This window comes from Pinus tabuliformis, chromosome 6 (assembly GCF_031772625.1).
Source record: "Pinus tabuliformis cultivar Carrire ecotype Pingquan chromosome 6, CPIR1, whole genome shotgun sequence".
Lineage (NCBI taxonomy): Eukaryota > Viridiplantae > Streptophyta > Pinopsida > Pinales > Pinaceae > Pinus > Pinus tabuliformis.
The window spans coordinates 353,206,767-353,278,855 of record NC_142292.1 but is presented as its reverse complement, the minus strand read 5'-3'; positions in this window follow the sequence as shown (position 1 = coordinate 353,278,855).

Here is a 72,089-nt window from a genome sequence, read left to right as displayed (position 1 = left end):
GCCTAATTAATTATGCTACCTCTACTATAGCGAGCTTTGCTTCTGGATCAATGGCATCTGGAACTAGGAAAAGGGAGGGGATATGAAACTGGATCCGTGCTTGGGGACTTCACTATAGGAAGATCTGCTGCTGGTAGGACTGTAACTCCTCTCCCACAATGATATTTTCCTTTGTTTTCCATGTTGTGCCTCTACTAATGAAATTGAACCACTCATCACCTAGGTAAAATGCCTATGCCTATTATGCCCATGCTACCTTGGCTACTACTAACTATGACTTTTATTCTCGCACATGATTGAGCACTTGTATGCATCAGGCAAGGAATAATTGCTTTCCTAACAACCCCCTGTCCCATTAATTAAACCAAGGCAAGGAGTGCGAAACTTGATGACGAGGCTCTACTTCGTATAATTTTTTGCACCTTTTTTGGAAAAATAATAAATATGCTCAGTTTGCACCATCCACCCAGTTCACAAGAAGAATTGTTTCATGAGTTTACAAAGATTGGTTTTGCATAATTCAAATTTCACCTTCTATTTAGTGTGCCCAAGCTAGGTTTGTACCTCTAATTTCCAGATAATTTTTATACCGCGTTTATAGTTATCGCTTTATGTGAAACTAGTAAAATTGTAACAATATTCTCCCATGCCCCCATTTTTCTACTTAACTATGATAAGAAACTGAACCACACTTCTTGTTCCAATTTTTACTTAGCAGTAACTAAAAAATGAACCACACTTCTTGTTCCAACTTCAATTGAATGCAAATACTTAACACCAATAAATACGCACTAAGGTTAAGACTTCCAAATCTACCACTCTTGACCTTCAATTATCGGAAACGAATTTGTCGAAAAGGTGATGTTTTCCACGCTCTGCACAACGACACTTACGAATATTGTAGGATGCATTGTTATTGTTGCAGGGCAGATCAAAAGGTGCGAGGATTCACGGGGCGAGCTAATTAAGAAAATAATTGGTGACTCGTTGTGAGCAGGTGGATTTGAGGACGAAGATAAGCTTGAGCTTTTGCAACTTCGTCTGATCGTTGTTTGGCCCATTCCCTCACTCATTCTCTTGCTATTGCTCGAGAACCGGTTGCCCTCACTCCTGGTTTGAAACTAACCTCATTTTCCAACGCTATTTTCTGCTCTGCTTGATCTTTAATACCTCCATCCTCAACTTTGGGTAGCTGATTTGGAAAATTTAGGGTCGATCAGGGTGGAAGCTGGGTGAGTTCGTCAATGGTGGTCTTGGTTTTCTTGATAAGCCAATCCACGACTTTGCTAGATCGTAATAGATAGATGTACGAGAAAACCTTTGTACAAGGAAGGTCATGATTTTTGTGTGGAGCTTCAAATTAATTTGTTCAGCGTTTTATTTATGTAAAAGACTTGCAATCACGTTAATTCTTGCATTATTGGGGTAGAGCAGTAGCATGATAGTGTCAATGCACATAATGACAGAGTGACCATTCATATATATATATTTGAAATGAATTGTTAGCACTAACAAATACAAAAAATAAAAGGCCCCCCACTAAGGGAATTATGTTATGATTTAAAACGAATTGGTAGCACTAAGAAATACCAAAAATAAAAGGCCCTCCACAAACGGAATTATGTTATGATCTATCAGGAGAATTATGCTACATCATAGCTCGTTTAACAAATGGAAAACTAGAAATAAGATTTCTAGAATTAAAAAAACTATTTTGAATTTACAAAAAAATAAGAATATTCAACGTTTTCCCGAAATTTTGATTAAATTGCAAAAACACAACAAAATAATACAAAATCAACCCACTTTGACAATAAAAAAAATGTTATAATCCTTAACAAGACAAAGACAAAGACTAATAATAAAAATAAAAAAATATATACACATACTTATCCATATATAAATATACATATACATATATACATTACAAATATAAAAAAAATAACATAATAATGTATTTTTTTCCAATAAAAATAATAAAAAATAAAATATATTAAAATATTAATTTTTATCATGACAATCATATAAATAAAAAAAATTGATATTAACATTAGTTTATTTGAAACCTCTACAACTTTCCTATTATTATTATTTTTAAAACTTGTATAAAGTGTATTTTCATTCCCACCATTTACTTTTTAAAACACTTACATCTTTACCTCCACCACCCACTACCATTACTTCAAAAATAAATATATTTTCCCATTATTATTATTTTTAAAACTTATAAAAGTGTAATTTCATCCCCACCATTTACTTTTTAAAACACTCAAATCCTTACCTCCACCACCCACTACCCATTACTTCAAAAATAAATATATTTTCCCATTATTATTTTTTTATTATTTTTAAAACTTTTAAAATGTCTATTTTCATTCCCCACCATTTACTTTTTAAAACACTTACATCCTTACCTCCACTACCCATTACTTCAAGAATAAATATATATACCCAACCCATTTAGATGAGGACAAATATGTTTGTGTTACATCCTTACCTCCACTACCCATTACTTTAAGAATAAATATATATACCCGTTTAGATGAGGACAAATGTGTTTGTGTTACATCCTCACCCTCCACTGCCTAATATATATATGTAGACTCATCCCTATTACATACACATAACTCTTTATAACAATTCTAAATTTTTACGTTGGCCTTATATGTACTAAATATAATTTTATATTTTCACCTCTATCATCTATTTTCTTAGTTATTTTTTTCCCGTTTATAATTTTAAACCATAAATTACATAATTTTTTAAACCATTAAAATTTTATTATAAAAAATATAAAATAAGTTCATTTCTCTCGTGTGTACAATTTTTTTTTTTCATTTACACATTATTGACATGTTTTAATTAAAATATCTTTAATCAAAAATCCATCCTAAATTTGTATAGGTATAATTTTTCATAAGTTTTGCTCTCTAAAAAATATTGCATCTCAAAGAATTTAAGCTCTTTAGACACAGTGGATTTAGAGTTAGGTTAGATCTATTTCGATTCTTATATAGATAAAGAAAAATGCCACATGTTAACTCCATGTTAAGTAAGTGGGGAATTGCACATCTTCCTAAAATACATGCCATTAAAATGTTTTAACAATAAGAAATTGCTCTATAATGATTTTTTTTCTTTGTTATTAATGCATTTTAAATGTTACATATTAATTGTATGCTTAGCATAAAAAAAATTACATATCTCCTTCACACACACACACACACATATATAAGACATCTCCCAATCACCTGAAATAAATCCCATTAACTCTAAGAAGAACATTAAAATATTTTATAATATTTTCTTAAATATCATGTGTCAACTCCATGTTGAGAATCAATAATATATATATATATAGATATATATATATATATATATATATATATATATATATATATATATATATATATATATATATATATATATATATATATATATATATATATATTTATTTTCCCCGAGAAGAAAAATTGTATCTTTGTCAACTCCATATGAAGCACCATTGATGAAATTACACATCACCCCCATATTTAGATGCACAAAGCGTGCGCACACACACATATATTACTTTCCTTTTATACACACACTCAAGTAGATGTTTAAATATTTTTTTATGATCAACATTGTAATAATATTTGTTTTCCTAGGATTAGCTGAATTGGGAAGTGCCAACTGCCACCTTATGCAATGAATGTACGAGATGTGCCACCCCACTGAGATTAAATGTAGTTAAGTGTACTCATCCTGATATTTGTGCCACCCAACTGAGATTAAATGTAGTTAAGTGTACTCATCCTGAAATTTATGACATGCATTGGGTTGAGGTTTTTAAGGAGTAAGTGGGGAATTGCACATCTCCCTAAACCACATGCCATTAAAATGTTTTAACAATAAGAAATTGCTCTATAATGATTTTTTTCTTTGTTATTAATGCATTTTAAATGTTACATATTAATTGTATGCTTAGCATAAAAAGAATTACATATCTCTTTCATATATATATATAAAAGACATCTCCCAATCACCCGAAATAAATCCAATTAACTCTAAGAAGAACATTAAAATATTTTATAATATTTTCCTAAATGTCATGTGTCAACTCCATGTTGAGAAATCAAATATATATATTTCCTCGAGAAGAAAAACTGTTTCTTTTTATTTTTACTTTCAGCTACTTTATATATAAAAGTTGATCTTATAATATTTTACTTATGATTAATATTGAAATATTTTTATACATACTTATATTCTTTTTAAATGTCATGTGTCAACTCCATATGAAGCACCATTGATGAAATTACACATCACCCCCATATTTAGATGTACAAAGTGCGCACACACACATATAGTGCTTTCTTTTTATACACACACTTAAGTAGATATTTAAATATTTTTTTATGATCAACATTGAAATAATATTTGTTTTCCTAGGATTAGGTGAATTGGGAAGTGTTAATTGCCACCTTATGCAATGAATGTAGGAGACATGCCACCCAACTGAGATTAAATGTAGTTAAGTGTACTCGTCCTGATATTTATGACATGCGTTGGGTTGAGGTTTTTAAGGATTTGGTCCATATGATGACACTACTGCTCACATGAAGTATTAACCAGAAGGTGCTAACCATTATTCATAATCCATTATTCTCTATGTTGGTTTGGTATTTTTCATTCACTGCCTTCAGTCTAAGTTGAGATATGGTTTTTTATTAGCATTTCACAATGTATTTTTGGTTGCTTTCTCCTCCCTTTTTTTTTCCTTGCGAGACATCTCTATCTAGTAGTCTTCTCTATGAGTTCTCTTAGTCTATCCCTCCTCTCTATGAGTGGGAACAAGTTCTCCATGCCCTTGCTCTTTCTTTTCTCTTTTGCCTTTGGGGCTTTCTTAAGGGAGAATACCTACTTTGGTATTCAGTGGGTGTGATCATGGTAAACCAATAAGAAAGGTGTCAAAGGGGAAATGGTAGTCTTGAAGGGTTGGGATGTTCTTGGGCTCACTCACAAGCCAAGGCCTTTGGTAATGTTTTCAGAGAAAATATTCCAGAGTTGGTTCAAGTGCAACTTTGTGAGTTTGACGATGATTTTGTAGTCAAGCAAACTTGTATCTTGAATTCTAAAGTGTTAACAAGCATCTTAGACTAAGTTCTTAACCTGGGGCATACTCAAGGAAGACAAAACCAATATTATGTAATATTCCTAGGGAATCTTTATAGTAAATAACAAAGCGAACATAGACATAAAAACCATGAAAATCAAACACATGAGTTAGTCCATGAAATTGCACCAAAAACTGCTTTGTTGAGCCATTTTATTATAATATGAAGAGGGTACAATGAGGTGATGGAAAGAGTGCACATGGGCTTGCTCAAGGCAAGCTAGCTAAGCCCAAATGAAGAAGAAGAAGTCCCTCTCAAATCTGATGCGGATCTCTCCTGGCTCTGCGTTGAAACTACCAAGAAATATGTTGTTGGCTGTGAAGAACTGATGTTAGGGCCTCCGCCGATGCTCGGAAAATTCTGGGAAATTAACACCGAGCTGTCCATAAAAAAACCACAAAAACCCATGAAGGAATTGGCCAAATGTTGACCTCGAATTTTGGCCCAAATTTCCCCTAACTCCTCTTGCCGCTGGCTAAGTTGGGACCCCTATTTGATCCCTCAAATATGCCCAAAAATTCTACAATTTTAGATATGAGATCCTTGTTAAAAACTCATAAAAACCCAGAAAGAGTTTCCCTTGGTTCCAACCTTGAAAATTTGACCCTTCACAGCTTGGCCCTCCACCAAATTCAAATTTTGTTACTGTGGTTGCTCCTATCAATCTCTGCTCTCCAAAATAAAACAATCCTCCTCCAATGGCCCTCCAAATAAAATCCTAGTAGCTCAGCTCCTAAATCCTTCTCTCAAGCCTCCCCACAATCAGCTCCACCAATGACTGCGCAGTGTTGGGACAAGTCTACGTAGGCCCAACCAAAGAAATTTCTCTTGCTGAGAAGGGCACTCTCAACTCCCGTAAATTATCTTCCTTCACCTGCATTTTGGACAAGGAATTTCCCAGTAATGGTATAACCTCTATTTTCAGTACCCCACTTCACCCAAGAATTGTGTGGTTGTTCTTCTGCATACAGGCTGAAGCTAAGGCAAGTCGTACCACCTGAGATTGGTCCCCCAAGTCTCCACAAAGTCATGACAATACCTCCCTAGGGTGCTACTCATGGTCCACCGAAGAAGAGGGTGAGATTTCCCCTTGCAAAGCTATGGTGCTAAACAACACTTGTGACTTAGCTGAATAGCTAGAGCAACAATGTGAAAATGTCAAATTATCAAAAGGTGTCCAATGCTGCCTTCAACCCTCTATTTATAATTGTTGCCTCACCTTTCCTTGTGGGCCCCTCATCCAAATATTTCGACCTCCTTCCCACAAAATTGATTTTTCCTCCAAGGGGTGCATATTCCATGAGGGGTATTCCACGAATATTGAAGTTTTCGATTTTCCCGAAGTCCCATGTACCAAAAATGTCTCTAATGCCCAGATTACAAAATTGTGCTATGCTTAGCACTTCCCCAATAAACTTAGTTAATATTGTTAAATAAAAAATCAAAATTGGGGATATCACATATTATGCTCACTAGTGATTTATATTGGAGGCTAAAAATGTTGTTGAGGAGGGTTATATTGGATAAGAATGATGCCAACGAAGAATTTTTTCTCATGTTAGATAAGGTGGTTTTGAACTAGGAAGAAACAAGGCTCCCTCTCAAGCAATTTAAGAATCAACTAGCTCCTACTGTAGCTAGAGTGGTTGTCGCCAGGGGCACACCAACCCCTATGAGGTGGATGTCTCCCCTTCCACTTCATTTTCTCATGGCTCTAGTTTCTTGACTTTTTTGGTTTTTTGTCCAGTTATGCATGGAAATGCTAGTCTAAATAGTTTGGTTCATAGACAATTTGTTGTCATGCTTGTGCTTATCTCCTTTTATATCCTGGTCCTTATGAAACCCTTTTTGTTTTTAATACTTCGGTTTAGACTCAAAGTCTATTTTGGGACAAATTTCCTATTATTTTGTCAATAGTCTAATTTCCTTTATATTAAACTATTAACATACAAAACTCTATAAAATAATAATATATTTTATGTAAAAAAATATCTACTACACATTTCCCTCTACTTTAAAAAGAAAAAAATTACATTAAATTTATTTATTACCAACAAATAGTTTATTTTTAAATTTGTTGTACCAATTCTCTTATGCATTTCCACAATTGTTTATTGATTCATATGATAAAATTTACAAAGCAACGCAAATATTGAACTATTTTTAAGTTTTTTTCTTCATTTTGCAAAGCGTAAATTAAATTGCCATTTCAACAATAAACCATAGTTCTCAATCAATTCGAATTGATTATTTATTGCTAGGCAAAGTTCATCATAATTCCTTTAATTACGTTTAATTTTTGTTGAATTCTTCCTTTTATTAGGTTTAAGTTTTGTTAAATTTTCATTAACTTATCCATTACTATTTTAATTAAAAATTACATTATTTAAAAATATTCCCCTATATATATATATATTAACACCTGGTTTTTTACATTATTTTTCTTAAAATTATTTATAAAACAAAAATATTATTATAAATTAAAAAACACTATATATATATATATATAAAATGTAAGCTTGGTAGAATCTTTTCTTTTTCTATTGATATTTCATGAAAATAAGTATGATTTCTACAAAATTACAGGTGACCTCAACCTGCCCACAGGAAACCAGGTTTGTTGGCCACCTGTCTACATCGAACATTATCCAAAATTTAAAAACAGTTTTCCTTACGATCCATGCTACATTGGCAACTGTATCTACTATAGAATTCTTATTAAAAAAGTAAATGCTAGCTGTCATATAGAAAAAATTATACTAACTAGTTAGCTTCAATCATTTGATGAGTCTGTTATCACTTAGAACTATAAACATTTGTATATATAGTCTTTTGTCCAAATTAAAGTTCAAAAGTTGGTGTCAAATTGTTTTTATTCTATGTTTCTTACTTAGGTTTGGAGTTTTAAAGGGGTTTGATGTAAAACGTGCTCTAATCTTATTGGTCATCCTCTGCCATCATGGTTTCATAAGTCATGTCTTGTCTCATTCATATCACCAATCCTTTCCATAATTTCGCAGCGCAGCCTCCTATTGGTCAGTTTTGCAGCGTATTTCCGTAATTTTGCAGCGCAGTTTCTTATTGGTCAATTTCGCTGCATAATCATGGTTTAGCCATTCCGCAGCATGTCACCATCAAGCCGTTTCGCAGCACATTTTGACAATTCAAAGCTAGCCGCGCTGCGAAATCGCGGATTCCTGCGTTTTGCAGCAGATATTTTTCAAAGGGTCAAGTCAGTTGTTGAGTTATCATTCCCGTCCGTTCATGTCAGTTGGCGTACCTCCCAAATACTCATGAACCATCACTCAACCAATAGGTTTGTAGGCATGCACATTAATATTATTCAAATTGGTTTTGTCGTGCATAGGTTTTTCATGATGATCTTAAATGCTGCGTAAACGACCAGCCTGGGTAATGAGATATTTGAATTGCAAGCGAGCCCGAGTTTTTCAAGTGAGCCTGAATTGCAAGCGAGCCTGAGTGAAAAAGAATTGAAACATCAGTTTAGTTGAAGCTGTTGGTAATTGACTGTGCGGAAATTTCAAAGGCAAAATGGAGAGGAAGGGGCATAGGTCTGGGAAATGTCAGAGAACAGAGCCTGAAGGTTTGGACCTCGCACTAAGAGATGAAGGCGTGAAGAAAGCCTTCAAGGATGCCGACTGTTGGAATTTCTGTGAGAAGCTGCAGGGTGGCCATGCTCAGGTAACAAAGGATTTTGCCTTAAATTTCACCGGTTTGAATTCTAAAGTTGCTATGCTAGAGGTTCAAGTGTCCCCTGAGGCCATTGCTGCTGTAACTGAGATTCCAAGGGGGGGACAAGAGTGGTTTAAGAACTTTAAATTTGATATGAACCCCTGCAAAGAATTTCTAAAGGAAGCATATGTGAATGAGGATCTAACAAAGGCAGTACCTAGGAACTATGTTAAGGAGCACTATGCTCTTCTTCTCACATGTATTCAGAAGTACTTAACCTGTGAGGGTAGATATAACAAGGTCTACTCCTATCATTTTAAGTTGTTGTTGCATTTTACTGGTAAAGCATCCATAGATATTCCATTCTACTTGTTTCGTAGTCTCAGCAAAATGTGTGACAAAGTTCAATTAAGAAAGGATGACTGTGAAACATCGTTATTTCACCATGGTTTGGTTAAATTGCTAGTGCTGGATGGTCTTCAGAAAATTGGTAGAGACTGGAACTCTTTCATCTTCATGGCTGGTTTCCAAAGTAAAACAGGTCTTACTCCACAGCCAGTTAGGGAAGTAGAAAAATCAGTTGATGAAGAGCCCACAATAGCCCAGCTTCGAAAGGAGGCAAAAGATAAAAAGAAGGCCAAGTCATAGTTGAGTAAATCAGTAAAGCCACTGATTATTGAAGAGTAGCCTCAGCCATCATCAAAAGAGGAAGCTAAGCATAAGAAAGCTGTACCTGGACCAAGTGGATCTAAAACAGTGTCTAGAGCTAGAACAAGGAATCAAGTAAGCAAAGAAAAAGGCAAAGCATTGGTTGTTGAGGAAAGCCCAACATCTAAAGCCAGCTTGAGTGATTTGCTTGAGGCCATTGAGTTTGAGCAGGTTGAGCCAGTGCATATTGAGCCAATGCACATTGATTTGACTCAATCATCACCAGAAAGCACTAAGAAATCTAAAGCTTCAAAAAGACTAAGGTTTGATGAACCAGGTGATGAATTTGTCCTCAAACCAAGAAGACCTGTTACAAGAAAACAAGCAAGGGAAGCCTCTAAACTGCCTAGAACAGAGGAAGCTGAAAAATTGCCTAGAACAGAGGTGGCAGAGAAAATCAAGCAAAAGCACTCCAGTAGAACAGTCATTATTTCCCAAGGAGGCAATGTAATAGCCATAAAGGACCAGCTGGAGGCAGAAAAGATTGAAATTGATAAGGTGAAGAAAGCCACTAGGGAGGTTGCAGTCAGATATGCAAACTATCGGAAAGCTGTGTTGAAAGGGAGTAAAAACCTAGTAGGCCAGGTGGATTCAGTGGCTGATGTCTACACATGGACAGTTCCAGCTCTCAAACAGGCCCAATCTATCAGAAAAATAAACATGTGTTTAAAGGCCGAGAACAAAGCCATGAAGAGGAGGATTGAAGATTTGGAATCACAGCTAGGTCAGTGGAAGAAGGTGGAAGACTTAAAGGCTCAGCTAGATCAATTAGCTGATAAATAAGGTTGCTGCTCAAAGAGAGGTATTGTTCTAAGTTTTGTAAAATTTTGGCTTAGTTTCATTATTTTGAAGGCATCCAGACCCCTGCCATATATAAAGGAGTTTTAACAATTGGAAGTATAAGCAATAAAAAACTCAGAACAAATACAAGCTGTTTAAACAAAAACAGCAGTTTCGTAGCGCGCTACGAAACTGCTGTAGGTGCTGTTTTTGAACAAAGACAAACAGTTTGATGGGAGGATCAAATATTTGCCAAAGGAAATACCTAAGGAACATTAAGAAGACCGCATGAAGTTAACATAAGCCATTCAAATGATGACAGGTGTGCCTCTTTTGTAAAGTGAAGTGTTTTTGTCTCAAGTTAAAGTTTTCATCATAAAGGCACTTTATGTTCGGTTATTAGGGTTTGGAAGGAGGTGCATACGAGGAGTATTGTTTTGGCTTGTACACATGTTCATCAACGAAGCCTCCAACACATCTGAAATATGGTGATGCTCATCATTTTTGGGGTATTAAAGAGCTGGAGACATGCTGCTACATTTTCGAAGAGTGGTGGAAGACAAGGACCGGAAAAACAGGGGTTTTCTTTCCTAATATTATTGAACCGTTAATGCATCCAGTATCCAAAGCTCGCTTGGAGCATTGCATCCTCTTCTCAGCTATCTCGGCCAAACTGAAAGGAGACAGGTGTCAAAGAGCAAAGAAGAATCATCCTACGAGGAAGACAGAATTAGAGATATAGTTTAATTAGGACTCTTTGTAATTCCAGTTCAGCATTTAATGTATTTAATGAGTCAGTTAAATAGCAGATAGGGGTAATTAGTAACAGTCATCGAGCTCCCCTCATGCTGGAGGAGGAAGCTCAAGGTAGTTAAGGATATGTTTCTATATATAGAGAAAACTTTGATGTAATGGGGGTTGGAGAGTTGAGAAAACAGAGTTTATTTTTGGCTTGTGTAAAAACTTATTTCAGTAATATAAATGACTGCTTTTTCTTCTCAGGATTCACACAGTGTTTCAAATGCTCAAGATATATGTGGTTTTGTTTTATCTTTTATGTTTTACAGCTGTATAAATACACAATCACTCAGAATTCACATTGTTGCTCTGACTTCCTGTGTGTATTTGTAAGTTGAGGTTTCTATGAGAGGTATTTTGAGTGTTTAAACATTACATGCCCTGACTTCTATGAATGAGTAGTTTTATAGTTTGCTGAAGTGATGATTAACTCCATGAGCCCAATGGAAATCTTTGTAATGTCTGTCCAGCCCACATATGTGTTAAATTTACTTTGAAAGAGTTAGCCATCTCATCAATATTTAAAATCAATAACCCTTTGAGAGAGCCCTCTCAGGCTAAGGAGGCTAAGCCTTAGTCAAAAGTCTGGTTTGAAATAGTTACACAGAGTCTAACTGATCAGCAGCCTTTCAGTGCTTGATTGTGTGATAACAGAGTCCACAGGGGCGGGGCTTTCACGCTTGAACTCGGGACTTCACTTCTCATCATATTCTGGAGTCTTTATTTAATCTTGTTCACAGTGAGATTGTTGTGATACAATTGCAGCTGGACAGATTGTATCTCCTTTTGAAGGTCCTTCATACTTGGCTTAGCTGGTCTATCTTCCTCTGGGTCTTCTCTTTCCTTATAGGTTGTCATTGCGTGGGCCAAGATGTTTTTCATGACCCAATACTGTTGGATAGTTTGGCGGAACAACGTTTGGCGTCCTCTGGTATTCCCGGGGTCTTTGACAATTGTTTCCCATTCCTCTGCCTCGATCTCTTGATTTTCAATGTTATTGTTTAGTTCTCTTTCCCATTTAGAGATTATTGCTTTCACCTCAGGCGGTGTTCCTATGTAGTATGCATTGATCAGGTTCTGCATACTCTCCTTCCCTGTTTTCCTGCCTCTTTTTCTCGGACCTTTGCTAGAAGTCGGTTCCAATCCTTTCATCTTTTTTCTAGCCTTTCCCATTCCTCTGTTTCCTTTCTTTCCCGGTTGGTTACCTTCCTTCGCCATCCAATTCTCCTTTCTTATTTTTTCCTCCCTTTCTGAGCGACGCACCTATACCAGGGTTGGAGCACGGTTTGAGTGTCGAGGCTCCAGAGTTCTTTGCACTCTGCTTTTTATATTACCTATAATAAAAACTAGGAATACAACATTGTAAGTCATCAACATATTAACCATAGTAGCCTCATAGACATATGTTCTCTATGAGTTGGTAATATAATTGTCTTCTTTCCTTCTGCTCTTTTTTGGATACACGGCTTGTGAATTGGCCTCTCTCGTTTTTGGGTTCCCCACAGGCTTTCCCCATTCCGGGTGGGACTTCTTTGGTGCAAGCTTTCTCATTCGCTCTATTCCCTGAGAACTGTGATAAACCCCATTAACAACCTGGTTCCCCCCTCCCTCCATAGTAATTTGAAGGATAGTGCCTTCCCCTTCGTTCCGGTAGCTTCCCATAGGAATTTGAAGAGCCCAGCTACCCAGTTCCCACGGGGCATCCCTACATCTCCACCCTACTGTAAATGCAACCCTGCCCTAGGTATCACCACCCCAACGAGCAAGGGATTGCTTCTCAATCTCCCACCAGGTTACAAATCTCATACCGGTCCATGAGAGAGCTATTCTTCGCCATTGGGTCCCATCGAGGGAGCTAAGCAAAAGCCTTCTCAGAGCACTTTCCCTCCCCCAATTGCATCCCCAGTTACTGCATCTATTCCCGCGGACCTTATCCACGTCCAGGCTTAGCTCAAGATTGAGGAATATCAACCCTGTCAACAAGTCAAGGGACACTTCTAACCCTTCGCACATTACTAAGACCCCTTCCTTCCTGTGCCACATTCTCAACCAAAACAGCTTATTAGAATTGTTTCTACAGTCGTTGTGGAAACCCCTTTGGATAACCCATCAGGCCGCATAATGACTCGACTTTCTGCCCTTACCCCAAAACCTATCTACCCTGAGGCCAAGACCAAGGTTCTCAAACCCCCTTCCCTGGGTGACAAGATTGTCGAATTCTCCCCAAGATAACGGGTCAAAACCCTAAGAAGATCGGGAGACCTCAATAGTGAACACAACCAGGGGCATCATTAACATTAACCAGTGCTCTGCTTCTAGGATCATGTTTTCTAGACAGTCGTGAGTGAGAGCCAAGAGAACATACCAGTTCTTGCAGACGATAGCCAAACACTACTCGATGTCCTCCAACCCTCGTCTTTCACCGCCTTCCGCTACACATCCTACCTTGTCTTGTTGCATGCAAATGCCTCTCAACCTAGATTCCTTACCAGTTTGTCTTTCTGTCCACCTGCCCCGCATGTCGCCCGAAGGACTCACCATGTGCTTTCTTCCTTCGTCTGCCGCCCTTTCTCCCACATGATTGTCTCGGGATGGGGTTCCCCTGACTTCCCCATGATTTCCCTTCATTTCTCTCCTACTGTCGGTTGCTATTGCCACAAATTTTATCCCACCGCCTTGCTACTTGCCGGCTGCCGTTGCCTTCTTCCCTCTGCTAATCTTGACACCTGACCATCCTCTCTCACCATTGCCTGCTTGAGCAGCTGCCCTTGCCCTGTACTGCCCACTGCCCCATTGCCATTTTCCTGCTCTCATGGCCTCTAACTAGCCTCTTCTCCCTCTGCCTATTGTGTCAGCTGGATGTATGATCCCCCCTCGACCCACCATGGTCACTGACCTTCCTCTCCTTCTTCTAATCTGCACTACCTTTCGCACCCCGATCAAGGGTTTCCTCCCTTCTCCTTATCTATATTAGGATTTCCTATAGACTTCTCATGACTTCCATTTGTCTTAACTCATCGCCCCTTATATCAAAGTTACCACCTGCTTGCCTACACCCCCAGTTGGCTAGGTTATTTGTTGCCACGTTACCAAATCTGCGGACATTTGTCGGGACAATGTAGTCTGTCCTTCGTATTAGATTTCCTGTTTATTGGACTAGCCGTGTCGTCCTCCAGCTTTGGCTTATTTTCTCCCATCTGGTTCCTTGTTGTAGTTTTTTCACCATTTCTATTGCTAGCTTCGAATATCCCTCCACCTCAATTCTTTGAAAGCTTTCTCTCTTTGCGATTTCAAGCCCCCGCTTCAGCACATAGAGCTCTGCTTCATTATTGCTCACAATACCACAATCCATAGCAAATATACAGATGGCATTGCCCTTGGAATCTCTGAACACGCCTCCGGATCCAGCCACCCTCGAGTTCCATTTTGCTGCTCTGTCAAATATAAGTTTTCCGGATAGTCGTGAGTGAGAGCCGAGAGAACATAACAGTTCTTGCAAACGATAGCCAAACACTACTCGACGTCCTCCAACCCTTGTCTTTCACCACCTTCCGCTACACGTCCTACCTTGTCTTGCTACATGCAAATGCCTCTCAACCTAGATTTCTTACCATTTTTTCTTTCTATCCACCTGCCCCGCATGTCATCCGAAGGACTCACCATGTGCTTTCTTCCTCCGTCTGCTGCCCTTTATCTCGCATGATTGTCTCGGGATGGGGTTCCCCTGACTTCCCCATAATTTCCCTTCATTAATTCTCTCTTACTGTCGGTTGCTCTTGCCGCAAATTTTATACCACCGCCTCACTACTTTCCGGTTATCGTTGCCTTCTTCCCTCTGCTAATCTTGACACTTGGCCATCCTCTCTCACCATTGCCCGCTTGAGCGACTTCCCCTGCCCTGTACTGCCTACTGCCTCATTGCCATTTTCTTGCTCTCATGTCCTCTAACTAGCCTCTTCTCCCTCTACTCGTTGTGTCAGTTGGATGTATGATCCCCCCTCGGCCCACAATGATCGTTGACCTTCCTCTCCCTCTTCTAATCTGCACTACCATGCGCACCCCGATCGAGGGTTTCATCCCTTCTCCTTATCTATTATTAGGATTTCCTCTAGAATTCTCATGACTTCCATTTGGCTTAACTCATCGCCCCTTATATCAAGTTACCACCTACTTGCCCACACCCGCAGTTGGCTAGGTTATTTGTTACCACGTTACCAGATCTACAGACATTTGTCGGGAAAATGTAGTATATCCTTCGTATTAGATTTCCTATTTCTTGGACTAGCTGTGTCATCCTCCAACTTTGGCTTATTTTCTCCCATCTGGTTCCTTGCTGTAGTTTTTTCACCATTTCTATTGCTAGCTTCGAATATCCCTCCACCTCAATTCTCTGAAAGCTTTTCGTCTTTGTGATTTCAAGCCCCTTGTGTTGGGTCCCTATAATACTAGTGATTACCCCATTACTATTGTAGTTATACCCCTTATTTATATTGTTGTGCCCCTATTACCCCCATATTGTTATTTCTGTGCCCCATAGAATCCCTCTATTGTTATTTTTGTGGCTTTATATTATTATTGTTAGGTCGGCTGGATTATATTGTGACTCCTTAGACTCCTATATATAGAAAGGAGGTTTTGTCATTTGAATCTTCCAAGAATTGTTCATTTATGTAATGTAAAGGAGGTTGCCCCCTCGAACAGGCTGAATTCTAAGGCGTTGATCTATTTCTTGAGCTGGTTTCATAACATTTGGTATCAGAGCTTTGGATTCTAGGGTTTCGCTGCTCCAAACAGGTCATCGTGGAATTTTCGCTATAACCTTTTTTTTGTGACGTTTCAGAAGTCACAAAAAAACCCATTTGAGAAGAAATCGCGTTGAACCTTGGGTCCAAATTTCATAGCTTTTCGCGCGATATTTGCGGAGATATGATCTGAGGAAGTTGGTCTTTTTGCAGACTCCTGAATTACATTCAAAACAGGTGACTTGGGGAAAATCGTCATAACTTTCTCTCTGGGGATCGGATTGAAATTTCGTAAGAAGGTACAGAAAGAGAACGGACTGTAGTTTCTTGTATGTGTGTTTCAGATTCAAAGGTCGAAACAGTGACTCGTGGCACGTCGTACAAGTTCGCTCTACTGAACTAGTCTAAAAGCAAGTCACTGTGGGAGATTTCACATAACTCTTCCTTGGAGAATACAATTTGGGTCAGACTTATGGCATTGGAAAGAGGACGCAGAAGGCTACTACAGATCGCAATTTCAGAACTGGATGATCCGAAATTACAGAGATACATCAGATTCAATATCAGGCTTCTATAAAGTGAAAAAAGGTGTGTAGTTTTTTTTTAAAATTTTTGTGAAAGCTTGGTTTAACGGAATTCAAAGGGCATAGTAAAGCATTATTATCGGTAACTGATGCCCCAAGGAAAGAAAATGTAAACACCTAGTAAGGAACCTGAAATCTCTAGCATGACTCATGAAGAAGAGGAAGAAATTCTACATGATATATCAAAATTACAAGAACAAGTGCAACAAATGTCACGCTCACAAAAGCTAACAGAAGCTAAGATAAGTGGCGTGGAATCTAAGATAAATGGCGTGGAATCTAAGATAAAGGACATGGAAGCTAAGATGGATGATTCAAACACAGATTTGAAGAGAGACATGGCAGATTTGAAGACAGACATGGACGAATTGAAGATAAATATGAATAAGTTGCTACAAGAAATGGGCACTAAGGATGAAAGGGTACTAAAGGAAACTCATGATGAGAATAAAAGAAATGTTAATCATGATTCCATAGATGCTAATGTTGGATCGAAGACTCACCATATTCCAAAAATCGATATGAGGAAGTTTGATGGCAAGGATCCTGCCACATGGATATTACAGATGGAGCAATTCTTCGATCTCAATAATGTGCAAAACACACAAAAGGTACGTATGGCAACTATATATTTGGAACCAAATCAGTTTGTCTGGTATCAATGGCTTTCCTCTCGTAAACAATTTATCACTTGGGCAATTTTTACGGAAGAATTGATAGCACATTATGAGGATAAAAAAAGCAACAATTTTTTTAGCCAATCGATAAGTCTCAAACAAAAGGGTTCAGTAATGGAGCACATTGAGGAGTTCCAAAAATTGAACATAAGGGTAAGAGATATTCCAGAGGAGCATAGGGTTGATGTGTTCATAGGGTCTTTAAAGGATAATATCCAACATGATGTTCGCCTTTGGGAACCTGATTCATTAGAGAAGGCATTCAGGTTAGCAAGAAAAATGGAAAGCAAAATTATGGCAACCAGGAAGCATACCACTCACAACTATAAAGATGGAAGTGTTGTTGCCCCTAGTCTTCCACAACCTATAAGGTTGACACCACAACAATTGGAAGAAAAAGAGCAAAAGGGCTTTGTTACAGTTGTGATAGCAAATACACTAAAGGTCATAAGTGTGCTGAGAAGAAATTATTCTACATAGATTGTGAAGAGGAAGAAGAAAAGGAGCAAGAAAGGTCAAAAGAAGAGGATATAATCCAGGAACAAAGCCTAGATGAAGAAAAATTAAATCCGACCATATCTTGTAATGCATTGGCAGGAATTACCACTCCTCAAACCATCAAGATAGAAGGACAAATCAAGAAGAAAAAGGTAATAGTGTTGATTGATTCAGGAAGCACCCACAATTTTATTCATTGTAGGGTAGCAAAAGAATTGAATTGCTTCCTATATCCAGCACCAGAGTGTCAAGTGATGATTGCAAATGGAGGAACAATAAATTGCTCTGGAAGTGCCATAATATCAAGCTATCCATGGGAGAATATGTATTGACTAGCCCAATGCTTTCCATTCCAATGGGAGGTGCTGATGTTGTACTAGGAGTCCAATGGCTACAATCCTTGGGTACAATAGCTTTTAATTTTCAAGAAATTTTCATCAAATTTTCTACGGAAGGAAAGGAAGTTGAATTAAGGGGTATTGCAGGGAAGCCAAGAAAGATAATCAACTCTAATGGTATGACAAAGCTTCTAAAAAAGGAGCAAAGAGGTGTAATTGCACAATTATGTTCGCTAGATGTTTCCACATCGGAATCATCTATTTCTCCAGATCTCCAAAAAGTCCTGGACAATCATTCCAAGGTATTTGAGACTCCCAAAGGTCTCCCACCTATGCGTGATCATGATCATGCTATTCATCTGATTCCAGGAAGTGTTCCTCCAAACATCAGGCCATACAGATATCCCTATGTCCAAAAAAGTGAAATTGAACGTATGGTTGCAGAAATGCTAGAGGCTGGTATAATTCAACCGAGTCAAAGTTCTTTCTCTGCTCCAGTAGTATTGGTGCACAAGAAGGATGGATCATGGCGCATGTGTCCGGATTATAGGGAGCTCAACAAGCACTATTAAAGATAAGTTCCCCATTCCTGTTATTATGAATTACTGGATGAATTGCATGGATCAATTTACTTCACCAAGTTGATCTTCGTTCGGGATATCATCAAATCAGAATGAAGATTGAAGACATTCCGAAAACAGCATTTAGAACTCATGAGGGTCATTATGAATTTTTGGTCATGCCTTTTGGCCTTACCAATGCACCTTCAACATTTCAAGGTTTGATGAATTCAATTTTCAAACCATTCCTTAGAAAATTTGTGTTAGTATTTTTTGATGATATACTAATCTACAACAAGTCTTGGAAGGATCATGTTGAACATGTTGATAAGGTGCTACAACTATTGGAGGAGAAACAATTATATGCAAAAAGATCCAAATGTTTCTTTGGAGTCCAGGAGGTGGAATATTTGGGTCATATTGTATCTCATGAAGGAGTTAAGGTAGACCCTAGCAAAATTAAAGCCATTAAGGAATGGAAAATCCCCACATCCATAAAGCATCTGCGAGTATTTCTTGGGTTGACAGGGTATTATCGCAAGTTTGTTAAGAATTATGGGAGAATAGCAGCACCTCTAACAACATTATTGAAGAAAGATGCATTTTCATGGACTCTGGAAGCAACAAAGGCCTTTGAACATCTTAAAGAGGCAATGTGCCAAGCACCGGTCTTAGCTACACCGGACTTCACAAAAACCTTTATTGTGGAATGTGATGCTTCAGGAAATGGAATTGGTGCTGTTCTAATGCAAGATGAAAGACCCATTGCTTTTGAAAGTCGTCCAATCAAGGGAAAGTTTTTAAGCAAAGCTATTTATGAGAAGGAAATGTTGGCAATACTCCATGCACTTAAGAAATGGCGACCCTACCTAATGGGAAGACACTTCAAAGTAAAAACGGATCATGATAGCCTTAAATACTTTTTAGAACAAAGATTATCCTCTGAAGAGAAACAAAAGTGGGTCACAAAGATGTTGGGTTATGACTTTGAAATCATCTACAAAAAAGGGAAGCAAAATGTGGTGGCAGATGCACTCTCAAGAAAGGATGAGGATGTGGAAGCATTGTTGTGCGCCATTTCTATTATCCAACCAGATTGGATAAATGAAGCAAGGGAGGAATGGAAGAATGACGAAGAAGTTTGGGCACTTATTCGAAAGCTACAACAAGATTCCAGTATGTCTGATACATTTAGCTGGCAAAATGATTCGTTATGGTACAAAGATCGCTTATACCTCTGTAAGAATTCCCAGCTAAAACAAAAGATTCTTATGGAATTGCACACTTCTCCCTTAGGAGGGCACTCAGGATTTTTAAAAACTTACCACAGGGTTAAGAAGGAATTTTTTTGCGATGGCCTTAAATCAGATATTCAAAAGTTTGTGGCGGAATGTTTGGTTTGCCAACAAAATAAAGTTGAAACAATTAAGACACTGGGTCTACTACAACCTTTATCCATTCCAAGCCAATGTTGGGAGGAGGTTTCAATGGATTTTATCACAAGTTTACCCAAGTCTGAGGGAAAAAGTGTCATCATGGTGGTAGTTGATAGACTTACCAAGTATGCACACTTTTGTGCATTATCACATCCATTTAAAGCCAGTACAGTTTCTACTGCATTTATGGAAACAATTCAAAAGCTACATGGAAAACCAAAGATTATTGTAAGTGACAGAGATCCCATTTTCACTGGAAATTTTTGGACAAAATTATTTTCTTGTCTTGGTACTCAGTTAGCTCATAGCTCGTCTTATCATCCTCAATTTGATGGGCAAACTGAGATAGTAAACAAATTTTTGGAAGGATATCTTCGTTGCTTTGTATGTGATAAATGTTGAGTCTTGAAAATGTCATTCATTTGCATTATACTTTCACTATTATGTGCATTATATCACCTCCATTTCACCTCCATTTCACTACTATGTCACCACATTCATCCCACTTTCATTATCATTGGGCCACCTTTATGTTTTTCCAATCTTTATTATTTCTAATCCTTTTAAGTGAATTTGTGGTTAAACATTAGAAAATAATGTGCATATGCTTATACCTAACAAATGGGTTGAGATTGTTGACATGTGTAGGTTGAAAGGAGACTTCTAGAAGACCCTTATGTGCCACTCTAAGGCTAAATTCGAATTTGGTTGGAAAGAATCATGGGATCATGAGGATATGTGTCACATCTCCTAATTGTATTGTAACTCTAAGAAGACATGTGTCTTATCAGTTCCTATTTTGATTAGGACTCTAGAGGTAGAGGGAGAGATTCATGGACTATCATTAATGAGATGGCTCTCATCTTCTTGTATAAATATGAGATCTCTCTCCTTCATTTGTTAGTCCTTTTTTTAGTCTTTAGTCCCTAGTTCTTAAGTTTGTAGTTCTTCCTTGATGGCTTTTGAAAGCTTTGGAGAACTTTGTTGTACTTTGTACTTTTGAAGAAATTGAATAAAGCTTTGATGTTCTCAACATGGAAGGAGATGTGAAGTAGATGTCATGGAGCATATTAGGATGTAAGGTAGAGTAGATTTCATTTTGTAAATATTGCTTTGTAGAATGTAAGGTAGATTAGATTTTTCATTCATGCAATTTTAATTCATGCAAGTGTGTTCAATTTTGCTTTGATTTCATGACTAGTGGCATGTGTGATCATCTTTTCTATGTTGCTGACCTTTATTTTTCTGTAGTTTGATTTTCATTAGTATCATTTCTTTAACTTGCACTTTACTTTCTGCTCTTAGATATCAAGTTGTTCATCTATTGATGGTTCTTTTTCCATAATCAAATAACTTTATTGGAGCCAAAATATCACTTAGTACAACTTGGTTTAGTTTGCTTTAAGACTCACATTGTTGACTTGTTCATAACTGTTCTCACATGATAAATCTAGCTGAAAGGCAAAAAGGTTAAGAAAAGGTTAAAGTAGTGTGATTTGTCTCCTTTATGTAGTGTCACTTAGATTTCACATTGCTTAGATTAAGTTGAAGAGTTAAAATAGTGTGAGATAGTTGTTCTCACTTTTAATTGAATTTAATATAGATTTCATTTTCATTTTAAATCAGCAGCAGAGATACTGGGTCGGTGCCATTAGTCATTTATTTGATGTCTTTATTTTCCTTTAAGCATTTGATTTCATAGGTGGTAGAGGGCCCCTGCCTTGTATAGTTTTCATTTAATTTTGCATTTTATTTCACCATGTATATTAGCTGTACATAACAAAGCTTTTTTATTATTGTTGTTTTACATTTTTCTCATGTATATTAGTTGTACATAAATTGCTTTCAAGTTGATTGTAGATTAGTAATGCACATAGCCTTTTAATGAACTAATGACGTGATAGAATCGTCTTGTCCTTTTGCTGAAGCAACAAGGATACTGGGTCACACAGTCATTCTCTCATTATTTGATTATTGCATTTTATTTCGATTGAACTAGTTGTATATTTACACTTTTGTTTAAATACTAACTCCATCAATAACATGTTTTAAGTTCTTTTGAAGTGCTAAGTTTTGGACATTACCATTAGGGACAAAGGCCTTGTCTTGAAATCTTTATCCATACTTGTCCTTTAAAAGTATTCTTAAGACCTTAGAATAGGACTTCCATTTGCATTAAACACTTTTGAAAACCAACAAGAACAAAACCCCAAAAACAACATAAACTATAAAACAACGAAGTAAGAGAAAGGTTAACTAAGCACATATAGTGCACCACACTTCATCAGTTTCTGATACCCGGATTGATAATTTATGTAGAGCAATTTAAGACGTTAAATTGACTAGACAATAAACAGACACAATGGTCAAATGGTTGCCTCTGGCTGAATGGTGGTATAACACTTCCTTCCATACAACAACAAAAATGACCCCATTTATGGCACTTTATGGGTATCAACCACCATCCATCACATCATATTTAAGAGAAAAATCTAAGGTTCAGGCAGTGGAACATCACATCGAACATCAACAACAAGTCCTCCAACTCTTAAAGGATAACCTCGTGTTGGCACAAAATAGAATGAAACAACAGGCAGGTCAACATCGCAGTGAAAGAAGTTTTGATGTAGGCGATTGGGTATTCCTACGGCTACAACCATATAAGCAAATGTCCCTCAAGCAAGCTAAGAAGGATAATAAATTATCACCAAAGTATTATGGTCCGTACAAGGTGTTGCAAAAGATTGGTACTATGGCATACAAATTGGAGCTTCTTGCAGCTTCTCGATTACACCCAGTTTTCCATGTTTCATGTTTAAAGAAGGTTATAGGCGACAAGCTCCCAGTTCAAACAATATTGCCAGAACTTGACGAGGAAGGAAAAATTATATTGGAACCGGAAGCAGTCATAGAAATAAGAACTTGACAGCTACGAAATCGATCAATTTCAGAGTATCTTATCAAGTGGAAGAACTTATCCGCTGAAGATTCCACATGGGAGGATGAGAATTTTATGCAGAAGTATCCAGAACTACTCAAGCGTTGAGGACAACACTTTTTTGAAGGAGAGGGGCATGTTGGGTCCCTATAATACTAGTGATTACCCCATTACTATTGTAGTTATACCCCTTATTTATATTGTTGTGCCCCTATTACCCCCATATTGTTATTTTTGTGCCCCATAGAATCCCTCTATTGTTATTTTTGTGGCTTTATATTATTATTGTTAGGTCAACTGGATTATATTGTGACTCCTTAGACTCCTATATATAGAAAGGAGGTTTTTTCATTTGAATCATCCAAGAATTGTTCATTTATGTAATGTAAAGGAGGTTGCCCCCTCAAAGAGGCTCAATTCTAAGGCGTTGATCTATCTTTTCTATCTTTTCTTGAGCTGGTTTCATAACACCCTGCTTTAGTGTATAGAGCTCTGCTTCATTATTTCTCACAATACCACAATCTATAGAAAATATACAGATGGTATTTCCCTTGGAATCTCTGAACATGCCTCTGGATCCAGCCACCTCTAGGTTCCCTTTTGTTGCTCCATCAAAATTAAGTTTGATGAAGTCTTTTTGAGGGAGCATGAAAATGTTTAGAGAATTGTTGGGTGGAGATTTCTGTTTCCAAGAGTTATTATTCAGCATCCTGGGTTTTAGGATTAGTCCTGCTAGTATTCGACCTTGCTGAGGATTGGTTTCCCAATCCTCTTGGTACCAATTCTCTGCAAGGATTGTTTCTATGATATTCTGGACAACCATTCCCCATAATTATACTGTTGTTCTCTTTTCCCCTTTGAAAATTATTTTGTTTCTCTCCTTCCACACTGCCCAGAGTAGGAATTCTAATGATATATGCCAAGCGCAGTTCAAAATGGGATTCTGTTAAGGCTTTCTTCTCCATTTTTCCATTGTTGATGTCATGCTTGTTTGATCCCTATCCCTAAGGCCGAAACGTTTTTCATGGTTTTTCCAGATTATTTCGCTATAACTGTAGGCATTTGTTAGATGTTCCAATGATTTTGATTGTCCTTCACAAGTGCAACAGACCAATGGTCCCTACAACCCCCTTTTCTGTAATTGATCCCAAGTGAGTGCTCTACCATGCCGAGTTATCCATAGAAAGAAAGTAATTTTTGGCCATAATTTATCCTGCCAAATTCGATCCCATATGGGTGGTCCTTGCCGTTGGTGGTGTGTTTCTTGTAGGTGGTAGCCTTCTTGTATGGTGAACATGTTTTTGATTTTGTACCCCCATATTATTATATACGGGCCTTCCGATATTGCAATTTTCCGGGACTCCATCTCCTTCTCGTATGTTTCCCACTGAATGGATTCTAGAACATCCGGCCAATCTTGTTTCTGCTTCCATTTTCTCCAATGTTCTCCCGTGTCCGGGTTCCAAAAAAAGTATTTTCTGATTTGCAGTGTTATTGTTGAATTGACATATTTCCCCCAGATTAGGTCTATTATGTAATTTTTCTCTCTGCTTCCATGCCTCATTCCAGAAATTGGCTTTGTCTCCTCCCCTTATTTCCCAGAAACTATGAGTTCTTATTAGTTCCCTAATTTCTGATGCCAAATTCCATATGGTCGATCCCTTGATGTTTTCCTAGACTCTCAACCTTCCTTCGATCGATCATGGCATTCCATATTTTCTCCCCCATATTTCTTTCCATAGATTTGTTCCTCTCTGAATCCATATCCACCATAGCTTGGCCCCCATGACCTAGTTTAGAATATACGGGTCTCTGAGACCCAACCCTCCTACTTTTATTGGCTTGCTGAGCCAATTCCAGGATAGCAAGGCCCATTTTTTATTTTCTTTTTGGCCCCTGCCACAGAAATTTCTTAAAGATGTCAATCATCCCTTGACACACCATTTTGGGAACAACTTGACTAGATAATTGGTAGATCGAGATTCACTGAAGCACTGCTTTCAGCAATATTACTCGACTTTCCATATTCAATGATCTAAAAGTCTAGTTCTGCATTCTCCCTTGGATTTTCGCCAGCACAGTCTTCCATTTTGCCACTCTGATTTGGTGGAGACTTAGTGGGATCCCTAAATCTTTCGAAGGGAGATTGCCTATGCAGAAGCCCATAATTCTTGCTAGAAAGGCTTGGGATGGGGTTGTAGTATTGAAGAAAAAGATGTTTGACTTATCCTTATTGATCTCCGTCCTAGAGGCGCTCATGAAATCGTTTAAGATCTCCATCAGGGCTCTGGCTTCCTTGAGGGTTGCTTGCCCAAACATCATTATGTCATCAACAAATTGTTGATGTGTTAATGACAAATCATTGCCCCACATTCTGAGACCTGTAAATTGTTCGCCTTGCACTTTTTCTTTTACATATCTTCCTAATCCTTCAGCAGCCAATATGAATAAGAATGGGGACATTGGATCGCCTTGTCTAAGTCCCCTTGTTGCATTGAAGGCCTTCGTAGGAGATCCATTGAGGAGGATTGAGAACACCGGGGTCGAGATCATCGATGATATCCATCTTATCCATCTAGAATCAAAGCCAAACGCTTTTAGGATACCTTGTAGGTACTTCCAACTCAGGCGGTCATAAGATTTCGATAAATCTAGTTTTATCATCATACCTTTAGCTTTTTTACTCTTTAGGGAGTGAATTGCCTCTTGATCTATAAAAATTCCATCCACAATTTGCCTCCCTTTGACAAAGCATGTCTGCTCTTGGGAGATTAATCCAGGAAAGATAGGTTTGAGGCGATTCACCATGATTTTGGCCATGATTTTATATATTACATTGCAGAGAGCTATTGGTCTAAATCCTCGTGGTTCTTTTGAGTGGCCAGTTTTGGGGATAAGAGCAAGGAAAGTGGAATTCATTACTGGGTGCATTTTTTTGTTGCGTCGAGACTCCTCCATGAAGGAACTCGGCTCTAAACCCGTCTAGGCCCGGAGCTTTGCTCTTCGCAAGGCCAAGTTTGATAACGTCTTCCACCTCAAACTTAGTGATTTCCCTTAGTAGGGCCAGGTTCTGATCTCGACTCACTAATTGGGGGATATGTCGAGTTATTCTGGATATGTTCTCTATCCTATCTATATTGGGTTCTGTCAGCAAGTTTTGGAAGTGGTGGACTATCAAGTTCTCCATTTCTTCCTTTTGAGTGAGATAATCTCCTTTCCACTTCCTTCAGCCACTGAATTATTAATTTATGTTTCCACATTATCTCTTCTTGCTGCCCCCTTTCCTCTAAATTGTTTAGCATTTGTCCTTCTCCCTCCACTAGGGTTTCAATTCTTCCATCATTTATTATTTGTTGTTGCACCTTCCTCATCTTAGCCTGAAGAAATTCCTGATCTTGTTGTATGTTACCAAACTCTTCCCTGTTCCATTTTTTAATTTTATCTTTAAGTTCTTTGAGGTGGAGTTGGAAGGTATGCATTAGGTTTCTTCCTTCTTTCTCACTTTCTTTCCACCCCTCCTTCAGTTTTCCAAGGAAGGTCGGGTTTCTTAACCAGAAAGCTTCAAACCTAAAGGGTCTCTTGATTTTCCCTTGTTTCATATCCACTTCTAGTCTAATCAGCCAATGATACGAACCCAAGCAGGGTAGGATGGATGCCTCATAGTAAACATCTTTGTTGATTAGGTTTTATGTTGCCAAAAATATGTCAAGGCGAGATTTTATTTGCCTGTTTCCTCCTTTTCTATTGTTCCACGTGTACCTTCCAATGATTGTTGGTATGTCCACCAGATGTAGCTTTTCTTGGATTCCCCTAAATTGTTCCATTTCAATCTCCTCCCTTCTAATCCCTCCTTTTTTGTCCTCTAACGATGTTATCAGGTTGAAGTCACCTGCAATTAGCCAGAGCTTTTCGTCATGCATTGGTTTAGGGTCCTTATATTTTTTAAGAAGTTCTCCTTTTCAATTGGAATATGCGGGCCATAGAATGCCGAGAGCATGAGCCATTCTTTAGTTCCTATGTTTTGGAACCGACCTGTGAGGATGCGCTGCATCCCTATCCAATACTTTGCTTTTACTTCTGCTCGATTCCATAGTATTTCTATCCCTCCTGCACTTCCTTTTGCATTCGTTGCTACTGCCTCATAACTTGGTTTCATCTTCCTCAGAATATCTTCTAGTTTTTCTCGTGTTATCTTAGTTTCTTGGAGAAGCATAATTTGTGGCTTTTCTTTTTTCAATCGATCCATTAAGTATCTTTGTTTTCCTCAGTTGTTTAGGCCTCTTATATTTCAAGATATTAATATCATACAGAAATTTTGTTAAGTTTTTGGTATACCGCAGATAGTGGTACCACCCTGCCTGTGTTCACCAACATCTCTCCCATTATTTGTATCGATTCCTGTAAATTTATCCTGCCTCTTTTCTTTCCACTTTTTTCTCTGTTTTGGTACTCCTTGTGGTTTTCCTGGTGCATACCCAGTTTCTTTGTGATCTCAACCTATCCCTATCCTTGTTTGGGTTTATATTGTTGAAATGTCTCTTTGTACAATTTATTTTGGTCCTCTAGTATAAATCTTTCGTCTAAGTGCCTCCATTCATTTAACAATTTCTTGAAGACTTCCTCTTCAATGCTTAGCTCCTCCCCCTTGCTTGGGTTGATTTCCATTGTAGTGGTTTCCATCCCTACCTATTCATCTTTATCTGTGATATCTATTTGAGCTTTCCGCTTAGGTATTGTTTTTTCTTTACTATAACTACTTTTTCCTAGTAATCCATGGGTTGGGTTTTGTTTTATTCTTCTTCTTCCACCTGTAGTACCTCATATCTATTTTTACTACTCGAATGAGTTTGGTTATCTTTTTCTAGGTTGTGGAGTCCCTATGGTGTCCTTCTCTTATTCTTAACCTCTTGGAACCGTTCATTTCCTTGCTGTGGGGCTTTCAGTTTTTTTTTTCCTTTAGCTCCGGACCTTCCTAGTTCAATGGGAATTCTTTAAATAAATGGCCATATTCATGGAACCTTCGGCATCTGAAAGGAATATTCTCATAGTCCAGGGTCTACTTCCATATGTCTTCATGGTATTCTAGCTCTAGTGATTCAGAAATGGGTTCTGCTATATGCATATACACGCAGATTCTTGCATAGGATGTATATCGACCTATTTTTGTGGTTTCAACTATTTTAAAATTTTTTCCTATTGTGTACCTAATTCCTTCTAATATTTCAGGATCTGAGAAGTCCATCGGGAATCCAAAGAGTCTTACTCATACAGGGGCTGTTAGGAATTTCTCTTTATCTGGGTCATAACATTCCTTCCAATATCGCATGAACATACCTGCATTATAATGGAAATAGGGGCCATTTCCAAATACTATTTCCTTATCTTGCAAGTTTGAGAAGATTATCGTAAATAATCCTTTGGCTTTCATCTTGAGTTTGATCTGGCCTTTGGGTTTCCATTTCTGTTGTATCCACTTGATCAGGTCTTTCTCCGTCGGCCACACTCTTATGAACTTGCAGATTATCGAGTGGTCATTCATGAAGCTTTTGTATCTTTCTAGTTTGTTCATTGGGATTACAAATATGGGTCTCTCTACTGCATATGGCAGACACTTCCCCCTGCTTCGAGCCAACCATTACGCCTCGAGGACTGGGCCATTTGTCGAATTAGTTGCTTCTTAGGCTTGCGACTAAGTTTTTGTTTTTTGGTGTGAGTCTCCCACCGCAACATCTCAGTAGGAGGGGATATCTCCCCCCCCCACACCCCCCCCCCCCCCCCCATTTGCATTTGTCATCACGGGTTGTCTAACAACCCACTGTCTAGCTAAACTACTAGAGATGTCAAGGAATGCAGGTTTTGGCCTTAGGTTTTGGGCATGTCAATGGTGTAGGGCTTCTAGGGTTGCAGAGTGATGATCACCTTGATCATTCAATATTAAAATTAATAATTTATATATAACATATAAAATTGTTTATTATTTTATAAAATATAAAAAAAAATATTATATTATTTATCAATATATATTAAAAATATTTTATTATTAAATTATTGTGGTTTATATATATATATATATATATATAGTTTGGCTAGTGATATATGCCTAGGGATTGAATTTTAAATCATCTGGATATGTAAGGGCTTGCCAACATGTTTTTTGCCAATTGTGCTACCACCCATAGACAATTTTATATATGTTAAATGAATTTATAATTTGATAAAAATATTGATATTTTTAATCTAAGTTTAATTTTCACAAATAACATGTTAATTGGATTTATTTTTGGTGGCTATGAGGAATGGTTTTATTTTATTTATTTATTTTTGTGTATTTAGAGAAATTGGCAACTGGGTCAGGCTCATACTTGCATGACGTGGGTCGATTCCAGCCGCTATCACTATAACCTTTAGGTGAACACATACATGCCCCCATGCATAACCCATATGATAAATAATGGGAGATTTGAACCTCAAACCTCAAACTTCAAAAAGACTTCATGTCATAATGATCACCATTTAAGCTGCCCAATAAGAACCGTTAAGAGGAATGATTATTATCCTCCCCACCCAAATTTAGTTTTATAATTAAATTAATTATTATTTTTAACTTAATATTCTGTATATATAATACTCTCTCTCTCTCTCTCGATATATATATATATATATATATATATATATCTATATATATATATATATATATATATATATATATATATATATATATATATATATATATATATATGGAACCTCCTTATTCTCTTGCACCATGTCAGAGTCTAAATTTTCAAAATGTCGATTGAAAGGTACGATGACCTAGTGAACTATTCACCAAACACCTAAGAAGGAGTCAACATCTAGGTGGACAGAGCCAATACATCAAGATCCTCCCCCTTTACTATACTGGTCGATTACCTAACTCCCACGATGACACTACAGTCTGATCCCTTGATGGTCCCCTAAGCGTAGTCTCCACAACTGGGCCCTTCATTATCTGGAATAGGGAAGAGCACCTTAAAAAATGTGTCATCAAATTCCAAATCACCTTCTTGCGGTGCTTTGTTGTCATTATTTGTCCAACATTCCCCTTCTGCCATCAAATCCCCTTTGCCACATTCCCCACTGGATCTCCATCCTATGAGCACTCAGGCAGTGTTGGAACTGTCTCTCATGCCCATCTTACTAGTTTACAACTTGTTACCCCCTCTCCTGGTTTTCTAAATGGCTTTCTCACCCCAAAAATGCATAGTGGAAGCAATTTTCTTCAAGTACAGTAGGTCACATGGTCTCTCGAATTGGACCCTAAAAAAAAAATGAAAGTGTATCAAATGCAGACAAGAGGAACCATCCTTAGTTATGGGGAAAGGATATTCAATTGAATGAAATTCACAAAATGGAAGACATGGTGGTGTTTGGTCGTTTTTCGTGTAGGGGAATGTTAATGGTAGTCTTGCGCAAGTGGACAAAATTAAACATCAAATTGCTTTTTCGATCCTCGCTTTTTTGCATGGTCTTTGAATAAGACTGTAGGGGTTGATAGGCCTTGAGAACTGAATACACAACTAGAATTATAGCATAAAAATGGTCATGGAGTTCACAGGCCCTCTTTCTAAAAAAATGGTCCATCAGTCCCAATGCTAGAGAAGAAAAGTTGGATTTGATTCCCATCTCGATTTGGCTTCTAACTCTTCCTCCCATATTTTGGTTGGAAATATTTTTTCGTAAGGTAGAAACTATCTGGGGTTTTACTAAGATGTTGATTTATCTTTTCAACAGATAGGAGTTATGACTATTGTAGGCATATTGGTGTGACTTGATTTGTCTCTATGGTTATGTAATTTGATTTCTATTAGTGTTGGGGCCATCATACACCACCAAAACATCCCTTTCAAGTGTGCCCATTGTCATGCCTACGATTACTTAATAAGGGATTTCAAAAGAGGGAAAGGAAATAAAAAGAAATGGTTTCGAAAGAGTGAGTTCTATTATGTGTCTCCTCCAACCTCCCTACAAAACTCCCCTCAGGATATTCAGGAGCCCTGGCATGGTGGCAAGTAACAAATTTCGTCACTTAGGTGCAAGGAAATTACCACCGGTATGGATCTTGAACATGACTCTCCTACTCCCCACACTCCTTGGGTTCTCGCTTATCCGTCCATGGCAGTTGAAGATGGTATGGTCATTATATTTTTCCCCTCTTTTTCAATGGCATATCGTTCTTCAGGTATTTTCCATGATGCTCTTCCTAATTTTTGTCTCTCAGATGATGAATGGCTTCAGATCCAAGATGTTTCTTTATCTCCAATTACGTTTTTTGCTCCTTATAATATTCTTAAGTCCCTCTCTAGGATTAAATCCCCTATTCCCCCTCCTCCTCTTTTCTCCCTCCGTTCTTCAAACCCCTCCATTCCCCCCCATCCCTCATCAAGGGTCTCTCCTTTTTCTCCCCCCTCCCGATTATATTTCCCTGTCCCTTCTCATCTCCCCTCACCATTATAATCTCCATTCATTTATATGCTGCCCCTATCCCCCTTCTTTGGATCTTTCTATTCCCCCCTCCGACCTTAGTGGAGGACATAGCATTTTTGAGAATGCACCTCACATCTCCTTAGCCATAGAATGGAAATCCTTTCTCTCCAAGGCACAACATAAAACCAATTATGAGATTCAAGCTAGGAAACAATATTCTATCATAAGGGTGCTTTGAGCTTCAAGCCCTTCTCAGAATTCTAAATGAAGGTGCTCTCTTTGAATTGTTGGGGATTAGCCAACCCACCGGAAAAAATTGGCCCTAAAAGGCTTCATGAATAGTTCTCTCTCCAAGTCATTTATCTTCAAGAGGCTTTGTTGGAAGGCGACAAAGCTATTTGTGTCCTCAAATATATTCTCCTTGCTTACTAATTCTTGAAAACCGACATTGATGGCATATCAGGGGGACTTGTCACAGGCTGAAATTCGACATTCATGCATCTAAAAACAACATGGTCTTCAAGGTCATTTTTGGCCCTCGATCTAACATCTTTTGAACTTGACATGTCCTTTGATTTCATCAATGTATATGGCTTGTATGTGGACAAATAAGAATTTGAGACCTCTCTTGCTTAGTTGAAAGTTTTTAGATTGGATAGAGTCATTTTGGGTGGTGATCTCAACTTCACCTTGGGGAATTTGGAATTTTTGGGGCCCTCAAATAGACCCAACCTCTTATTGGATTTCTTGGTTTCACTCTTGGACGACTTGAATCTATGTGATATACTTCTTACACAATTTTTTCCAACCTAGTCAAACCATATACCAAACTCTGCCAAAATCACAAAATGCTTCTACTGCTTCGTTATCTTGGAGAGCCTCCTCGATACCTGAACCTCAAAATTAAGTAGTGGTCATCTGTGGGGATAACTCAAATCATACCCCTATTCTCATTGATTTAGAACCTTTCCCTGCAAATCCTCCTAATCCATTCAAACTAAACTCATCATGGTTGGATGACCCTTCCCTGATTTCTCTCCTAAAATCTAGTTGGTCCAAATTCTCCCCTGACTTTGCAAAATCCCCCTCCCTTCAATTTCAAAAAAATATAAAAAATTCTAAGGAGTTTATTTGTTATTGGCCAAAAAGAAAAGAGAGGAAACTTAAAAACTTATGCAGATTCTAAAGCCCAGTTACAACTTCTATGGACTTAGTTATATTCTATGGGTATCCTTGTTGACCTCCATGAAACAATTTCAATGCTCGAGAAAAATAGAAGGGAAATCCTACTTGACCGGGTAAAATAATGGCGACTTAAAAGTTGTTCCCTCTAGCTCAAAGTTGGGGAGAACATCACTAAATATTTTTCACAAGGTGGAAAATCATAGGAAAACCATAAATATTATATGGGGAATCAATGGTCCGTCTATAACCTTTGCCTCCTCCTTCTCAGACATTGTGATGGAAGGCTTCTCATACTTCAAAATCATCTTCAAATAAGAAGCAAGGGTCACTATAGAGCATATTCTCTCAGTTGCCAGACTCTCCCCTAGATTCATTGAAGAGGAAGATGACAATGTGCTTATGGCAAAGATCATAATGAAATAATTGGAAAATGTCCTTCATAGCTTCCAAAAAGAGAAAAGTATAGGGCTTGATGGGATCCCTATTGAATTCTACATAAAAATCCCAAACTTTATCATAGACAATCTACTATCTATCATTGAATACTCTAGATCCTCTGGTTAGATGTTGGCCCCTTTCAATTCCACCTTCCTTTATCTCATTCCAAAATTTGATAACCCTTATTCTTTTGACTAGTTTCAACTCATCTCCCTTTGTAACACTATTTAAGATCATTTCCAAAATTATAGTTATGTGTTTCAAGAATATCCTATCTCTTCCCATATCCATAGAGAAGTTTGGATTTTAACTGATAGGAAAGTTCATGAAGCCATTGGTCTAGCATAGGAGGCTCTTCACTCTATCCATACTTTGAAACAAAAGGCCCTTGTCCTCAAGGTTGATCTATCAAAATATTTTGACAAAGTCAATTGGATATACTTATGCCTTCTTTTAATTCATCTAGGGTTCTCCTACTCCTTTATATCGTCAATCACGAATTGTATCTCCACTCCCTCTTTTTCCCTTCTAATCAATGGGGCGACTTCCCCCCTTTTCAATGTTGAGTGAGGCCTTCACCAGGGCTGCCCGCTTTCTCCACTTTTTTTTCTCCTTGTTTCTGAAGGTCTCAATATAATGATATAAGAGGCTATTAGAAATTACCATTTCAGAAGTGTCTTTATATCTCAAAACTATTTTCTCTCGCATCTGCTCTTTGTTGATGATATCTTAATATTTTTAGATGGGGAAATTCCTCACATTAGACATCTAAAGGATCTCCTTGATCTATACGTTAAGGCAACATGGATGAAAATTAACAGTCAAAATTCATCCATCTGCAATTGGGCTATTCCAGAACATGATATCTCCTCCATTGAAAACATTCTAGAAACACCACAAAAGAACGTTGGACAAGGTTTCAAGTATCTTGGTTTCATTCTCAAATGTTGTAATTATCTAAAATGTGACTGAACATGGTTGCTAGAAAAAAATTAAAAAGAATCAGGATTTGGAGCAATAAATGGCTATCCAGAGCTAGGCAGCTAGTTTTATGCAAAACATTAATAAAAGCCATCTTATTATATTGGACTTCTCTCGCTTGGATCCCCAAGGGGATATTGAAAAAGATTCAACAACTCTATGCTTATTTTCTCTGGTATAGGAAGGAGGGAAAGCAAACTTTTCCTCTCACTTCCCGGAACTCTATCGCTCTTCTGAAATCCTTTGGTGGATGGGAGATAAAATTCCTCCCTAAATTTGGTCATGCATTTAACAACAAAAGTTGTTTGGCACCTTATTCAAGGGTTAGGGTTCTGGGCACACATTATGACTCAAAAATATATTTGAACCTTATCCACCTTAGATTGGATTCACATGCCCCATAAACCTCTTCGGAAGGCCTCTATAACATGTAATCCATATGTATGTCATTTCACATTGTTGGTGATAACTTGTGTTAGAAGGTAGGGAATGGAAAAAATGTACTAACTGGAAGAATCCCTAAATTGACGGTCTACATTAGTATTGGCTACCTGACCCTCTCATACAAATATTGGATGAAAAAAGTAAGTTCACTATAGCTCATGTATCTATTGGCCAATCTTGGATGTCAGCAATAGGCCTCTAGTTTGTAGGAGAGGATGCAAATACTTGGAAAATTATGTCAAGGCCCTTACATTTGCTAATGTAAACATTTGTGATAGTGAATGCCAACCCATATGGACAAAATATCCTCATGGGAGGTACTCCCTGAAATATGGTTACGTATCTCAAATTCATTAAGTTTAAAATCCTCCATGTGGGGGAACATTATTTGGAAATTATGTTATCCACCAAAATCAAAATTGTTTATGTGGTTCATGTTAAAAGGGAAAGTCCCAACTTGGGACATGTTATAAAAAATATCACTCCAGGGCCCAAGTATTTACTTGCTATGCAAATTTGATGTAGAATCTATTTCTCACCTCTTCATAAATTGTTCCTTTACAAAAATGGTCTAGATGGAATTAAAATGTTTGAAGCAGAATCTATTTCTCACCTCTTCATAAATTGTTCCTTCACAAAACTGGTCTAAATGGAATTAAAACATTCATGTCCCCAAGCTTTGGATTGGTTGCTAAGAATATCTCATTGTGATTGAAATCTTGGCTCTCTAGTCACTTATCAAACAACCTTAAAGGTCTTTCATTAAATGTCAACTGGGGCATTTGGTTTGAAGGAAATGATGATATCTTTGAAAAATAACCCCCAAATGTTGATAAAGTCTCCTCTTAGTGTTTGGCTATTCTCAACTTATACCCTTCATCGTCATTAACAAGCTATCTCTCCCCTCTTGATCATATTTCCATCCAGACAAAATCTCCATGGGATTTATTTGATGGTGTCGTACGAGGCTCTCCCTCCTTAGGAGGAGTTGGGGACATCTTGCACCTCTCTGATTATCATTCTCTCTCTTTCTCTGGAATAATTGGTCTCGCAACGAACAATCATGTTGAACTTTTTGCTCTCTACATTATTATCCTTCTAACAATATTAAAAAATACTAGAAATCTTCATATATATGGCGATTCTCAAGTGGTTATAAAATGGATGTAAAAGAAAGCAGTGTTCAAAACTTTCATGTTGCTTCCCCTCATGGAAAAAATAAATCGCATACTCATAAATTTCTCACATATTTCCTATGATCGCATTTACAATCACATGAATTAAAATCATATCAACTCTCGAAAAACAGAGTAGATATGGACAGAGGCACATGCTCACTCATTGAGATTAAAGAAGGCCTCAGAATATAATTTCTTTTTGGCCCTTGGGCCTGATTAAATTATGGGGAAAATATGCAAGAAATACTCATTTTCTAGAACTCTCTATAGGAGTTCTATTCAATTTTGAAACATGAATATGAACATACTCCTTTTTTGGCAAGAAATATGTTATTGATATTATATTTACAGACAACAAGTCTTCTAAGGATTGTTATATCTTAAAACAATTTTTTGTTTACATCTCTATTTTTATATGGTTATGACAATATGTCATTATTTTTTTAACTCATGAAAATTGTTTCTAAATATTTTCAACAGAATTTCTTAAAACACATATAACAAACTCATAATAAAACTACACGCCACAAAAATACTTAAGCATCTATAAATGTAACTTCTTTTCTTATATAATAAAAATTACATACTTATATATATTATATATATGCATGCTTCTCAAATATATATAAATAATTATGTAATTGCCCTTTCTTTTTTATTAAATAATTTGCTCAATTTTTTTATTTTTTTTAAATGTATTTTAAATACTTTTAACTTTTTATATATTTAAATTACTTTTCTATTTTTAACAATTTTAGAATTTTCAAAATTATTCTTCTTCCCATACTTTTTTTTACCAATTACCAATATGTGATGAGCCACCTTAAACAACTTCGCATACAAAATGATTCTTCTAATGACCTAAAATGTATAACATGCTACACTTCCTTTCTTTGAATTCTCATTAACTTAAAAGATCGTTTGGCCACGTATTTTTGTGTGAAGTGAACCACCTAATACTTTAGGTTAGGATGATGAGAATTATGCGACCGAATACACTCTTCCCTACACAATGACTCTTCTATTCATGTAAAATGTAAAACAAAGCATTGCACTCCCTTTACAAATAGCACTATTGTGAAATATATGGAAAATTTATGATTGAAGGACAGATCTAGGGAATCATTTAAGGATTTCCCATGGATACATTAAAATCCATGAATTTCATGATGATAATTGTTAGTCTTTCCATTTTTTCCATAAATTAGCATGGAGAAACACAACCTTCGTTGCACCATGTGGAACTCTCATGGTTGGTTGTGCAAAAGATGGAAGTGACTCCTATTTTGTGGCCCAAGTCGACTTATGTTTATAATAAATGAAAGTTTGCTAGATTAGTTAGGGTTTTGAGAGGGTTAAGAATAAGCCTTTTATATTTTGTATTTTTAGATTAGTTAGAGCTTTGACAGGGTTAAGAATAAGCATTTTATATTTTGTATCTTTAGAGTAATAAGTTGGGATGAGCTCATTTAGAGAATGATTTGATTGTTATTATGTTCTTAAGGAAGAAGATTGTTTGCTATACCACTGTGGGAATTTGTTTTATATAGTTATTTTGTTATTATTATAAGACATAATATTTGTTGTGAATTTGAATATATATTGGATATGGATATTATTATTGTTACAAAGTAATGGAATATTTTTCATTTTCAAATTGTATTGTGTCTATTGTATATGGATGATTGGTATGGGCAACTCTACATTTTTTCTTTCCGAAGAAATAAATCAACATCTCTTTCAGCCTCAGGGCTGGAGGGAGGTTGCTGGTACCGAGCTAGCCCACAAGTATACTCATTTAAGAGTTCAAAAGGCATGAAGCCATATAACAATTTTCATAGGCACAAAGCCATTACAACAATCCTCATCATGTCACTAATGGGGATTTGAACCTAGGTTGTGAAGGTAATGACCATTCTACCTAGTGAATTAAGATAACCCTAATTGACAATTCTATATACTCACTATTAAATTAGATTTATATAATGTAATAAATTTTTTCATGATATGGACACAACAAATTTTCACAACATTCTTGTAGAGTCTGTTACGAATGGATGTTAGGGTTAATGGTTTGCTACTCATGAGACGTTCCCATCTTGGGGATTGTGTGAAGACCCTTCTTGGGGTTCTCAAATCAAAATTTCCACATAATTTCACATTATTAAAAAAATAACATATTTCAACACAACATATATAACAAAAGTGATTTAGAGCAATTTACATAATTTAAACAATGACAATAAGAATACTTGATTATGGTTGCTCAATTGCAATGTTCCTACTAGGACCACCAGTATTAATATGCCACCTTACCAACTAGGTAGTCTATTCGAATTCATAACCCAGGGAACCTCCATAGGTTCCCTAGCCTTATGAGCCCAAGTCCAATCGCAATCGTAGTGCCCTCCCCCCTCCCCTTATTGTAACGTCTTCCCTCGAAATAAATGCCACCCACTTCAAATAATTGTCATCCACTTCATTTATGTCATTAACTCCCCTGTGCCTCTCCCTAAGCCCTGCCATTTTTCCCTTATCCTCAAATTAATTCAAAGGAACAACCTTGTTAGGCCCGAGAATGAATAAATAATAAAATAATAATAGTTGATAAAATAACAATATTTAATCATGTTAGTAAGCTTATGAATTCACAATAATCCAATCAATCAAATATCAAATAATCATGTTTAAATATAACTTATTATTTATAAGTCAAGATTAAGGTTTAAGTAAGCACTAATCAAGATTAACTATTAAGCAAGCTTAAGACTAACCATAAGCTTGATCATTAATTAAAATTAAGGTTAACTATAGCTTATTCACTAATCAATATTAATTGTTAATTAATTTTCTAGCATAATAGGCTACATGACACTAGTGTATTCATGCAAGGTGTGGATATCTATCTAGCATACACATACTTCATATCTATACTAATAATACTATCAAAATCAAGCATGTAGAACAATTATTTTGTTGGGTATGCGTTATGTTCTATGCACGACTTAGTCCTAGGTGCATCTAGGGGGTCGCAGGGGGCGACAACCCCCCTGTTGGGGGTTTTCATTGGGTGGAAACCCCCCTGCATGGAGTTCAGGGCAGTGCCCCAATTTTTTTTCTATGCAAAACCAAGGATGGGGGATGGACCCAAGGACGGTGGGAAAGTCGACCCATAGTTTTGCACATGGTTTTGGGCATGATGGTTTTGCCCATGGTATTTTGTAGATCTAATCAAGGGAACTACAATTATGTTCTAATCTAGGGTTAATTGATGGGGGGTTTATGAATGCTTCGACATGCATATAATCTATTGTAACATTGAAAGGAAAATAATGAAAAATGAACTTGGTTTTCTTGGTTTTTGGTTCAAGGAGAAAAACATCGGTGTATTTTTTTTCTTGCCATAGTATATTTTCTGTTTTTAAGAATTTGTTCGTAGTTAATATATGTATAAGGTTAAAAATTTCATTTGGTTTTAGAGAAATTTTGGCTTCAAGGGGACACCTTTTTAGCAAAGGGGTTTTGCTCGAGCCGATGGTAAACCCTGTTATAGTGGGAGATCTACAAGATTGATTTTTGCAATGAAAGAAAATGGAGAAGTTACAATGGAAAGATAAAGGTCGAGAAATTCAACAGTTAGAGTTTTGAGTTGTGGAAGCTCAATATGGAGGATTTGTTAGTGGATAAAGACCAGTGGATCCTGGTGGATCCAGTTACTAAACCAAGGACAATGTCAATAGAGGATTGGACCAACTTGGATCAGAAGAAAAAAAGTACAATACAATTGTGTGTCTCAGATTCAATATTACTGAATGTTTCAGGAGAAGCTACAATGAAGGATTTGTGGGACAAGTTAGCAGATTTGTATCAATCTAATTCCCTGGGGAACAAACTGTTCCTATGAAAAAAGTTGTATAATGTGAGGATGAGGAATGGAGACTCAATGACAAATCATCTTAACGCCTTCAATATTGTGGTAGGTTAGTTATTAGTTATTGATATTAAAATTTCAAATGAATATAAGTGCATCAATTTGTTATTTTCTTTACCAGACTTGTGGGATAGTCTGGTTGTTTCTATAGATAACAATGAAACTATAAGAGGATGGTCCTAGAATAGAAATAGAAATAAGTCTCAAATGGGAAATCTAAATCTAGAGGAAGATTTAAATCTCCAGGAAAATATGTAAAGATATGTTGGAAATGTAGAAAAGAAGGGAACTACAAAAAGTATTGTAGATCTAAAACTCCCGAGAAAGGAAAGGGATTTGATGATGCTCCTTCTACAGAGGGGAAAACCACCTCAGATGAAGGTGGGGATGTGTACTTGATTTATTCTTCAAGTACACATGTAGACATGAGGCATGGTTGATTAAATTAAGTTCATCCTTTCATATGAATCTCTATAGGGAGTGGTTTTACGAATATGAGAAATATGATGTTGATGATGTCTTCCTAGGTGATGAAAAGAATACTAGAATCATTGGACGAGGAAAATTCAAGCTGAAGCTAATAGATGGAAGGATTAGAACACTTTCTGATGTTCTGCACATTCCAGGATTGGCCAAAAAAATAATTTCTATAAGCAAGATAGATGATGCAGATGTAAAGATAATGTTCAAGAAATATACCTACAAGATGGTTTGAGGAGCACTGGTATTGATGAGGGGAGTTCAGATCAAAACTCTGTACAAGATTCTGGGAAACATTGTTCTTGATGGGTGCAATAGTTCTGTTGTTCCTGAAAGTGGAGCAGAAATCTTGTATTCTCTAGTGAAAATACTATGTTATGGCATCAAAGATTGGGGCATATTCATGGAAAATTTTAGGGGTGAATTTTCACCCTTGGGGCGAAATTAAGGGATTTAAATTTTTATTGGGCGAATTTTTTGTATCATAGTACATTATTAGAAATTTCCCGAATTTTATTTTATAAAAAAATTAGGTATGTAGGTTAACCCACCTTATTTTAAGGGAAAGAGGAAAAATATAAATATATCCCTTGAAATTAGGAGTTACAACCTTCCATTCACCCTAATTTGCAAGAATAGGTATTTATGATAGTTATTTTTCCCTCCCCGTTTGGTGTAAAATAAGATTTTTACTTTCATTTGTCCCTATTTCATGGTATTAGGATTGATGCAGGAGCATCCAGCTAAGGGCACCATGACCGGGTGTTGGTCTCCACCAAGGTGGAAAGTTTTATCAGTGATTGTTTTCTTTATGTTCAATTAGTCAAAGTAGAACGTAGGACTTTGTTTTTTTAATGTCAATATCGGTTAAGGAACAGTCTAGTCAGTTAGGGTCACTGTTTTGTTTGTCTTAATAAACAATAGTTTTATAACTATTTCTTTCATTTTCGAAAAAAAAGAAGACAAATATGTCGAATGTAAAATCTTGTAGTGCAAGAAGAACTGAATGCATAAACAGTTGTGTAACTAATAGAATAGAAACTGAAAAAGTAACTACGCACAGTTCAGATAACTGTGGACAAAAAGTACAAATGGGAAATTGTAAATTATTTTGAAGGTTCAGTATACACACATAGTGATAAAAGACACAGAATAATTTTATTTCATTTTGGAATACATCCATCTGTAACAAGCATTGATGTGTCTATCTACGCTTTCTAGTTGTTGAAATACCCATAGTAAACGAACACAGTGCATGCATATTTCTTTCGTTTTCCTCTTTTAAATAATTGAAAGTAGACAAGGAAATCGCATGAGAACTCATAGCACGAAGGCTTGCAAACAAGAGACAGAGTCTATAACCGAGATAACTAGGCACGGTTCGAAGAAGTTCAAACCAGAACGAGAGAACAAATGCCGCGTGACCACATCAGGACAAAGGTAACTAAAACAAACGAATTCCACTGTAATTCTTTCATTTATAAAAAAGAAATGTATGTACATACATAACAGAGTCCAAGTATAAGCCTACAAACTGTTAAAGAGCCAAACGAACCAATAAACCCTAGACGAGGGTTTAGGGTCGGCCTCCCTTAAATACAGTTTTACAATTACAAAGGAACGAAATAAAAAGGAAGGACTGTATCGAATCAGCCTAGGTCGCATAACGACGGCAACAGGACATAGACGGACAAGTGTTGAAAACTCGGACTCACAAACAATCTATAGACCCTAGTCCTACACACAAATTGAAGACAGTGGCAAAGCCTACCAGGTAAGAGTCGAGGCGTTCATACCAAGCTCGCCCACTAGCAAACCCCCAACCTGCAAGTTGAACCAGGGCAGGATTGTTAGCCTAGCTGTCAATAGTGAAAGGGAAAAGCAACAAATAACTGCACACGCAGAGAGTTTCTTTTTCTTTACTTGGAGGGTTCGCAGCATAGATAGAGCGTAGGCCATTGAGCCACAAACCTCAGTGACCAACTGAGACCAAGGAACGAGTTTTGTTAGAGACAGAAAAATAGAGGGATTAAAATAAATCATGGACGAATAGATTACCTGAAGAGACGTTGTGAACAGAAGGAAGCCACCACATTTGCAACCTGAATGCATGCACAATACCATTAAGTTTAACCAGCAGAACGACCTCAGAACAAACAATAACCGTGGAGTAAAGATAAGTCAAACAACCGCATAAGAATCATAACCATATACTCACGCAAGCGAACAAAACCATCATTCTGTGTCAAGGAGCCGAGTAAACCAGTCACCAAGATAGACAACAGAGCCACCCAACAAGTAGCGGAGCCCATAGCCAGCGCAGATAGAGCCTGTGGCTCGTTTCCAAGCAACCGCAGCCAGAAAGAAGACAAAACTACTTACAGACCAAAACCCTCACTGTATTCACCATGCAGAGCGAAAAACCAAAATGACTGAATGCGAAATGCCCAGGGTTTTGCCAAGTTCAACAAGCGGGAAATGAGGATCGAGGTAAGTACAGCTCGGCTACCTCATTAAAGTGTTACCATAAATGTTCCAGCCACCGTCGGAAAATATCAGTTAATTAAGTGTGTGATTAGTGATTAATCATAAACCAAATAATTCTGCAATCCTACCAAACACATATTGTTAATCAATCACCGGACAGACATTAATTAAGGGTTGTACACCGAAGTGCAGGCTGGTCCCATCATGGATTAATTTCTAGAAAATGGCCCCCATTTTTTTGGAACAAATTATCGCAAAAGAATAATTCATCTATATTTAAAAATTTAAGACTCTTAATGTCATGTCTATTTAAAGATTCATTATTGTTCTTTTCATCTTCAATGTTTGCATATGTTTAGTCACAATAATGTATAATGCATGAGGGTCGTTCTCATATTTTTGGAATTTGAATTAAGAAGTCATGACTTAGCACACAATGATACATGTAACTCTATGTATTTTTTCTATATTCCAATTCCTCTTGCATGCTCTCCCTTTTCCTGTTAATTTGTTTTTTTTCCATTTTTGGGAACCATAACAATTTTTATTTTGACAAGTACTGGGTTTTAGTAATAAAATAAGTATCATTGATTATCTCTGCCCATTACAGATTAAAAGCCACGAGGTCCCAAAAAAAATTGGCTTTTTATGATGTGTGTATGATGAGTTGTGATTCTCTAGTCCAGTGGCTTCTCTCTTTTTTTGCTCACCACAATTCAACAAAGATGGTAGAAAAGAATCAATTGAAGGGATGGTCTACTTATTTGTAACATTTATGAGATCCAACAAATTCAAAGCCATTCAATATTTGACTAAAGAAACAACAAGAGAGGAGAAAAATATAGATCAAAAAGATATATGGAGAAGAACTTCTATTTATAAAGAAAAAAGACATAAATACATACCCTACACTACGATTTACACACAAATCCAAGTTGATTGGAAAATTTTACATGATAACCAACCCAAAATAAATTGACTATAATATCATGTTCTATTACTAGCCATACCTTTCCTTAACCATAATATATCTTTTGGCTTCTCCTTGTGACTTTATTAATTTCTTACTTAATGACATATATAGGATGATTAATCAACGTAAGTAGTATTTTAGTTGTGAATTCTATAAAGAGCAGGTAGGATGATTTGGTTTTTTATCTTAAGTAAATTTATTTGTAGATTTTTTAGAACATATTTGTAGAGATTGTTTAGAATAATAAGTTCTATTTTTGTAATTTGCAATATCTAAATGTTAAAATGGTTTTAAGTTTGACTTTGTATAATTTAATGCATTCAAAAATACATTATCACAATCTCAATCAAGAAAAAAATTAGTTTGTATTGTATAATTTTACGAAACTGAATTGACGTAAAATATACCTAGTGTTATACTTCCTTATCTTGAGTAGGTTGATTTTGGTGATGTAACCATCAAGATCATGTAAAACAATTGGTCCACATACAATCCTCTATCGTCCTTAACACGTCTTTTATATTTTAAGTCCATCCCTAAATTCTTGTAGTCTCTTTTCCATTAAAAACATATATAGACACTGCAAGAAGAAAACATCAACCATAATAATTATCATATTATTATTATGATATTACCTTAAATATTAATATAATATATTATATTAATATTAATTTAGTAATATTAATAAAAAAAATTGTAGAAATTTTCACTGTAGATCACCTAATAATGCAATATACTAAAGCAAAATACTTGATCTACTTCTACAAACAAACTTGCGGAAGCTTAATCAATTTTGAGCAAAATCAAATAGAACACATATAACAAAGAATAAGAAATAAATCACACATGAACACAGAAAAATACTCTAGCAAAAGCCTCAGCTAAAAACCTTGATCTATGTATTATCATACAAGTGGAAATATCTCCAGATTACACAAAGCTTTAGCTCACAAGCTATCTAGCTCTTAGTACAATCCCGCAATGCTGCTCATAGACATAATATACACAACATATGTCTTCCTTCAGTCCTCCAAGCCTCATATTTCCTTGCACAGTTTCTCCTGGGTCCTCTGGTTGCCACCTGTGTGAATTCACCTCACACACAACTCACCAAACTCAGAAATAATTGCGCAATCCTCAGGGAATGAATTCCTTCTACATGCAAGAGATAACCTCAAGGGAATATTACTGCAGTTGATAGTACATTGTCCCTTCCTCTAATCTCAACTGGTCTGTGACTGAACTAACATGCATGAGTTATTTATGAGAGAATATTCAGTTATCTGAAGGACACTAGTTACATGCATGTATGCATTAACTAACTGAACTCACAATCACTTCCAAAAATTGTTGGAACTAATCTAATTGGAATTAACTCAGTTAACTGAGCTAACTAATTACAACTCAAAGTACAACTCATCCTGATCTCCTTAATTAAGGGATAATTTCTTCAATCAAAGGGATAATTGTTGCATGTCTTCACATAGACTTCATGTTTGATTTTCTCCAACTAATTAACTCAAGATGAATTAATTAATTATTTTTCAAATAGCTACTGAGCTCAAATTCGAATTTTAATTCTCAATTTTAGTTTAGGGATTAACTAAAATTGGAATGTATCTCGAAATGCTATTTATAGGAATGTTATTTTTAGCACTTCTATTTTTAGCATTTTTTGTTGCTATTTTCAACACTTTATATATATCTATATATATATATATATATATATATATATATATATATATATATATATATATATATATATATGTATATGGTTTATTTTAAGTTTTGTTTTTTAAAAAATTATCTCACTTTTACTTTACATATGTTTAAAAAAATTAAATGTGTCTTTTACCGTGTACTTAATAATATTTATAAGGTTGTTAATATTAATATTTTAATAACATTTTAGTAATATTATCATTGAAATATATTATAATAATATTGTTACACTAAAAAATGTCACCTTGACTACTTACAGTTAGTATGGCTCAAATCAACAGTCATGCTACCCTCTTAGGCAAGTCTCATGCCTCTGTTATCCATCTCAAACTCAAAGAAGAGAGAAAGTCTTGTAAAAACTATGTTTATCTCTGGGGTCGCAGGTTCTCTCTAGCCTTACCTGCGGGGACGCTGACCATGTTCACAAAATCTGCGTCCATGGACGCTCTGTATGTTAAGGGACAGGTGCGTCCCTCTGTAAAAGGCAAAATGCGCGAGTTTTATCTTGAAAAAGTTACTTGTGGTTACTTCTAGAACATTCTAGAGGTCGGTTTGATGAAATGGATGCGCCTCCAGTTGGTTCATGTATCTCTATTAAGGGGGAACTTATCCCATCTATAAGGGAGCTATCCCACCCAAAGATGGGATGATCCCATTGATAGTGGACCTGAATAACCTCTTTACAGCACTATAAATAAAGGCATTGAGCCAGAAGGAGAGGAGGTTGGAGCTATACATTTTCTTTGGGTAAATGCTGCAGGATTTAGGTCTTCCATTAGAGCCTTTGTGAGGAGAGATTGTCTTCACTTGATTCTACTTGGGAGAGGGTGAGCTTTGTCAAAGTAGAGGAAAACCCTTGATGGACCCTGGGAGGAACTTGCACAACACCAAGGCCAGGTTGTAAGAGTTTCTTTGTTTCGTTATTAATACAAACTAGTTTATTTTTCTCAATAGCTTGTGTTAATGAGTTATTTCATGTGTTCCTTGGTCTGCATGTTGAATATATGTTTTATTATATGAAATGCAAGTGCTTGGTAATTGTTTGATTGTTTGTGGTTGCAGGAATTGACTTGAAGGAGGAGCTCATCCGGATCGTCAAGAACGGACTTCAACAACAGCGTTTTGGAATAAGGTAAGCCTAAACACTTGTAGTTTTCATGTTGTAAAAGGTGTATTTAGAGAAATATCACTCCATTTTGTCTTGTTTGTCATTAGAATGTCTTAGACTTCTAGGAAGGTCAGTCGTGTCCGCACCCTTGACAGATTCCGTGTGACAAATTGGCGACTCCAGCGTCCCCGCAGGTAAGGCTAGAGAGAACCTGCGACCCCAGAGATAAACATAGTTTTTACAAGACTTTCTCTCTTCTTTGAGTTTGAGATGGATAACAGAGGCATGAGACTTGCCTAAGAGGGTAGCATGACTGTTGATTTGAGCCATACTAACTGTAAGTAGTCAAGGTGACATTTTTTAGTGTAACAGATTGCCCCCTAAAGTGCGAAGCCTGGAATAGAATAGGGTTTTGTAATTCTAGGAAGGGTGAAGCGCTTTATCATTTCAAGGATTGCCTTGTGGATAGTTCCTGTTACTGAGTCAACCTCGTTAAAAAATGAATCAGGTATGAGCATAGTTCCTCGTCTTGTGTCAAGCTCACTAAAAAATGAAACAACTCCCACGAGTCTTTCCAAGATTTTGAAAGTAAAGCTTCATTCCATCCACCTCATTGAATGCAATGAAGCTTGGGGGGCATGTACCTTGATTTGCATCATTATGCTGGGGGCATGTGAACTTATAACAAGCATAGTTTTTCGTTTCAAGCTTGCGTAAACATGAAACCGAATCCGAGCATAGTTCTTTTCCTGTGTCAAGCTCGTTAAAAAATGAAACAAATCCTCCTCTACTTGAGTCGAGAGATTGACTAGATCTCATAGGTGTTAAGTATTTAGGTTAGTTATTTCGATTTTTTGCATAATTTTCTTATAGTTTTAGGTCAAGTATTTCAAATGATCTCGTAACTCAAACCTTCATTTCATCCAACTGGTTGAATGACATGAAGCTGGGGGGCATGCACTCTAGCAGTTATGCTTAGGGGGCATCAAGCACAGTTTTCTCTCTGTTTCAAGCTTGTGCAAAAATGAAACTACTTTGAAGCATAGTTTTTGTCTGTTTCAAGCTTTTGTAAAAATGAAACCTATCTCGAGTCAATTTCAGTTATTTTCAAGACTCGTTAAAACTCATGAAAATACCGAGATTATTTTGCTATTTTTCATTCTCGTAAAACAAATGAAAATTCCGAGTTCTTTCCATCTTTTCCTGCTCGTAAATTAAATTGAAAGTCGGCCATGAGTACATTTTTATCCCTTTTTCGAACTCGTTAAAACTTACGAAAAAGTGAAACCTCAGAGTCATCTTTTAAGCCCTTTTCTGACTCCTAAAACATGAAAAGATCGCCGAGCGTTTCTTTTTCACTCGTTAAAACGGAATTAAAAGACGGTCCCCTTTTAGCTCTTTTCTGACCGCAAAATCAGGAAAAGATTGCCGGGTTTTTGTCGTTTCGAACTCGATATTGGAAATAAAACGACGTGTCTTTGATCGCTTTTTACTTTTCAGGTCAACGACACTATTATGAAAGTACTCCTTGGTCGCAAGATCAAGCGGTTCCCCCAGGTATTATTTTATACTTTTTCGGGCTTGAGGGACACAAATATACGAAAAAGTTCAACTTGGAGTCTTCTTAAGTTTTTCAGACTCTCTAAAATTGAAAAACGCCGAGTTTCTCCTATACTGGACTCGTTAAAATTTCACAGTAAAGGACCTGTTCAATTACAAACAGGAACGAACCACTCCTTCCTAGGGTTCGAATCAAAACTAGGTTGGACTCATCCGAAGGATGAGCTTATAATCAAGCATATGTTATCCTCCTCAAGCTTGTTAAAAATAAAGAGGTACTTGCCAGAAATGGTGGGGAAAAAGAGAGAAGAATGAACCTGTTTGTTACCTTTTGTCTCAAAAGAAACTTTATTACCACTCTTGAACACGACACTTTTCATTCACCTGGGTTGGGAAATCTTTTACCTCACAGTTGACCAAATCACTTTGAAAGTCTTTAACCGGGTTCCAGGGGTTAACTTTGAGTTATACGTCACCAAGCCATCTGTTGTGTCGTTATGTGTTCAAGAGGTCTGCAAGCAAAAACTTTCATCTGCAAAATACTTGTCATCCATTTGACCATCCCTGAGTCAGTCCTTACAGCAACATTTCTTCAACTTGAACAATGATTTCGTGTTGCGGGCTTGCCTGCAACGGGTCGCTTTCTATCGACATCGACACATTATCTAGAAAGATGACTTAGGAATCGACAGTACCTTGAAGTCTGCATGCATCAATGGCAGGTTTCTCGCCTTTGACGTCAGTTTACATCATTGACTTTCGATCAGAGGATTCCGTGAAGTGTTCGACATCAAAACATCTATTCACATTTCACGGGTTGTGCTTGGTACTTTGAGAACCATTGACATTACTGGTGGTTTCTCTCACGCTTGTTAACAGTTTACATCATTGACTGGTAATCAAGTGGTTTCTACCATGTTCGACATCGAATCATTTAATCACATGGTTAGAATCGTACCAATTCGGGAAGTAGAAGTGAAGACCCTGGATCTAGTTTCTACCATCCAGGCTGCGAGGAGTTTTGTATTCATTATCTATGTAGACTAATCATAAACAGATGGCTGCGTCCATACTGTGTCTACAAAAGTCTATAAAAATGATGTACTGCAAGATCATTCCTGTATCAGAATAGTTAGTCCATTAGTTAAAGTTTTGAATCTGAGTATGGGAATGCCTACCTCAGTGATGATATAATCTTATCCATGTATTTTGTGTTGAAAATTGCAGGTTCCAACCAGGCCATCCACAAGGCAATCCTTGAAATGATAAAGCGCTTCACCCTTCCTAGAATTACAAAACCCTATTCTATTCCAGGCTTCGCACTTTAGGGGGCAATCTGTTACACTAAAAAATGTCACCTTGACTACTTACAGTTAGTATGGCTCAAATCAACAGTCATGCTACCCTCTTAGGCAAGTCTCATGCCTCTGTTATCCATCTCAAACTCAAAGAAGAGAGAAAGTCTTGTAAAAACTATGTTTATCTCTGGGGTCGCAGGTTCTCTCTAGCCTTACCTGCGGGGACGCTGACCATGTTCACAAAATCTGCGTCCATGGACGCTCTGTATGTTAAGGGACAGGTGCGTCCCTCTGTAAAAGGCAAAATGCGCGAGTTTTATCTTGAAAAAGTTACTTGTGGTTACTTCTAGAACATTCTAGAGGTCGGTTTGATGAAATGGATGCGCCTCCAGTTGGTTCATGTATCTCTATTAAGGGGGAACTTATCCCATCAATAAGGGAGCTATCCCACCCAAAGAGGGGGATGATCCCATTGATAGTGGACCTGAATAACCTCTTTACAGCACTATAAATAAAGGCATTGAGCCAGAAGGAGAGGAGGTTGGAGCTATACATTTTCTTTGGGTAAATGCTGCAGGATTTAGGTCTTCCATTAGAGCCTTTGTGAGGAGAGATTGTCTTCACTTGATTCTACTTGGGAGAGGGTGAGCTTTGTCAAAGTAGAGGAAAACCCTTGATGGACCCTGGGAGGAACTTGCACAACACCAAGGCCAGGTTGTAAGAGTTTCTTTGTTTCGTTATTAATACAAACTGGTTTATTTTTCTCAATAGCTTGTGTTAATGAGTTATTTCATGTGTTCCTTGGTCTGCATGTTGAATATATGTTTTATTATATGAAATGCAAGTGCTTGGTAATTGTTTGATTGTTTGTGGTTGCAGGAATTGACTTGAAGGAGGAGCTCATCCGGATCGTCAAGAACGGACTTCAACAACAGCGTTTTGGAATAAGGTAAGCCTAAACACTTGTAGTTTTCATGTTGTAAAAGGTGTATTTAGAGAAAGATCACTCCATTTTGTCTTGTTTGTCATTAGAATGTCTTAGACTTCTAGGAAGGTCAGTCGTGTCCGCACCCTTGACAGATTCCGTGTGACAAATATTAGAAAAGTATTATCAATATATTATTATTATTATTAATTATAATATTGTCATATAAATATTTTAATAATATTGCTACAAAATTATTATAATAAATTTATAATATATATATATATATATATATATATATATATATATATATATATATATATATATATATATATATATATATATATATATATTATTTTGAGAAACAATGAGAGTGGAGAATAATCTAGATTAAAAAGAAACAAAGAAGAAGAAAACTTAGATCGAAAAGATACACAGTGAAGAATTTCTATTTATAAAGAAAAAAGATAGAATATGCACCTTGCTCTGAGATGTACAAACAAATCCAGGTTTATTGGAAAATTTTACATGATAACCAAAACAAAATAAAACTAACTATAATATCATGTTCTATTACTAACTGTACCTTTTAGTAACCCTAGTATTTGATTTTTTTTATCCTAAGTAAATTTATTTGTAGAGATTATTTAGAATAGTAAGTTTGATTTTTGTAATTTGTAATATCTAAAGGTTAAAACAATTTTAAGTTTGAATTGCATAATTTGCATTATCTAAATATTTCTAGATATAGTTAAATCTATTTAATGCATTTAAAAATACATCATCACAATCTCAATCAAGAAAAAGTTTTGTTTGTCTTGTATAATTTTACTAAACTTAATTGATGTAAAATATGCCTAGTGTTCTACTTCCTTATCTTTAATAAGCTATTCACTTGATTCACTCTTTGAGTGTGCTTTGAATAAGCCGATTTTGATCATCTAACCATCAAGATCATGTAAAAAAAATTAGTGTATGTATAATCCTCTATCATCCCCAACAAATGTTTTATATTTTAAGTCCATTTCTAAATTCTTGGAGTATATGTTCTATTAAAAATATATTTGGACACCTTAAAGAAAAACAACACCAAAATAATTATCATATTATTATTATATTATAATATCATTATATTATTATATTACTATTATATTAAAATTATATTATTTTATTACTATATTACATATATATCGATATTTATTAATATTATTATATTACCTTAAATATTATTATAATATATTAATACTAATTTAATTATATATATATATATTAAATTTTGTTTTTATATATAGTTAATTTTAAATTTTGTTTTTAAAAGTTTATCTTACTTTTATTTTCCACTATGTTTAAAAAAATTTCAAAATGTGTCTTTTACTATGTACTTAATAATATTTATAATATTAATATTTTAATAATACTTTAGTAATATTTTCATTGTAATATATTATAATAGTAAAAATATATTTTCTTCCAAGGGAGAGATCAAACTTTTTATTAAGAAGATAAAAAGTTACATACATAGATGCAGAAAAGCATTTATGATCAAGACTCTGTATCCACAATAGGCAAAAAATGAAAGCACAATATAATGAGAAAAGTGGAGAAAACATCATTTACTCAATACCAAAAAGCACAAAGAAAAACATATAAGAAGTTTGGTACCATATAATTGGGTCTCTCCGAGCAAAACAACCCATCCATATCAAAAAATAGTTGTTTAAAACTACCATCATAAAAAGACATATCAAAAAATAGTTATTTAAAGTTATCATCATAGAAAGACATATACAACAGAAAATAAAACATTTAAACACAACATATATAAAACTGAAAAATGGTCTTGTATTGAAAAATATTAACAATATATTATTATTATTAATTATTATAATATTATTTATATAAATGTCTTAATAATATTACTATAAAATTATTACAATAAATTATAATATTATTAATATGTTTTATTATATATTTTAATGTTATGTGAGAGAGAAAAGAGTGTAGCCTAACAATAAATACAAAAGAAGGAAACAAAGAAAAATAATTAATTAATCAATTAGATAAGAGAAGATAAAACTAACGTAATTCTAAAAAATTTGAAGAACTTAAGAATAAAACTTAAATTAAGCCTATTTTGTTTAATCTAAATTTTATTTTTAAGCTCTTAACATTTTAGAATTATGTCAGTTTTATATTTTTTATCTAAATTATTTATCTTTTTTTCTTTGTCTCTATTTTTTGTATTTATGGTTAAGCTACATTCCTTTCACACACCAATTTTTATGGTGAAGATGGTTTTTTTTTGCTAATGATCTCAAACATAGACATAATCTTAATATGGCTAATGTAATTTTTTAGAATATCTTTAATATAAAATTATACTTTTTAAAATGTATATTTTTTTTCAAGTAATTTTTTTAGTAGAATATGTTTAAAAAGAAATCAAACAACATCTTATATGTATGAAAAATTCAATAAAAGACAATATACATTATTTTTTAATACTTTTGGATTAACTCTTTAGGCTTTGGATCTTTCATTTGACCTAAACGTGAGAGGAAGGCTCAAATTCAATAAAAGACAATATAAATGAATTTTTAATGCTTTTGGATTAACTCTTTAGGCTTAGGATCTTTCGTTTGACCTAAATGTGAGAGGAAGACTCCCTAGGTGAAATTGGGTGGCTTGCATAGTAATTTCTCCTCCATTGTTGCCTATGGGACTGAACATTTCCTTTAACAAGAGTTTAAACAACAATATGTAACTTAACGAATGTTTTTATTGTGTGAAATTGATTTTTCCTTCCTTCGCCAACCCATAGATTTAATGATTTTTGTTGATGCGAACTTTGTTGAAAATGCAACAAGAAAGTATCAATTTTGATTTTTCCTTAATCATATAATCATATAAAGGAAATTCGAAATTCCACATCACTAGACAACTTGGAGGAGTTAACTGAGGCAACATGGCTCTTGTCACTTAGTTAAGAACGCTCAATTTGAGTTAATGAGTTGAAGTTCAATTTACATGAGTTGATTCCTAAAAAATAGGAGTCTAGCTCAGTGAATTCGAGATAAGGGCATGAAGTTCAATTGTACGTAGTGATTCCTAAATTTTAGGAGCTTAGGTTGAGTTAATTTCAATTGAAGCAATTTAATTCAGTTAACTTGAGTTCTGGTCAGTTAAACTAGTTCTAACTGTTGAAGGAACTAATGGAAGGTCAAGTTGTGGAAGTGTCACTTCAACCACACTTATCATCCAGATAACTGATCAATAAACCTAAATTAGCTCATGCATGCTGAGAATTCGAGTTACCTGATTGAGATGGAGATTTCAAGGCAGTGTACTATCAGTTGTAGACTATTCCAATGTGTACAGGTGGTGCATGCAGTGAGAGGAAGAACCTAGAGTAATTGCACAATCCAGATGAGGGGATTTCCTAATTAATAGGAGACTAATTTCTTCAAGGAACAATGTAAGGAAATAAGAGGTTGGATGACTTGAAATATGGCTAAGTGTTGGCCAGAGTCAGACAGTCAGGAAAAGAGATAGACTATACACTTCCAGGTTGTGCTCAGGCTTGAGCAAACATATGTATTCATCTCTATTCTTTGATTAATGCAATACATATATAAAGGGGTTTTGAGTATATGCTTTTCCCTAAATAAATCTTTGTGCATTTGTGATGTTTCCTTTTGCATGTCTATGATTTGTGTTCTAAATTGTGACTTAACGTTCGCAGAGCAGTAGGGTAGCTTTGAGTCTTGTGATTTAGTAAATTTCATGAGCAGTTTCGAATATACACTCGAACTTCTACATGGTACTAGAGCTAGATTTGTAGAAATTTCTACATGGTATCAAAGCAAGATTCATTGTAGATCAAAGATTTCTAAGTTTGCATTGCAGGAGGATCGAATTTGTATATCAATTCTTTAGAGCTAGAAGGATGGCTTTCTATGGATTAAGACTCGAATATGCCCTTGAGGGAAGCTCAAATTATGTTGCTTGGAAGGACCACATTGAGGTAGTGATGGAAGATAATGGGTTGAAGGAATTCATCAATAATGATAGTCTAAAACCAGCAACAATTGATGCTTAGGATCTAGCAAAATGGAAGAAGTGTGTAGCCAAGGTGAGGAGAATCATATTGGAGGGAGTATGAGACCATATTGTCTCAAATCTCCATGGGAAAGAGACTTTGTATGCAATGTGGCAAGCATTGAAAAATCTATTCCAGAATAGTAGTGACCACAGGAAGTTGGCGCTCAAGGATAAACTTCAAAATATCAAGATGTAGAAGAACGAGACTATTCCGCAGTACCTGAGCAGGTTCACACAATGTCGTGATGAACTTGGTCAAGTTGGTGTTACTGTCGCAGAAGATGATTTGGTAAGCCTATCCATTCTAGGCCTTCCTAAGAGCTGGCACAACTACCAAGATTTGGTGAATGGAAGGGAGAAACTACCAAATTGGGAGCGCCTATGGTCTGACTTGGTGCAGGAGGAAATAAGGTGAAATACCAGAGATGGGACCTCATCCAAAGAAGAGGAATAGGAATTTTCATTAGTCAACAAAGGAACGAAGGACAAGGGAAAGAAGTCCCAAGGCGAGGTTGATTCCATTCAAGGAGAGAAGAAGAAAGACTTGTCCAAAATAAAGTGTTTGAATTGTCATGAATTCAGGCACTATGCCATGAAGTGTCCACACAAGAAGGCAAGCAAGAAGGAGCCTGTAGTAGCAACAACAGGTGAATCTTTGGCTTCACAGTTCAAGCTTGGATTCACTCTCATCACATGCATGGTGATCATAGTGACGGAGAGTGTGTGGTACTTGGAGAGTGGTGCCTCATTCCACATGATGGGGAATAGATAATTTTTTCAGTGACTTGGAGGAGAAATATCTCAAAATGAACATTGAGTTTGGAGACGACAAAAGGTACAGTGCTACTGGGATCAATACAGTGACCTTTTAGAGGGAGTTGGGATCTCCTCTCGGACTCAAGGATGTCATGTTCATTCCAAGACTAGAGAAAAATATCATCTCTGTAGCAGTGTTGGAAGACCATGGTTTCGATTTGATCTTCAACAAAAGAAATGCATTCTTGAGACACATAGCCACGGGGCAGGTGAAACAAATCGGTGTTCGAGTCAAGAACTTGTATGCACTTGAGGTAGAAGATGCATGCAAAGCCTTTAGGAGCAAGGCAATGGTTAGAGACCTGGTGGTTGAGAGGGAACATGATTTACCTCTCAGCATGCAGCCTCAGAAGGAGCCTAAAGAAGTTGTGGAGCAACCACAAATGGAGAGGCAGAGAGGAGACATCCACCCAAGCAGAGACCTCTAGTAAGGGGAAAGCTTGAGTCAAGTGATTGGTACAAGGCCAATCACATAGTAAATCATCAATTTATCCAAAAACAAAAGAATCTTCTCAATTTAGGGAAAATGTTTATGTTCATCTTCACCCCATCCTCCAGATTGTTCTCTTGCACTCCATCCATCTCTTAACGATTTCTACCTTTAGATAGATCCTTAGGAGAATGGGTTGATCTCTTGGTAAGCCTAATGATGTTCTCTTTAAAGGTTGTGGACTACCAAATGAAGCATCAATTACAACAGATTAAGGTATTTGATGAAGACTTGGGATCAACTATAGCTTTTTGAAAACTATATATTTTTTCCATGTTTAAAAATATTTCTTGAATTTTCATTCGAATATAGGAAATTATTTAACCTTTTGTTAATCTTCATGCACCATAAAAATATTTCAATTATTAGAGATAAAAACATTTTACTAGATTGTGGCCATGTTATTCCTTTGCATTTGTGCCATAATAAAATCATATTAAATTGGTATTTACCCATAGCATTTGTTTATTTCCTTATGCATTCTTTGCCCTCCATGCAACCTAGTTTATAATTGTTTTTATAGCTTCTTAGTAAGTCAATTAATCTTTAGAAATTTCAAGGTGAAGTATCTAGTAACGCCACACATTCTCTAGCTAGATGATTTTATAGTAACATTTGAATCATTTCACATTGACAAATATCAATAATATTTATGCAAGGTTTCTTATGTATATTGGCATCCATTTCATGGATAATTGTAGCAACCTGGGTGGAGTTATTTAAGAAAGTTTCTAGGATTGGTGTTAGATGAAGGTTTTATAAAGGGAAAGAACGTGACAAAGAGGATATGTTTTCCCTATGGACTACATCTACTATATTCAGATACTTTATATATTGCAATGTTTATTAGTGATGATTGAGATTTAGGCTTTTTCGATCTTGTCAAACCCAACTATATCAATTTCTGCACTTGAGAATTAATATCCCCCACAGAATAGTCATTGTTAATCTTTGACAATGCATTCAACTTCTCAAATTTATAATTTCATGTTTATTATTTTTTCTTAAATTTCTAATTTATTGTTTATTATTTTGCATTAAAGATGCTTCCCAAGTTTCCTAGTTTTCACCCATGTTTATGTAAATATTAAATAAATTGTAGCATGGAATATATAAGTACTAAAATGCTCAATAGTAGTGATGAAATTTCATTTATTAAACACCACTAGTTCAAATTTATTAGCTCTTTTCTATGCTTTTGGTGAAATATGTAATTGACTAGAGAGACCACAACTCAATGGGATTAAGGAGTAAGTAATTACTTGCTACATGTGGAACTATGTTAAAATATTACTATAATTTCCAAATTTGTCATTTTTTATAAGTATATTTTAAATTGAATTAAATAATTTAAGTTGTATTTTTCTCTATTAGCTATAAATCTAATCTGGAATCCTAAGATTTTACATGTAGCTTATGATGAGCCTCCACACACACACACATATATATATATATATATATATATATATATATATATATATATCACTTTATTTATTTTTTATGCATTCTTTTTGTGATAAAATGCTCTATATGAAAATATCTTTGCATTTAAAGCAAAGATGCAACCAATACTTAACTATGTTTATGTTTCTCTCTCACACACTACTTTTTTATTATAACATGAGTAGACCAAACATGATTTCTATCAATACTTCCACCGACATTTTGATGATCAGCATCTTTAGGGGGCAAATCCACCCTGATTTTTTATGACTCTATTTTAACAAATCTATCTTATAGATATCAATTTTTGTTTATTTTTCCAGACATGTTATATATTGTATATTTATTATCAGTGTATTAGTTACAATAATGTAACAGAAAGTCGTGACCTAACCACCAAATTTTTTAATATACTTCTCTGAAGCATCTACAACATGTAATTTTCAACCATAATAAAAATTATTTTAAAAAATTATTTTTTTATTATAATTTATGCTCTCATATTTATTTATATTAATCTAGTTTTTAAAACATAATGAATAACATACAAATAGATTAGATTTTAAAAAATATGTTTTTTTTCTTCGCATCCGTCAATTGCATCGTTCCCATTTATGCTCGTTAAATACTTTTACAACTCCCATTATACATTCTTTTATTTTTCATGCATTTCCATATATATACACAAATTTTAAAAACTATTTATTAGATATGGATTATCATTTTAGTTTACAAGGATGTAAGGTTTTTTTTATTTTTCTTGCATTTCCATATATACACAAAAGTTAAAATCTATATATTATATATGGATTATCATTTTAGTTTATGAGGATGTAAGTTTTTAATTAGTTTTATATCGTTCCTAATTTTTAGTATTTTAATAGTTCATCATATATCATGATGGGAAAGTTCAATTTAATTTAGAGAAAAAATTGTTAGTACTGAAAAATATTGTTTAGTAACTAGTTTTTGGTTTCTTTGACTTTATGGTATAGAGATAACTCCTTGAAGTTAAAATGTAACGCAATTCAATTGTAATGTGATTGAAAAATTAGCCACTATGTAGTGAAATTGAGTGTAATTGAATTGTAATGTAGATTGAAAAATTAACGACTCTATAACTAACATTCAAATAAATTCCACTTTTTTGGGAACTACATTATAAAGGATATGCATGTCCATGCCTTCCACCATGTTGTAACTTATATTGGATATACTTTATTTGTTTTGATTTAAACATTGTGATTTCAACTTTTGTTTGTACTCTATTTGTTTGGATTTAAACATTGTGATTTCATTTTTGGTGTGTAGCTTTTGATTAACTTTTCAAATTCTACTTTGCCTCAAAAATATTACAACTTATTTTGCATTATTCATCAAAAGTAGATACCTTAGTAGGGTATTGGCATACATGTATTTTTTTCTTTGTAGTTCCGCAGTTAAACGCTCCAAACGCGCGCTTTGTAGTATCAAAGCCACTTCATAGAAAGGGTCAAGATGTTGTTGTCTTCTCTTGCGTGTTTGATCGCCGATGGAAAGCCTTTCATAAAGCTTTAATTGGAGGATGTCAAGGTACATTAGCCTATGGTCCAATTTCTTGGTCCTGTGTCCTTGATTTTTCTATTGCCTTGGACGATCCTAATGTCGTTAATGCCTTAATGCTCGGCATCCAAACACATGGATATGGTGTCTACTCAACTTTTCTGGTACAAAAGATTCTATCCTATCCTACCATGGTCGTATAGGAATCCTATCCAAATCATAGTCATTATCAGGATCAAATTCATCAGAAGAGTCATGTGCTGGTCTGTACTCATCGAGCATCTTTTGGTAGTGACGTTCCATCAGCTTAGAGTATTCTTCATCGATATCTGCTGGGTCCTGGGCATCTGTCAGCTCGTCCTGTAAAGTAGATTTTGTTGCTTTTCCTTTGGCGTCTTCATCTAAAATTATTGTCCTTCTTGATGCTGCTCTTGATGATTCTCCCTTTTCCGTATTTGTCTTTATTCGGTGGAGACCCTATTGCTGAGGTGTATACATAGCCTCTTGCTTTTCCCACTTGTTCAGGAAAGATAAAGAGCTGATCTCGATATCTAGAAAAGAATCTTTAAAGACATTTCGGACTGTGGGTGACCTCTGTACTGCCAATTCGATGTCGTTTAAGAGTTCCCATTTAAAAATTTGAAACATATTAGTGGAACTCTCGATTGCATGTTGAACCCATTCTCTACAATTATTACTCATAAAATATTTGTGTTGCCAGCCTAACTCGAAAATCATTGATGTACAGATTCTTTTTGAAATCATCAGACTAATGATATGGATTACATTGTTATTCCAATTAGGTGAAATAACACTGATAGTTACCAAAGCCTTTTGATTAACCATAAATTTTAATGCCTTGGGTTCTCCTTGTAAATCATCCATCTTTTGTAGAATCTGTATTTTTTCTGTCAGCTTTAGATTTCCAAACTCATTGAACCAACCAGCATGATGCTTAATCATTTCTTCATTATTGCTAGTTTCGATTCCTCTGATCCTCTCATGACTAAAAACCTGTGCAAAAGTATTAGGGTCAATACTTTCTCTTAACCTAAGACTGTGTTAATCCCAAGGGGATGAGAAGGTTCTGAGATATTGCAGCATCCTTTGAATGCACTGAGATATCCTAGTGGTTGGCTTTTTTCTGCAGAAACCATCTTTTATCTCCCAGTCAGCAAATCCTTCAAAGATCTCATATTGAGGAAAAGTGTCGTTTGCTGCATAATTCTCATCAATCCTTTGCAGAAAGGAGGCTTCCAATTCTTCAAAAATGTCTGGGATTTTTAAAGATAGAATATATTTTGCTAATTCAGGCTTTATAGGAATTTCTTCAAGATCTAAAATTTTTGCTCCTGTGAAAATGCTGAGAGCAAAATCAATCCCTCCAATAAGTTGATAAAAATTCAAAACCTTGAGGGTCCATACCATTTGTTCAGTATATTCGCTAGACCATAGATCTGAGAGACTTCTGAAAAATAATTTTATCTTCATATTAGGCAAAGGATATACCTTTACCAATTCAGCGTCTAGGCCTAAAGACATACCTACATTCTTGGATTGCCATGCTTGGCATTTTCGGATCCAAGTGTTTCTTCTCAGTCTCATTCCCACAACTTTTTTGATTTCTTCTGCAAGGTGGCTTGCATGTCCTTCAAGTAGCCTGAATCTGTCAACAAATGTATAAAAATTGTCATCCTGTGGACCTTTACCTGGGATAGTAAAACAAGAACCTGGACAAGTCATGAATGCTTTATTCATGTCCCTAGTTAATGAATCTGTCAAAAAATTTGAATTACCTGGGATCCACTCAACTTCAAAATCAAATTGTTGGAACCAGATATGCCATGCAAGAATTCTTCATTTTGCAATATGTCTTGATATTTTGGCAGATAAGAAATATTTAAAATTCTTGGAGTCGGTTCGTATTAAAAGTTTCACGAGAGTAAGATATAACTCAAACCTTTGTATCCCATTGAATATAGCCAATGTTTCTTTTTCTGCTATGAAATAATTCTTTTGGCTGGGTGTGAATTCACCCGATGCATAGGCACAAAGTTTTTCTTCACCTTTCTCCCTTCGTTCAAGAAGAACGACATCCCAAAAATTTAAAGAAGCATCAGTTTGGAGAATGAGCAGACTGTCACCTGGTGGCTGAAGCTTTGGCAATTGCTAACATTCTGCTTTCAATTGTTTAACTGCTGTTGTTGCTTCTGGTGACCATCCCTCTTTGAGATGTTTCTTGATTGGGGCTGTTTTCTCTGTCAAATTTGGGATGTACTTGTGAATGTAATTCAGGACTCCTAAGAATCTTTGAATTGTTTTTGTATCTTTCAATTCATCTTGAAACTGTGTCAATTTAGTTAATACATGTGGTTGCATTTGAATTGCACCATTGACTACATTAATTCCCAGAAAACCTATAGTATCTTGAAACAACATTATTTTCCTTTCTGATAAAACTATGCCATGCTGCTGAACTTCTTTTAGAAAAATTTCTAAATTCTCTAAATGGGTTTTTACATCTGGACTCTGAATGAGAATGAGATCAATATATGTGACAATAAAATCATATTTGGCAAAAATGAAATCCATTCTTCTTTGGAAGAATGCAGGGGCGTTTTTCAAACCAAATGGAACAACTTTCCATTGGTAAAATTCGGTTGGACAAATAAAAGCAGTTTTATGCCTGTTTTCTTTCTGTATTTGAATTTGATAATATCCAAACTTCATATCAAATTTGTTGAATACCTTGTTGTGTTGTATCTTTTGCATTATGGTTTCTGGCCTTGGCAATGGATAATTAAAACTCTCAGTGATTGCATTGAGGGGTTTGTAATTTATCATCATTCTAGGTTTACCCCTAACTATCTCGGAATGATTTCTTATCGGAAACGCTGAACAAGCGTAATGAGGCTCACTTGGCTCGATGAGCTGCATTTGTAGCAATTCTTTAATTTGTCTTTTTATTTTTTGCTCATCTGAGGGAGTGCAGGGAATCAGCTTCCCCTTGACTCCGTTATCATGCAAAGTTACAATTTCTTGCATTGGACTTTCTACTTGCCAAAACTATTGGGGATTTTTCGAGCAACTTTTTAGAAGTCTTTTGTGGATATCAATTTGTGTTGTAGACCAATTGGGATCTATGCATGCCATTTGTTTTGTTTTGGATTCTGCTCTTGATTCATAAATCTGTAGAACTTCTTGCAAGTCGTCAGAATCCTTCATTGGCTTTTTGGCTCCCACCCTTTTCTCGCTATTTTCATGTCTTGATTCTGAATTTGCAATAAACAGTCTGGGTACAGCAATAGCTTTCTTTTTCAGGTTTATAATCAGCTTGTCTTGGTTGATCGTTACTGGAAGCACATAATTTAAGAATGGCATTCCCAACATTAAACTAGCTGAGGGATCAAAATGTTGTATTGCAGAGATCTTAACTATACTCCCCCCAACTTTTAATGGAATATTATCTACATAATGAGTTAAACTCACAGATCCTCCTATGGTTTCAGAAACCAGTATATTTTGCAAGGGTTTCCAGAGAGATTTAAACAAAGATGGTCTAGCCAAATTATTTGATCCACCGGTATCTATGAATGCATCAACAGATATCCATTCATTTTTAACTTGAACTTGAACCGGGATATAAATAAGGCTATTAGTCTTGACTATCTTTTTTAACAAAGTATGTTCTTCTGTCTTAGTAATCTCTGGTTTTGGTAGACTGGTGGAGGCTGTGGTTCTTTTCTGAAATGGACAAAAAGCATTTACTTCTGGGAAAGGTAACAGAGTTTGCTTACCTTTGTTTTCTGAATGCTCTGACCGTGAGCTTTTTGACACATCCTCTAAAACATATGTTGTTTCGCTAGTGACTTCACTGTCACTTTCTTCTTCTTCACTGTAGTGGAGGTCTTCTGAAAACTCATCCTCTGAACAGGAAAAACAGAAATTCATCTTCTGAACACATTTTTCTTCTTCTTCTGCATCTGATATTTCAGTCAAAATATATACATCTGAAATATCATCTTCTGATTCTACTATGGACCAATCATCTTGAAACTCTTCTATATCTATACAAGCTTTAAGCTTACTTGATGAATTTTGCGGGCACTTTCGTGCGAAATGTCCTTCCTTTTTACAAATGAAACAACAATTATTGTTTCTTGGTCTTGATCTTTTCTTCAAAAATTTATACTTGCAGAACGACTTTCTCGGGTTTGAGATTCTCTTGGGTCTAAATCTATCGTACCTTTTTGTTTTCTTCTTCTTTTTGAATGGTGTCCATGGTAGCATTATTTTGCAAACATCTGAACTGGGTGTGATGTCATGCGCCTTCTTTTGCCAACATAAGTATTTAACTTTCTCTGTAATTCTGAAAAGAAGGTCAACCCAATAAACTTGATCTAGTCTTTTGTTTTGTACATCTAGATCTTTCATAATGAGGTCTCCTAAGTTGCCTGGTAATTTTGACAAAAAAAGAAATTTTTGAGCCACATCATTTGAGAGATTAGCTTTAAAAACCTTAGCCATGAAATCTTTACTGAATTGGTCAAAATATTTCAAATCTTTTAATTCCATTCGACTAAGATCTGTTATCAATTTCTTTTTCTCATCAATTGGTTCTAGCACGAACTGTGTCTTCAGCAATAATTCAAATGTGGATAGTCCGGCTTCCATAACGGCTCTTCTCTCTTCCTCTGATGGTCCCATCCACCAATCATAGACTATAACAGTCATGCATTTTTCTGCTAGGACCATAATGGATACATTATCCAATTTTGTTGTGACCTGCATCTGATACAAAGCACCTATCCAAATCCGGATTGATTCTCCAGGATTTGAAGAATTATCCAAATCTAAGATATAGCCACTTGTGTTAGCAGCATACAGATCTTCTTCAACACGTGGATACTTATTGACTTCTTTCAGGATATGAGCCTTATTCTGATTATTTATGGATGGCAAGATGAAAGAAGGGAATTTAGAGGCAGCTTGTTCTAGGGTCATCACTTCCTTTTTTGAAACAAAGGGTTTATTTGTTTATATGTTTCTCTTTCACTAGTTAACTTTCTAGTGTTCTTAGAAGTGGATTCTTCTGCACTGGTTGCAGTTACTGCTTCCTTTGATTCTTCTTCTTCTTCTTGATCCCAATAATTGGGTGCACTCATATCTATGTGAAACTTAGGAATTTCTTTGGCCTTCTTCTTCTGTCTCCTTCTTCTTCTTTCTTCCTTTTCTAGCTTTTCTGATTGCTGCTCATCATAGAGCAATTTCAGATTAGCATTTATCAGATCAGCTTGTTTACCTAAGTCATCTAGAACATCTTCAGCATGAGCACACCAAGTGGTTAGATAGTTTCCTATCTGGTATACTTGGTCCATATCATTTGGATTCTATGAATTTTGTTCTAGTAATGGAGCATAGTCAGCTCTTGTTGCTGGCTGTCTAGTATTGGACGAAGAAGTACTGAACTTTGTTTTAGGCGGCCATTTTCCTCCTTTTACAAATCTACGATTTGCAAACTGGAATTCCTCTACAGGCGGAGTAGTATTCACATATGTTCTAAACATTTTATTTACAGCAAAGAAAAGTTTTTCTTCTGGTATGTACAGCTGGTTTGTAGACAGCAGGGTATTGGTGGAAGAACTGGCTTCATCTGGTAAAGGTATATGACGATAAAAATATTTTCTTCCACTGACAAGAGGTTCTTCATTTTCTGAGACTGTTGGTAACACATGTTTTTCTGGCTTAACAATGGGTCGTGGTATTTTTGGTCTATTTTAGATAATTCTAACACAACCATCTGATACAGACATTCTTTTGATGGAACTATTCGAACTATCTGTAGACGCCAGAGATTTATATTGGATATACCAGTCATTAGGCAAAGCTTCTTTGTCATAATGAACACCTTCTACTTGTGCATTGCTTATTCCTACAGCAACACAATCTTTTAAAACTGGTTGTCTTAATTTAGGATGCACTGTATTTGTTAATTGAAAAGAGGTTTGGACTATCACTAATAAATATTCATTGTCCTGAACCATTTCTAGGCCTTGTACTCCAATCAAAGTTTTCCAACAATCTTTCAAGTGAATATCAGACAAACTAATGGCATAATCTGGATAGATAGTACCATATTGACATCCCGAGGATAAATTTCCCAATATTGTTCCAATTCAGGCATGATCATATATGTTATGTCTGGTGTCAAAAACTTCTGCTATACAGGGAGTGTTGAGGCCATGACGGAATAGTGGAGCTAATCCAATTCTAATTCCTCCAAAATGTAAATAGAAGAATCTCTTTTCAGCCACATATTTTCAGAATTTTTTAATTTCATCATCAGAAAACAAGTTGAGACCGACAATTTGAACAGATGGGCCTGATATTTTTATTTTTAATTCTACTTCTTTGAGGAAGGCCCTTTTGGACAATCTGAACAATGACGGGACTGGATAAACTTCTTTAGAACTTAACACAGGTGGGTTCCAGCTTTCTGGGTCTTCTACCTTTTCATGTTCTACACTGTCAGATTCTAGAGATCTACTGTCTACCTCAGATACAAATTGTCTGTCAATGTTTGAAAAGGATCTTAAGAAATTGGCCATGTTGAACTCTTACAATCTATTTCAAAGATTTACTGAAGCAGCTTTTATCTACACAGCACTCGTAAAACAAATGCTTTTCGAAGGCTACCTGGCTGACTTCAGACTCTTTCTATAGAATGTTTTGTGTCCAAGGAACAGGGTGTGGATCTGATACCAGAAATAGGGATGATCGATAAACAGATACTTAATAATTAAGACAAGCAGACAACGATAGAAAGATTTGGTGTATTCGAACTTACTTCTAATTAAATTCGAAGACTTCTACACAGCAGATCTGAGGTAGGTTACTTCTCCTCAACCGAACATGCGCACGCAACTACAACCTCTCTAGTTTGAAGTGGACGGTAAGGCACTGGTAGAGAGCGTTGAGGTGAAGGACTTCTGGTTTTTGCTTTCCTGGTGCACAGAAGCTTTATTCCTCTGTTCAGGTGCATACTTATATCTAATCTTAATGGCTAGTTCTATGAATGAATTTGTTCTTCAGAAGCTCGATGACAAGAAAATTGCTAGACAAAAAAGATGGTCTTTTTTGAATAAATATAGATCTAGTAATGATAAGTTGTATGATGAGAAAGTGCTCATTCAAGAATTTGAACCTCAACCTAATTGGACATTGCCAGAGATAGAAGTTGATAAACTATATAAGATTCCTGCTTTCCAATTTAGAGCTGCTCAGTTATTCCGATTTACTTCAGTGAATATCCCTATTTCTATTGGTCAGTCTGTGTATCAAGTTCCGTTGATAAAGAAAGAAGATATTGAATGGGGTTTGGAACATGGCTATAATTATATTCATATTGGAATGATTCAGTTTGGCATAAATCCTCTAGTAAGACCAGGATTGAATACTTCTTGTTTGACCTGCGTCTTAGATACTCAAATGAATAATTTTCATGATGCACTTTTGGGTGGATTTCAGAGTCCATTAAATAATGGTCCTGTCTGGTCTTCAGTCATTCCCAGATATCAAGTAGCCTTAACAGATCCATACATCAATGAGTTCCTAAATGCATACATCCAATTCCATGGCTTTGATGTAGCCCCTCAGGCTTTAATAGCTCAGCTTCATTCTTCAATATGTTTGTGTTTTGTATCTACTTCAATGCCTCCATTAAATACAAAATTGTGTCAAGGAGCTTTGAAAGAAGGCGTAGTTGTTGGCCCTGGTAATACACCCCCTTTACAGATAGGATTTTCTGAGTGTACCCTTCCTGATGAATGGAATAGTTCCTACACACCTTTGTCACAGAAATATCCCCAGTTAAAATCCTCTAACGAGCCACGTCAACTATCACTTATCCAACATCCTGATGGATCCACTTGTCTTAAGTTTACTACACCATCTCTTAGTCGATCATTGTCTGCTTTAGCCAGATCTCCAATTTTGCCAGGAAGAGATGGAGATATCCTACCATCATCATCATCTCAGTCTACTGTTCCAAGAAATCTTTCTTCCAAGAAAAGTCTTAAAAGATCTCAGTCCCATAAAATTGATGATTGTCAGTTCTGCATTCCATCCTCCAGTTTCCAAACTGAAGAACATCATTCTCCTAAAAAGGATACACAAGTCTTCATCCCTGACATAAAGAGTTTTACTCTTCCTAGAGCCCAACAAGAGTTATCTACAAAGATAAATGAATGACATCTAGAACCTGGAAATGTTAGGAGAACATTTAGAAATGGAACAATGAAAGCAGATTTACAATGGTTGCAAATGAAGAATATTACAGATTCAGATCAAAGTGATTCAGAGAAGATGCATAATTATACAAACTATCAGATTGTTTGTATGTTGCAAAACATAGATGATATAGCCAGAGATGTGTTAGAAATAAAGGAACATATTAAGAAACTGCATACTGGTTATAATGAGGTATTGGGAACACAGAATGAGCATACACAGAGGTTAAATGATATTCAGTCAAACATGGGTATTATTTCTAGATCTCTAGATCATTTAAGAGATGCTCTTCCTACTCCTGCTTCGCCTCCACACTATAAAGAAGTAGATGTGTCCAGTTCAAAATTAAGGTTTACTTCTAAATCTGATGAAGGGTTAAGAGGTATTCTTTTCAAAGGAATAGAAAATTTGGATGCAACTAAGTTTGAAAGAATACAGAAAGGAATAAACTTAGCCACAGAAAAAATAGAATTGATGAAAGAAAGGTTAAAAGGTTTCCCTTCTCTTGAAAGCCTAAGACTCCCTAAGAATTATGTTAGTCTTATAGAAAATGGCCAATCATCTGCTCCACAATTTCCTCAAATTTTGGCCATGTCTGGAGTGACTTCTACTCCAAGAACCCCTGGTGAACAAGCACAAGGTGAACCAAGTTCTAAGAGAGAAAGAGGTGAAACTTTTTCTTATATTCATAAAGGAAGAAAAAATAATGAAGAAACCACTGCCCATGAAGCATCTGCAACAAGCCCATTTAGAAAATATGTTGAGAAGTTGCAGAATATTCCATTAAAAATGGAAAATCCTGCCACCAAAGGATTTGGCGATACTCTGCTTGTTAATATTGATTGTTTGAGCTGTGATGAAGTCATTACTGTGTTACATAATGTACATGCTTGGGCTTTATAGAGAAAAGCAGAAACTAAGGCAGAATGGTCAGATATTGTTACTCAGATTATTTGGTCTTTTACTGGTATTCTTAAGCAATGGTGGGATAAGTTATCAGATAAAGAGATGAACCAAATTGTTGAAAATGAAGATGATCCCTTAAAAGCTTTGTTTGATGCATTAACACATGAGTTTGTAGGGATTGTACCAGAAGATTCAGCTCACCATTCTCAGTTGTTTTTATCTCAAAGGTTATGTAATATAGACTATTTGCAAGAATATTTCTGCATTATGCAGAAATTATTGTATCAAGCAAATGATCCTCATAATGTTGCATATTTGAGGTATTATATAGCTTCTATGCCGGGGAAAATTCCAGATCTGATTAATCAGTATATTGATGAACATAAGATCAATATTGAGAACTCATCTTTTGTTGCTATACAACAGTTAATTGTTTCAGTTTTGCAGAAAGAGTGTGCTGCTACAAAAGCTAAAAAGAATTTTCATAAGAAAATGCATTTTAGCACTAAGCTCTGCAATAATTTCAAGGAAACTTATGATTTTGGTTGCCATTCTAAATCTAAGAGGGAGAATATCAAGAATAAGCACCAAAATTGTTCCTGCAAGACAGACAAGTATTTTCCTAAAAAGAAATATTATCCTTCTAAGAAAAGTTTTAGATCTAGTAATGATAAGTTATATGATGAGAAAGTGCTCGTTCAAGAATTTGAACCTCAACCTAATTGGACATTGCCAGAGATAGAAGTTGATGAACTATATAAGATTCCTGCTTTCCAATTTAGAGCTGCTCAGTTATTCCGATTTACTTCAGTGAATATCCCTATTTCTACTTGTCAGTCTGTGTATCAAGTTCCGTTGATAAAGAAAGAAGATATTGAATGGGGTTTGGAACATGGCTATAGTTATATTCATATTGGAATGATTCAGTTTGGCATAAATCCTCTAGTAAGACCAGGATTGAATACTTCTTGTTTGACCTGCGTCTTAGATACTCGAATGAATAATTTTCATGATGCACTTTTGGGTGGATTTCAAAGTCTATTAAATAATGGTCTTGTCTGGTCTTCAATCATTCCCAGATATCAAATAGCCTTAACAGATCCATACATCAATGAGTTCCTAAATGCATACATCCAATTCCATGGCTTTGATGTAGCCCCTCAGGCTTTAATAGCTCAGCTTCATTCTTCAATATGTTTGCGTTTTGTATCTACTTCAATGCCTCCATTAAATACAAAATTGTGTCAAATAGCTTTGAAAGAAGGCGTAGTTGTTGGCCCTGGTAATACACCCCCTTTATAGATAGGATTTTCTGAGTGTACCCTTCTTGATGAATGGAATAGTTACTACACACCTTTGTCACAGAAATATCCCCAGTTAAAATCCTCTAACGAGCCACGTCAACTATCACTTATCCAACATCTTGATGGATCCACTGGTCTTAAGTTTACTATACCATCTCTTAGTCGAGCATTGTCTGCTTTAGCCAGATCTCCGATTTTTCCGGGAAGAGATGGAGATATCCTACCATCATCATCATCTCAGTCTACTGTTCCAAGAAATCTTACTTCCAAGAAAAGTCTTAAAAGATCTCAGTCCCATAAAATTGATGATTGTCAGTTCTGCATTCCATCCTCCAGTTTCCAAACTGAAGAACAACATTCTCCTAAAAAGGATACACAAGTCTTTATCCCTGACATAAAGAGTTTTACTCTTCCTAGAGCCCAACAAGAGTCATCTACAAAGATAAATGAACAGCATCTAGAACTTGGAAATGTTAGGAGAACATTTAGAAATGGCACAATGAAAGCAGATTTACAATGGTTGCAAATGAAGAATATTACAGATTCAGATAAAAGTGATTCAGAAAAGATGCATAATTATACAAACTATCAAATTGTTTGTATGTTGCAAAACATAGATGATATAGCCAGAGATGTGTTAGAAATAAAAGAACATATTAAGAAACTGCACACTGGTTATAATGAGGTATTGGGAACACATAATGAGCATACACAGAGGTTAAATGATATTCAGTCAAACATTGGTATTATTTCTAGATCTCTAGATCATTTAAGAGATGCTCTTCCTACTCCTACTTCTCCTCCACACTATAGAGAAGTAGATGTGTCCAGTTCAAAATTAAGGTTTACTTCTGAATCTGATGAAGGGTTAAAAGGTATTCTTTTCAAAGGAATAGAAAATTTGGATGCAACTAAGTTTGAAAGAATACAGAAAGGAATAAACTTAGCCACAGAAAAAACAGAATTGATGAAAGAAAGGTTAAAAGGTTTCCCTTCTCTTGAAATCCTAAGACTCCCTAAGAATTATGTTAGTCTTATAGAAAATGGCCAATCATCTGCTCCACAATTTCCTCAAATTTTGGCCATGTCTGGAGTCACTTCTACTCCAAGAACCCCTGGTGAACAAGCACAAGGTGAACCAAGTTCTAAGAGAGAAAGAGGTGAAACTTTTTCTTATATTCATAAAGGAAGAAAAAATAATGAAGAAACCACTGCCCATGAAGCATCTGCAACAAGCCCATTTAGCAAATATGCTGAGAAGTTGCAGAATATTCCATTAAAAATGGAAAATCCTGCCACCAAAGGATTTGGCGATACTCTGCTTGTTAATATTGATTGTTTGAGCGATGATGAAGTCATTACTGTGTTACATAATGTACATGCTTGGGCTTTATAGAGAAAAGTAGAAACTAAGGCAGAATGGTCAGATATTGCTACTCAGATTATTTGGTCTTTTACTGGTATTCTCAAGCAATGGTGGGATAAGTATCAGATAAAGAGATGAACCAAATCGTTGAAAATGAAGATGATCCCTTAAAATTTGTTTGATGCATTAACACATGAGTTTGTAGGGTTTGTACCAGAAGATTCAACTCACCATTCTTAGTTGTTTTTATCTCAAAGGTTATGTAATATAGACTATTTGCAAGAATATTTCTGCATTATGTAGAAATTATTGTATCAAGCAAATGATCCTCATGATGTTGCATATTTGAGGTATTATATAGCTTCTATGCCGGGGAAAATTCCAGATCTGATTAATCAGTATATTGGTGAACATAAGATCAAGATTGAGAACTCAGCTTTTGCTGCTATACAACAGTTAATTGTTTCAGTTTTGCAGAAAGAGTGTGTTGCTGCAAAAGCTAAAAAGAATTTTCATAAGCAAATGCATTTTAGCACTAAGCTCTGCAATAATTTCAAGGAAACTTATGATTGTGGTTGCCATTCTAAATCTAAGAGCGAGAATATAAAGAATAAGCACCAAAATTGTTCCTGCAAGACAGACAAGTATTTTCCTAAAAAATAAATATTATCCTTCTAAGAAAAGTTTTAAGGGGAGAAGGGTTGTATTTAGGAAAAGGAAAAAACCTTCAAAGAAAGTTGTTTGTTTTATTTGTGGAAAGGAAGTCCATTATGCTAATGCTTGCAGAGAAAAGAAAGACAAGAAGCAGATAAAGATCATGGATATATTCTCTTCAGTACATGATCCAAAAGATTGGGATCTCATATCCCATTCTGACGGAGAATATTTTGAAGTTTCCAGTTTTTCCTCAAAATCGGAAGAAAATGAATTACCAGATATAAAAGGACTTGCACTAGCTTCTTATTCTACTGACTCTGATGAGACATTTATTGCTGACATAAAAATGTTTCATTTTTTAGATAGTGTACAGGTAAAGATAGCAGAGGTCAAAGCTGAGTTGGCACAGCTTGATCCAATACAGTTTATAGCCAGGAGAAGGTTAACAGAGAAACTTGAAAGCCTAGAAAGTCAGCTACCTTCTTCCAGAAGATCCAGAAAAAATTTCTCAGATGACGAATTCAGTGAGAAAGAGTTTGATTCAATGTTCAAACCTTTGATGATTACAGATGAGTCACAAGGATCAGGTATGGATACAATCACAACTCTTAAAAAGAAAATTGCAGATCTAGAGTCATCCATTCATCATACAAGAACAGAAATGATTCAGTTATCATCTAAACTTCAAATGCTTATTGGTAATTATGATGATTGTAATTCAAAGCTAACAAGCTTGTTGATGAAGAATGTTTCAGAAGAGATTCCCTCAAAATCCACAAATGTTGATATGATAAGTATTATGGGAATTGGAGATAGAGTGATTATTCCAATTAAGATCAAATTTCCTAAAGTTAAGGAATACACTCTAGATGCTCAGATTGATTTTGGAGCAATGAGTAGTTGCTGCAAATTTGGCGCCATTCCTGCATATTATTGGCAGCCTACAAATTAAAATTCAGGGCTATTACAAAAGACTTGATGGAGATTAACCACATAGCTCCTGATTTTCCAATTTGTTTGAATGATGTTCAAGTATTTGTGACGTTGTATAGTTTTGATACCGGTACAGATTTTTTGTTAGGACAAGATTT